Source organism: Arachis hypogaea, chromosome 17, assembly GCF_003086295.3.
Source record: "Arachis hypogaea cultivar Tifrunner chromosome 17, arahy.Tifrunner.gnm2.J5K5, whole genome shotgun sequence".
Taxonomy (NCBI): Eukaryota; Viridiplantae; Streptophyta; class Magnoliopsida; order Fabales; family Fabaceae; genus Arachis; species Arachis hypogaea.
Genome location: NC_092052.1, coordinates 131,324,489 through 131,396,329, shown reverse-complemented (window position 1 = coordinate 131,396,329; position 71,841 = coordinate 131,324,489). Strand labels below are relative to the sequence as shown.

Sequence of the window (71,841 nt, the reverse complement as noted above, 5' to 3'; positions counted from 1 at the left end):
TTTTGTTTATCTATAAATAAATTTATCCATATTTTAAAATTTTATAAATAAAAATAATATTTTATTTTTGATTAATTAACGGTGAAAACTTCAACGTGAAGTTATTTTTGAATGAATGACACGTGTTATCATTTGATTTTAAAAAGAAAATCGATTTATTTTATACAAATAATTTAATTAAAAAACCAATTGACTAATTATGATGTTAGATTTTTTTACCGTTATTTTTTTAAAAATCGAATAAATATAATTAATCGAATAAAAAAATAACGGTAAAAAATCTAACATCATAATTAGTTAATTAATTTTTTAATTAAATCATTTATATAAAATAAATCGGTTTTATTTAAACCAAATAGTAACAAGTGTCATCTATCTAAAAACACCTTCATGTGAAGTCGATTGCAGGTAAATTTATGTCTTAAGAAATTTAAGATACCAACGAACTATAAATAACATAATCTTTCCATACTTACGAGGTCGTGGATTCGAGTCTCACTCTTAATGTACGAATACGGTAGAGTACATACCTTACTAATCTTGGGGACAATGGCTCTTAGCATTGAGAGTCTATCATTGAGTCTCTTTCTTCTTCTCCTTTCCGCCATAAGATTCTTGGAGGGTTGACCCACAACCTTCTTTGTTGACCTGCTGTTCTTTCTAATTTCCTTATTTCCCATGACAGAATCTGCGTTGAAAATCGCAGCAGGGGACTCAGAATCACAGCAAGTTACAGTTACTACTGGTTCCACTTTACACCTTGTTGCAGTTTCAATCTCCAAATTCTGAAGCTCCTCTTCTTCCATGAACGACAATGGAGGATAATAAGAATCAAGGTTGCTGCTGGTGTTATTACTGTAGTACGAGGAAGAAGAATAATGATCCATCATCAATGGCGGCGGGGATTGTTCGTCAAACAACAGGGAATCATAGATTTGGTTGAAGAAGTTGTCGTCGTCGTAAATTTGATGAGGAAGAATAAGATCCTGTTGGTAAGAAGAAGAAGAAGAAGAGTTTGGGGGAAAAGAAGAATGAAAAGTGGTGTTGTCATAATTGGTTTCCATTAATGTTTCTCTTCTTAGAGCCATGAGTTCCTCTAAGAAATCATGGTGATCGTCATAGTAGATCTCCATTATTATTATTATTAAAGAATAATTGAAGTGGCTTGAGAGATGAGAATAATGTATGTGGTACTATCACTACTCGCTCAGAATTTATAGGCCAATACACAAAACCTTCTTCATTATTATATGCAATATACTATCTATAAAATGCTGTCCTCTGCATCAATAATAATAATAAGCTACAGAGGAGTGTTAGGGATAGTAATTTTTATGATTTGTAGCCTCCAAATAGTTATCAATAATATTTTTAATGGTATGTAAAATTAGTCACTTTTCTTTTGTTAATTACATGTTCGCCAGAATTTAATAAAGTTGCTGCCTCTAAATTTTTCCAAAGCTACATATATAATCACACGCAAATCTTTATTATATAAAGATAATAGTTAAGATATTTAAGAGCGTTATTATATTAATTTAATTTAATTAAATAAGTTTATTTAATTATTATTTTTATATAAAATTAGTCATTTAATAATATAATAATAACAAATAATTTTAATATATAAACTTTTTTTATGATATTCTAAAAACATATCCTTAAATATACGTTAACAAGAATCTAATAATAATAATAATAATAATAATAATAATGAGAAATTTTTGGGTTAGTAATTTTTAGTATTTTTTGTTATTATTTGATCGGTATAAATATTAAATTATCTTTAACAAATAAATTTTTAATTTATGTGTGTAAATTTTAAAAAATATAAATATAAATTATATTAATTTATATGTGTAAATTCTGATAAATATAAATATAAATTATATATTTTTCGTGTGTAAAATTTCGATGTAAATTATTATAAATTAAATACTGATAAAAGATAATAATATTTATTGATTATGTAATGTTTCTTGATAATAATAATAATAATAATAGGGAAGGACAGAAAATGGAAAATATTTTGATAAATATTTGTTAACATAGTTATTAGTGTAATTTGAGTCAATATATATTATCAATTCACAACTAAACAAATTTAAGTGTAGCACAAAATTCATGTAATTAATAAAATGGTAACAATACACTAACACATGAAGTACTATAATAAGTTAATAATTATGTTTAGATATTATTAATTAATATTAGTGTATTTTTTCATTATTATTTCAATTTTCACATCTGCTATATATATTGATCCATGGAAGCAGGGAGAGGGCTATTTATGTCTTTTTCACCGAAATCTCTACAATCGGAAACAAATTAATTAAACATAATATTATTTAATTGGGCATTTGTGCTGGAAAGTTTGACCCACAGGGTTATGTGGAACCAAAAAGGATGGAGCTACTAGCCTACTACTACTCATTAGTTATTATCAATTTATCATATCACAAAATCATGTCAGGTTCTTTGTATGTTGAAAGCATTGCAATGTGAATTTTGTCCTTCTACCTCTCTTTCTCAAAATTTTTTTCCCTTTGGGTCCCACTTTCCAAATGCTTCCAAAGTTTGGCTTAGCCTCACAAAATTCAAATGAGTTGGTGGTCTTGTTTTGTTCTTTCCGCTACATTACTACAGTACTATTACTACCCTAGATACCATGCATTCAATGTACTTAGTACAAATCGTACATGTAACGGATTTAAATTGGTCGAATAGTTAATTCTCTCGTTTTTTTTAATAAATATTAAAATTTTAAATTTTTTTTATATACGCTATAATTTATTGGTCAACAAACAATTTTTAGGTAGAATTTAAATTCACAATAAATCGTCAGAATTTAAAAAAAAAAGTTACATAGAGTTTAAAAAAAGTTCATATTTCATGTCTCACGTTTTTGTTCTTGTTCTTGTCATGGAAAATGTTTACATTATTACATTCTCAAAAAAAAAAAAAATGTTGGTAAGGATGTCACCGTTGTATTTGCTTAAAGGCGGACTAGAACTCCATAATTTTTTGGTAAATTACATAGATATTTTTTTAAAATATATGATATTGCATTATATATATTACTGATTCATTTATTTTTATGTATAAGTACTGGTTTCCAAAAAACAGAGACAAATAAAAGAAAATTACAAAAATATACCAAAAGCTAATAGCCAATGAAACTCTTTATTATTACACTTAGATTTTTTTAGCATCATGACAAAATAATTAAACTTTTTATGAGTACTAAATATGTATTCATATATAATGGTTGATTATTGTACCTAATTTTTTGTGTTTATATATATAGTATAATTGAGTTTTCAGTTAATATCTAATTTACATATACGTATAGAGTAATAGAATAACAAAAATGTTATTCGTACACTAAAATCAATCACTAAAATTAGTTATTAATGTATTTATGTATAAATATGTATATGTATAGTTTAATTTTATTTTTAATATATATTTATATGTTAACATGTATTTTATATTGATGATTGACTTTGGTGACTAATTTTAATGTACACGTATCATAGTTTTAGAATAAAATTAAAGCATACTACCATATTAGGAAGAATTCAAGTTTTAAGCATAAAGAGAACAATAGTTAGAAGATTAATATTCACTGCAAAAAAAAATTATTTTTAATGATAAATATAATATAACGATCATTATATGTCTTATTTAACTTATGTTTTGTGATAATTATATATTTGCCATTATTAGTATATGTTATAATGACAATTATGTAATTTTTGTGACTATTAAAAATTTTTTTACTAATAATTATATAATTATCGCTAAAATTTTTTAATGACAAAATATAAGACAATTAATGTCTAATTACAAATAAATATATCAATGTCTATTTTTATTATCGTCAAAAACAAAATAAATGATCGCTAAAAATAACCTAAACTTTAAAATATTTTTTTTTAAATAAGGAGCGACATAATAATAATAATAATAATAATAATAATAATAATAATAATAATAATAATAATAATAATAATAATAATAATAATAATAATAATAATGTAGGAATGTGTAACGTCTATGTCATCATAGATATACAACAATTTTCTAGCATACCCTTTTGGCTTATTTTTGGTTTACAACTTATTAATGGCATGTTCCCTATGTATGAAAATTGTTTAAACATCTAAAAATAGAAAAATCAATAGCTGATAATAAGATATTCAATAAACATTAAAGACGGAAAATAATAATTTAAATGTTAGAACGTCAAACCAAAACTAATAATAAATATTTTCTTTATTGTATCTGAGTGTATCCATATAAAGTCACGGATTCCGAACCGTTGGTAAAAGTTTATACTAATGATCTCTTGATGAAGTGCTTTAAAAGCATTGTCATTTTCTTCTTAAGAGCATAGAATTATTGTATCCTGAAATGCCAATAGGTAAATATAAGTCACTTTCTAGTTATCTTCTTCCTGTGAAGAATCTAATTAAGACACATGTACGTGTTAGCATTAATAACAAGCTAATGATATTTTTTGATACCATTATATCGATAAAAAGATATTTTTTTTAATAAAAAGATATTTTTTTATTTTTTAGTGTGTTTATCAAATTTTTAATATTAAAAATTAAAAAAATAAAAAATATTTTTTTGAGAAGTTACAATTTATATTTTTTTTAAAGATTTTTTTTTTTAAAAAATATTTTTTACATAATAAATGAACAAAAAAAATACTTTTATCTTATTTTATCTAAACATAATTAATAGATAAAAATATTTTTTTACATAAGATATCTAAATATAAAATTATTTTTACTTTTGTATAAGATCTTTTAAAAAAATATCATTTAAACATTTTTTTTTCAAGAATGACGCCCAAATAAATCCTATAGCTTAATTAAAATATTACGATCAGTTTCTAAGATGTGTGTTATTAGATTTAATTTATATAATATTGTTTTTATAATTTTGCAAGTTATTTGTTTTTTCGTGTCATTTCTTTTCAATGATTTTCATGATCGACAAAAAGATTTTGCTATGAACAGAGAAACCCTAAAAAGAATTAATAAACTAAAGAAGAAACTGCCTTGCTTTTACTATTGCTAAAGTTTTTCCACAATCAAGTTTGAAATTCAGATAGATACGATGTTTCCTCTTAGAATTTTTCACAGCAATCATGGTTTGAATCAAATATGATCAACCATGCATGCATGGAATATATCAACCATTACCTTCACCAGAACTTGTGAAATTAAAGTTTAGCACAATGATGAGTCAAGCTTGTTTCTAGTGCAAAATTTCATTAAGAATACAATTAAGAAATTATTTATTTATTAATTAATATCAGCTAATTTTTTTAAAAAATTATTTTTAATATCTTAGTAAAAAGAATTATCCGCACGTATACATAGTAAAATGAACATCCTGTGAAGCATATACATGCAAAATCAAACAAATCAAGTAAAATACCAATGATATATCTAAATAGACATCCACTTTAGAATGAAAAGAACTATTCAGTAAAATCAACATCCGATTTAGTTGATAAAAAACAAGTAATGAGACAGCGACGGCAGTGACACAGGATTACGAGAGAGCGGTTGTGACAAAAAAAATCAAAATTATAATTTAACTTAATTAAATTTAAAATTTAATTTTTAAAATTAAATTAACTTTCTTTTTTTAACCTATTGTTTACGTTATTCAAAAAAAGTGTTGTTCTCCTATATTTTCTCATTATTATAACTAACTCAACCAACTGAACTTATTTTTATGAGAAATATTAGAAACCATCAAAATTTATTGTTTTTAGTTATTACTTAGCCATCATTTTAATTCTTTTAGCCAACAACATATTTTATTCTATACTTTTAATTATTAATAACTAACTAATAACTGACCAAAAACAATAAATTCTTATGACCATATTAACATTCCTCTTTCTTTATAGATAATAACAGATTTTTAACATACTTAAGTACTTAACTATTATTACCCTTGATAATAATCATCTTGGCCAACTTAAACAATTCCTCTATTGTCTTTGAAAATTCTATCTAAAATTCTAATTTCTGTTAATGAAAGCGGTCCCCATTTAGATTTGTTGAAATCCCATATTCCTTCACGAACATGGGAACCCGATTACGTGGCTAAAATATATATTAGATATTGAAAGTTTGTTGATATTGATATTCTTGTGATGATGTGCATTTTACTATTATTTTTCCTCCTTCTTTAGGGACTCCTATATTGTTGTGGGATTCTCTTGTATGAAGAACTGTTGAAACAAAATAACTAATCAGTCTATATATCACTATTTTCCGATTGATCTAGCTAGGGAAAAGCAAAATCTTTCGTTTTATTAATTTTATGTGATTATCTTGTCTTGTATTAACATGAAAGATCAGTTTAATTAGTTTTTCTAAGTAACATGTCACTATATATATATATATATATATATATATATATATAGCCGTCGTCCGAATTGTTTGCGAGAAGGTGGGGGTGGTACCTGCAAAACACTCCGATGCTTAAGTCAGTATGGGTCTTAGCAGGTTTAAGTATATTGGGACTTAAGTATACCTGAAGAGTATCAGTGTATTTATAGGTGATGAGCCAATAACTACTGTTGGAGTAGTTTCACTTCTGATAGTGGATAACTGTCCCTTTATCTTAGGATTATTCAGATCTCTCTTTTAGAAGTGGTGAGAGATATTAGGGGTTAATTATAACTCCTCTGGGAATGAAGGGGTTGTCATGCAGCACTTCGGTCTGATTTGTGAAAAGGTCAGTTATGGACAGCTGCATTTTGGGCTTTTTCCGTTTTTGGGCCTGGCTTGTGTTTTGGGCCAGTTATGAACAGTGCCCCTACTTAAGTCCGATCTTTTTGCTTAGGTCAGATTCAAGTGTATGTGAAGTCGGAACCTTTCAGGTCAGTTTTTACATTCTATTCGGGAAACTGACGTGATTTTCAAACTGCAAAACCGACGTGATTTTCAGAATGCCAATCGTTGCTTCTATTGGCTTCCTCTTTGGATACGTGGGATGCGGTTATGTTTGTAACCGTACACGTTATTTAATGGGGGAGGAACTTTTACAGTTTTGCCCTTTGGGTATTTTAAATACTCTTTTCTTTTCTCTTTCTTCCTTTTTCGTCTCTCCATACTCGCGCCCTTTCGTTCTCTCAAGCCTCTCTTTTATCCATCAAACCTCCCAGTGTTGCGATTTCGTTCTTTCTTTACAGACTGTGAAGCATCTGAGAAACTTCTTCGCTGACCTTACCATTCCGTTATTTTTCTTCAACCTTCATCAAGAAAAGAGGTTGGTATCCCCTTCTGCTTTAACTTCTTTCTCTGGCTTTGTAGTGTTTCCACTATTTTTAGAATTTATTGTTGGAATGCGATTTCTGTGTTGATGAACTTGTGCCTGTTGAGGGTTTAAGGTAGCTTTTAATGTGCCTTTGTTGCCGTCTCGCTGTTGTGTTTTCTCATGCATGTTAGGTTGCCCCCATGATCGTTGTGTTTTACTGTGTTTTTCCAAAGATTATGTCTTTTGTGGCTGTTGGTTGCACCCCTTTTTTTTTTTACAAAAAAGAAAGTTTGCCTTGTTTCAGACTTGTTTTGTAATGCTTTCTTTTGTGTAATGTAGGTATCTCCTTCTGTATGTCTCTTCCTATTCCTCCAAATATGTCTTCCAAGGTTCCTGAAGATTTATTGAAATGGGTAGATTCATCTGTTCTCTGTTCCAACCCCATAGTTGATAGTGTTTTTGTAAAGGAACTCCATAAGCATCATAGAATTTGTAGTTCTGGTGAGGATGAGGCAAAATATGAAATAGTAGCCCCTGACTTTGAGGACCGAGTTTGTTTTGGGCGAGCCGTTGAGTCGGAACCCCATTTTATCTTCATGTATGACTGCCTATTTACCCGACTTGGGGTTACCTTCCCTTTTTCCGATTTCAAGATAGAGGTATTATCTCATTAGAGAGTGACTCCTTCCCAACTCCATCCAAATTCTTGGGAATTTCTCAAAATTTATCAACTCGTTAGTTGTGAACTCGGGTTTCCGATCTCTTTGATAATCTTTTTCTACCTCTTCTTCCACTTAACGAAGCCTTTTAGTGCTTCAAACAAATAAAATAAACAACAATGGGTTTTCTTCCGAGCTATCCAAGGCCGGTAGGTGTTTTCTATCTTTGATGAGTCGTTCCACGACTTTAAGAATTTCTTTTTAAATTTCGTGCCGTTGAGGGTCATCATCCCTTTTTTCTGAGTGAGAATGATGAGCCCCGTTTCTACTTATACTTGACAGAGGCAGCCTCTGTTGAAAAATACAATTTGATAGACTTGGACGAGGTGGAGGAGACTGTGGTCGAATTCTTTCGAGAGGCTTGGGGACGGGCTCCAAATCTTGACACAAAAAAGTTCCTTCTCAGGACTCCGAGTTATGTCCATATCGAACTAAGTAGTTTTTGCCACTATGTTATAGATGACATTTTTTTCGACTTGTTTGTTGACGTCTATTTCTTTTTTGTAGAAAAAATGAAAAGTGGTTCCAAGGCTTACCAAAAAGTTCAGAAGGCCAAAAGGAACGCCCGAGCCCGCTACAGGAGAGTAGCAAGTCGGATACCTCTTTTTCGACTAAGTCTGATTCGGGTACCTCTTCTCAGAGCAAGCTAGTAAACCTCTTTCCTCCTCCTTCTCCAGTTCTTACCTCTCCAGTTCCTCCCTTCTCGGAACCAAGTTCTAAGAAGAGGAAGACCTCAGAATCTGGCACCCTTAATATTAATGACGCTGGGTTTGATGGGGTGAAGTTTTGAAAGAAGCACATCCTTCCTCATAGCTTTATTGCTATGGATGATGTTTCTATCAAAAACCACCTCCAGGTCTTAATCCGAGAGGGGATCCGAACTGCTGGAGTATGCTCTACCTTGCTGACAGAGTTAGAGAGGACTCCCCTGAATGCTATTCAGCATTCTTTGGAGGTCCTTCGGACCAAGGTGACAACTCTTCAGAAGGCCGAGAAGGGGTTGGAGGAGGAGAAGGTAAGTATGGAGGCCGAGCTCTTTAAAGCTCGTGATCAGAAAAGGCAATCTGCGGCTTCCTGTACTCTGGCCGAAGGATTGCTGAAGAAAGCTGAGGAGAATTATGTTAGAATTTCGGTAGAACTTGGAGTTGAAGAAGCAGATGGAGCGACTTAGGGAGGATTATGTTTACTTGGAGGAGTCAGTTGCTGAGGGTAAAGAAGAGGTATTTGAAATTTTAAAGAATTAAGTTCGGGTAATTGCTCCCGACTTAGATTTATTCCCTCTGCATCCCGACAAGATTGTGGTCGACAGGAAGATTGTTTCTCCGCCCCGCCATCCTACTGACTTTGAGCTCAAGACTGCTGGGCAATGCTTGGTTGAGTCTCCTCCCCAAGAAGTCGTCGCTCCCGAGGAAATGATGCCGAGTTCCTCCCCTCAGCCAGAAGCCACCCCCACTGAGGAGAACCTTCTGACTTCAACTGAGGAGAACCCTCCGACTTTATCCGCCGATCTTAACTCCTCTCCAGCTAATGATCAGAATCCTTTGATTGTTCCTGCTTAATTCTTTGGTTAAGGCCCGTCTTGTGGGTCCTTTTATAAACACTTCCATTTATATTTTTTACATGCTTTTCTTTTTGCTGACTTTGGTCCTTTGTAAAGGGCTTAACAACTTTTTGCTTTTGCTATTGCTAGTCCTTTTTAATAGGACTTGAATAACTTTTGAGTAGTTATAATTATCTTGAAAAGGTTTCTATATCTGTGAGTTTTCCTTTTGTCTTAGGATCTTTAATATGCTTGCTTGCATGTCGAATAACTCATCTACGGTTTGTGAGGCTTTTATGAAAGCTTTTAATAAGTAACCTTTAACTTAGGGTTTTTAAGGAAGGGTTTTTTGTTTTCCATTACTTAGTGCGAATGCCCAATTTGTTTTGTTATTGAATCGTTTTCATAACTTAGGTTATTTTCGTGATGCATTTTATTCTGCTCGGACGCTTTCCGACTTGTAAATCATTTTGTTCCGAGTTTGTTTGATCGTCATTTATAACCTCTTTATACTGACTTGTACCTCGTCACTTTATCTTGCCGACCATGTAGGACAAACAACAGATTTTCGCGCTTTTTTTAGCTTAATTCAATGCGTATCGTAGGAGATGGTAAAGGAATAAATAGAAAGAGACATTATTATTGATGAAATGTAACTTAAAAAATGCTTTGCTGCCAGGGGATAACTCTATTGTCCCTGGTCTCCACTTTGATGCCTCGTTAAAGCCCCCTTCTGGAAAACCCTTTTTGGGAAAAAATCGTGAAGTCAGAAAAAAGAGTACATCAGGGAGTGAGGTGCGCTACTAGCTATAATATCTCTTCAAATTACATGCATGCCACGACCTTGGGAGCTCGGCTCCGTTCAAGTCGGACACTTTATAATAGCCTTTTCCCAAGACTTCGGATATCTTGTAAGGTCTTTTCCAGTTGGCTGCGAGCTTCCCTTCGCCTGACTTGTTTACCCCGATATCATTTCTTATCAGGACTAGGTCTCTTGTGGTGAAGTTCCTTCGTAATACCTTTTTGTTGTATCTGGCCGACATCCTTTGCTTCAGCGCTGTTTCTCTTATCTGGGCTTGTTCTTGGACTTCTAAGAGGAGTTCGAGTTCTTCTTTACGGGCTTGGACATTTCCGACCTCATCATAATATCTTACCCTTGGACTTTGTTCATTGACCTCTACTGGGATCATGGCTTTTATTCCGTCTGCAAGTTGGAAAGGTGTTTCTCCAGTCGTAGAATGAGGTATTGTTCGGTAAGCCCATAGTACTTGCGGGAGCTCTTCTACCCAAGCTCCCTTTGCATCCTACAGCCTTTTCTTTAACCTAGCTAATATGACTTTATTGGCTGCTTCAGCTTGTCCATTAGCTTGGGAATATTCTATCGATGTGTAGCGGTGGCAGTGGGGCGGGTAGGGACGGGTTTTTGCCCTACCCGACCCCGCCCCACTATCCTTGCATTTCACTACTACCCGCTCCACTCCTACCCGCGGGTAGTAGGTTACTCTACCCTAACCTACCCCCACGGGTACTCGCTCGGCCCCTACCCGCCTCTATAAAAATTAAATGACATTTTAATTTTTACACATTCATATATAAATTAAGATACAAACTGAAAATTCATAACTAAATTAAAATACAAACATAAGATTCATACAATGTCAAATAATTTGAAATTGAAAAAAGTTTATACAATGTCAAATAACTAAATTAAAATACAAACATAAAGAAATTACATCATAAAAATATTAAAAAGTCTTCAATCCTTATTCTTTATCACTATCCACATCTTCATCATCATTAAAGGTTTGAAAGTCAAGATTCAAACCTAAAAATCAAAAGAGATAGCAATTAATAAACTAATTACTATTATGTAAAAAATTAACATAAATAAATATTAAGTAATATATCACTTTTATTCCCTAAAGCTGCCCACAACCAACTTTTGCTACACATTAAAGCTTCAATTATGCTTTCTTTGAGCATTCCGCAATGAGGAGAAATTACACGACCACTTGTACTAAAAGCAGATTCAGAAGCAATAGTGGATACCGGAATGACATATATATCCTTGGCTATTTTTGCTAAAACTTTAAATTTTATTTGATTGTTCTTCCACCATTTCAAAACATTAAAGTTAAGATCATTTTGAAGATGAATTTCCTCCTCAAGATAATGATCAAACTCAACATTTACACATGAATCCTTGTCATTTTTCTTCTTTTAAGATACTCCATATAATCATCACCCCTAAATATGCTTGTATTTCCACTTTCATCAACTTCTTTTGTACCAACATGTGACACATCGAAACTCATTTTTTGATTGTATTCATTAAACAAGTCATTACACAACTGATGAATTCTGTCAACTTGCTTGAAACATTCTATTGGATTTGGATACATTTTTTCAGATTGAAACTCAACCCCAACTATCTTGTACCTAGGATCTAAAACAGCAGCAATACCCATAATGCCATGAATCTCATCCTAATACTTCTCAAATTTTTTCTTCATGCTAGATGCCATATTAGCAATTAAAGAATTACTAGAAAGTTGTCATTCATCCAATGAGACTTTTATTTTACAAACCAGAGTAAAGTAAAGATTGGCTGTCGGAAATTTAGAACCAGAAAACAGTTGAGTAACATCATAAAACAACTTCAATCTATCACATATTTCCTTGGCAAGTTTCCACTCTTCATTACTTGGCACAATTTTATATTGGGGTTCCTTCTGCCTTAACCTAGGAAAGACAACTCTATACAACAATGCAATTTCTAACATCGAATAAGTTGAGTTCCACATAGTCAGACAATCAAGAACCAATTTCTTAGTAAATGGAATCGTTGTTTTAGCACACTAGCTCACAAAAATTTCGTTCCTTTTCTGCGTTGCAGTCCAATACAATACACTACTGCGAATCTTTTCAATACTTTCCTTAACTATACTCAAACTATCCTTCACAATCAAATTCAATATATGAGCACAACAACGCATATGCAATAATTTACCCCCCAACATCAAGAATGAAGAATCTAGACGCCCCAACAATTCATCTATCATAGCATCATTAGTAGAACAATTATCCAATGTAACAGTAGACAGTTTTCTATCAACGTTCTATTCTAACAATATTTTCATCAATGTTTGAGTAAGAACTTCACTTGTATGGGGACAAAAAACATAACAAAAGCTGAAAAATAGAACAAACATGCATGCGTTTTAGATTAACGAAGCTCAACACAATGTATAAAAGTTTATGAAGTTTTTGAAGTATCTCAATAGGCGCATTTACAACTTTCACGAACTATCGATATAGTGAGCTGTGACAACCATGTAACCTTTTTCTTGATTGGAAGTCTACATGTCGCTAGTTATTGCAACTCTACTATCATTTTTATCTAGTTGAAGAGTTAACTTCAGCTTCTCATCCCCAAACATCTTCAAGATGTCTTTCCTAACCGTGTTGCGACTAAGCATTTTAAATGTTGGTTGCATTGATGCAAACGCTCGCCTCAGTCCATGGTGGTCCAAACAACTCAAAGGATACTCATGTAGGACAATCATTTCGTCGATACACTTTCTTGTCTTTGAAGGGACAAACACAAAGCCATCTTCATTTACTTTTTGCCCTTGTGCTTGCTTTGCTAGTGATTCAACAATTGATGATTGCCTTGGGTTCGCCACTTTTATTTTCTTACAATATCGATCCACATGGTTTCTTAATGACTTGGTACCAATCTTCGGATTTGCATTAAGCACACTCTTGCAAAATTTGCATTTTGCCTTCCATTCACCTTCAACTTTTAAACGATCAAAATACTCCCAATAAGCACTCTTAATATTAGTCTTATTATTACCTTCAACAGGAGTTGATCCTTCTGAATTTGAGGCATTATTATCCATTGGTTGTGGAGTTTCTGAAGTTGGATTAGCATTACTCTGAACTTCAATTTCATTATCGATAGGAGTAACATTATTGTTTTGTGTGTCTTCTCTAACATTACTAGCCATAAAATTATCTTAACAAACCTACATTGAAAACACAAAGTATATAAACTAGAGATATATAAGTGTGGAGAATAATAAAGAGATCAGATAACTAGAGAGCATAAATAAAATATAATGGTCCTTTTTGTATTGATTAAAATAAACCTCATTATATATATATACACACTAATACTCAATGACAATTACAAATTCTTGTCCAAAATTCAATAAACCAGAACATCAGTAAAGGCAAAATCATAACAAGGGCAAAATCATATAAAGTATTTTCATTATATAAACTAAACAAAAGTTAACATAGAAATTGAACTGAACAGCACAAATTCCATCACTTTGTCTGAATCTTCACATATACTCAATTTTCACATCAAAATTCAAATTGACACTCAAAAAGTAAAGCCCACCCAAATACTTAAAAACATCAAAAGTTTAAAATTTTAACCCCATCAAGCCCGTAAGTTGCTAACTTTGAGCAGAAAAATAACAAATTGAGTAAATGATATTAAAGGAAAATGCAGAAATAAATCTAGTAACAGCTCTTTTTTCTTCAATTTGCAGTGGTTAAAGTGTGAAACTCACATCCCATTTGAAACGAAAATTTCAAACAAAAAACAAAGACACACACTTACCAATTGAAAACAAAAATAGTTTGGTGTCTGAGTTATTGACCAAAACGCAGCAGTGTAAAAGGGACGGCTCAAAAATTTTTCAGACACAAAATTTCAATCACAACAAGAGGAAACAATAAAAAAATACAAAACTAAATTTAATGTAAAAAAAAAAATATGATAAATGAACAATCTCCGGTCAAACTCTAACCAGAACTATGAAATTAAAAATAATTGAAGTTACAGATATAATTTCTTCTTCGGCAACTATTCTTCGGCTTTGGGATGATTTGGGAAATGCTGAGGTACATATATCTTTTGTAATAATGCCATATATAATAATTAATTTGGCAAGCAATCGTATACACATACAGTTACTACTTTATAGCCACAAAAAATTCTTCATCTAAAAAAAATTATACTCATATATGCAATATGTGAAGGAAAAAAAAATTGGTACGACTAAAATGACTATTACAATAAAAAATTGATTATACTAACTAGTTAAAAAATTAATTTTTCATATTTTATCTCATGCATATATATTTCATGCTTCATACATATTAAGCTTCTTGGATGTTGATTTGATCTGATCAAAGAGGGTAGCGCAGAGACGGGGGAAACTTACCAAAGACGGCGACAAAGAGGGCAGCGCAGCACACCGACGAAAGGGCCACCGAGTTACCAGAAGAGGAAGAAGGAGACAAAGAGGGCAACGCAGCACAGCAACGAAGGGGCTTGGTAGGACGGAAGAGTAGCGACGACGACAGGCTCGGCGGAAGGCTCAACGGCACAGTGAAGGTGACCAGATCTGAGCTTCACTGTGGAGAAGAGGAAGTGACTTTTGTTCTCTCTTCTCAGCTAGGGTTAGGGGTTAAGGGGACAAGTTAATGAGTATGAGGGCATTGGCTGTGAGGATTAGGAACCCTAAAAACTTAAAATTGTGTATAGATATATGTACTCCGGGGCGGGTATGGGCGAGTTTAGCCTGACCCCGATCCCGTCCCGTCCCGCTCAGCCACCCGCCCCGATTAAAATCCACCCCGCTCCAGGTCGGGTTTAAACCCGCCCTGACTGGGTTGGGGCGGGTTATAATTAGGTACCCGCGGGTTCGGGTACTCCTGCCACCCCTACCGATGTGAACTAGTGCTTGATCTTCATACTTGCTACTAAATTCCTGAATGTAGAGTCGGTGAACTGTGTACCATTATTTGTGGTAATGGAGTGGAAAACTCCGAACCGAGTAATGATATTCTTATATAGGAACTTTCAACTTCTTTGAGCTGTGATAGTAGCTGGTGGTTCTCCTTCTATCCATTTAGTGAAGTAATCCACTTCCACAATTAGGTACTTGACTTGTCCAGGGGCTTGGGAAAAGAGTCCGAGTAGGTCCAACTCCCATTTCACAAAAGGCCATGGCGAGGTTATACCGATGAGCTCTGCAGGTGGAGCGATGTAGAAGTTGGCATGCATCTAACAAGGCGGACACTTTCTGACAAAGTCAGTCGCGTCCTTTTGCAAAGTCGGCCAGAAAAATCTAGCTCGGACCACCTTCCTAGCCAGAGATCGTGCTTCGAGATGGTTTCCACATATGCCATTATGTATTTCCTCCAAAACCTCTTCAGTTCTGCAAGTTGGTACACATTTCAACAATGGTGTGGATATTCCCCTTCTATAAAGAACATTCTGTACTAAAGTGTAGTTCCGTGCTTCCCTCCAAATTCTCTTGGCTTCCTTTTGTTCCTCAGGAAGGATGTCGAATTTTAAATATTCGATAAAGGGAGTCATCTATCTGAGGTTTAAGCCAGAAATAGATAGAACGCCTGATTTGTTATTTGCCTTGATAACGGATGGATCTTTGAGGATTTCTTGTATCAGACTTCTGTTATTTCTTCCAGGCTTGGTACTTGCCAATTTAGAAAGGGTATCTGTTCGGCTATTAAGTTCCCGAGTTATATGTCGAACCTCAGTATCATTGAATTGTTAAAGATGTACAAGCATTTTTTGTAAGTATCTCTTCATATTAGGATCCTTTGCTTGGTACTCTCCATTGATTTGTGAGGTTACTACCTAAGAATTACTGAAGATTATTACTTTAGTCGCCCCAACTTCTTTGGCGAGTTTCAGTCCTGCAATCAGGGCTTTGTACTCTACCTGGTTGTTGGAAGCAGGGAACTCAAACTTCAAGAAAACTTCTATTTGAGTTCCTTCTTCATTGACCAATATTATGCCTGCTCCACTTCCGACCTTATTAGAGGACCCATCTACATAGAGTTCCCAAGTGGTGGAGGTTTCAATCTGATCGCCTGTATACTCTGCGACAAAGTCGGTGAGGCATTGAACTTTTATGGCTATTCGAGTTTTGTATCTCAAGTTGAAATCGGATAGTTCTATATCCCATGGTACCATCTGACCTGCTATGTCTGTCTTCTGGAGTATCTGCTTCATAGGTTGATTTGTCCGGACTCTTATGGTGTGTGCCTGGAAGTAAGGTCGGAGTCTCCTAGATGCCACGATTAAGGCGTATGCAAATTTTTTTATTTTTTGATATCTTAACACTGTCCCTTGTAAGACTTTGCTAGCAAAATAAATGGGATGCTGACCGACCTCATCTTCTCGTAGCAATGCTGATGCTACCGACTTTTCAGCAACAACTAGGTATAACACCAGCTCTTCTCCCGCTTCTGCTCAGGTAAGGATGGGTGGTTCACTTAAGAATTTTTTGAATTCCTGAAAGGAATCTTCACATTCAGAGGTCCACTCAAATTGACATCCTTTTTTAAGTAGTGAAAAAAGTGACAAGGATCTCAAGGCTGATCCTGCCAAAAATCTGGACAATGCTGCAAGTCGGCCATTCAGTTGTTGGACTTCTTTTAAACAAGTCGGACTCCTCATTTCTAAGATTGCTCTACACTTGTTGGGGTTAGCCTCAATCCCCCTTTGTGTGAGCATAAAACCCAAGAATTTTCTGCCTCTACTGCAAAAGTGCATTTGGGGGGATTTAGTCTCATCACATGTCTTTTGATGGTGCCGAAGACTTGTGAGAGGTCGGATAGGAGACTGGCCTCATCTTTGGTTTTTACTAACATGTCGTCCACATATACCTCCATTAAGTTTCCGAGGTGAGGTGCAAACATTTTGTTCATCAACCTTTGATATGTGGCCCCTGCATTTTTTAATCCAAAAGACATGACCACATAACAGTAATTTGCTCTGGGTGTGATGAACGAGGTCTTCTCCTAGTTTGACTTGTGCATCAGAATTTGATTATATCCCGAGTAGGTATCCATGAATGATAGGTACTGGTATCCTGAGGAGGAATCTACCAAAGCATCAATATTGGGCAGGGGATATGGGTCCTTCGGATAGGCTTTATTGAGGTCGGTGTAATTGACACACATCCTACATTTCCCATTTTCCTTTTTTACCAGCACCACATTTGCTTACCATGTCGGATACTTGACCTCCCTGATGAACCCGGCTTCAAGTAGAGCTTGAACTTGTTCTTCGACCACTTGAGCTTGCTCTGGCCCGAGCTTACGATGCCTTTATTGAATAGGTCAGGATTCGGGATAGACTACCAGGTTGTGCGTCATGAGTTCGGGGTCTATTCTGGGCATATCGGCAGCCTTCCAAGCGAAGAGGTCGGAATTCTCCTATAGCAGTTTTACAAGTTGTCTCTTCAAATCTATTCTTATGTTAACTCCTATGTTGGTATTTTTTCCGACTTCCTCCCCGATTTGTACTTCTTATGTCTTTCCTATGATCTGTGGTCGTAGCTCTTCTTTTTCTTGGACTCCTCCGAACTCAATGGCATTGACTTCTTTACCTTTACCTCGCAAGTTTAATTTTTCATTGTAACATTTTCTTGCCAGTTTTTTATCTCCCTTGATGGTAGCAATTTCCTCCTGTGTTGGGAATTTCATGCAGAGGTGAGGGGTAGAAACAACAGCTCCCAACCGATTCAGTGTTGTCCTGCCAATTAGGGCATTGTAGGCTGATGCCACGTCTACAACAATGTAGTCAATACTTATGATTTTTGACTTCAATCCCTTTCCAAAAGTAGTATATAGGAAAATGAATCTTAGCGGTTTAATTGGTGTATCTCCCAACCCAAAAATAGTATCCGGGTAGGACTTTAATTCCTTTTCTTCCAGTCCTAACATATCGAATGTAGGCTTAAACAGTATGTCGATTGAGCTCCCTTGGTCCACCAAAGTTCTATGCAAATTTGCATTAGCAAGTATCATAGTGATTACCACGGGATCATCATGCTCCTATGCAATTTCCTATGCGTCCTCTTTTGTAAAAGAGATGATAGGGAGATCGAAAGTCTTTTCTCCCATGTAGTAGACCTCTTTCAAGTATCTCTTTCGAGATGATTTGGTCACTCCTCTGCCAGCAAAACTCCTGCTATCATGTGGACATGTCGTTCCAGAGTTTGTGGGGGCTGACCTCTTTGGTTGACTTCTTCGTTGTCTCTCTTTCTTTTTCCATGACCGTCTGACCTTTTTATGAGATATCTATCTAACCGACCTTTCCTGGCCAGTTTTTCTATCACATTTTTCAAGTCGTAACAATTATTTGTAGAGTGCCCATATAGCTTATGATACTCACAATACTCATTGCGGCTCCCCCCTTTTTATTCTTGATCGGACGCCAGGGGGAGAGCTTCTCGGTGTGACAGATTTTCCTGTAGACATCTGCGAGAGAAACTCGTAGCGGGGTATAATTGTGATACCTCCTAGGCTTCTCCGAGTTGTATTCTTCTTTCTTCTTAGGCTCTTTTTCTTTTTCCTGTGCTTGGTGAGGGTTTTTTAGTCGTCAGTTTGGTTCTCACAGCCTGGCGTTTTCTTCTATATTGATGTACTTTTTAGCTCATTCTTGTACATCACTCAATGAAGACAGGTGTCTCTTTGAGATAGACTGGAAAAATGGGCCTTCTCGGAGACCATTGACTAGTCCCATTATTATTGTCTCAGTGGGTAAGTTCTGGATTTTCAAACACGCATTGTTAAATCTCTCCATGTAGTCTCTGAGGGACTCGCCGACCTCCTATTTGACTCTGAGTAGACTGGGAGCGTGCTTGACTTTATCCTTCTGGATTGAAAATCGCGCAAGGAATTTTCGTCCAAGGTCGTCGAAACTGGTAACCGACCTAAGTGGCAAGCTGTCGAACCACTTCATGGCCGACTTCGTCAAAGTTGTCGGGAAGGCCTTGTAGCGTGTTGCATCTGAGGCGTCATCCAAGTACATCCGACTTTTGAAATTGCTTAGGTGATGTCTCGGGTCGGTTGTCCCGTCATACAAATGCATGTCTGAGCTTTTGAAGTTTCTATGAACTCTATCCCGCATGATATCTTCTGTGAAAGGATCTTCTCCTCCTAACGGGTGTCCTCTCAAGTTGTACGTGACTTCCTACCTTGGATGTTGGATTCTAACTTCGAGATCTTTTCCTCCAACTCTCTTCGTCGCTTGATTTCTCTTCTCAAATTTCTTTCCGCCTTTCGCTGTCGTTCTAGCTCCTGCTCTAGTTGCTCAAGTCGGTCATGATATCTGTGTAGTAGTCCCATGAAGTCAGTAGAATGGGGTTCTTCTTCCGCTTTCGGGTGACGAACTTTGGAGGGGATCCTTCTGTGGTGATGATCACTCGAGGTACCTTCCCCATGTGGTTCTTCCGTTCTTGGAGGAGGTACCACAAGGGCTTGATCGTTGTTGACCACGTCTTGGTATTCTGGTTCTAATTTAGACGCTGTGCGTCCGTCTTCATAGTGATCATCCACCATGGAGTGTCAATTCCCAGGTCCCCGGTACTGGCACCAATGTTTTGAGGGTTACCTAAAACTGAATTGTCTTTGGGATCGTAAGTGAGGCCCAAATTCTCAATGAAGCAGATTCCGACTTAGATTACGTATAGTAGCCATCGTCTGAGTTGTTTGCGAGGAGGTGGGGTGGTACATACAAAATATTCCGATGTTTAAGTCAGCAAGAGTCGTAGCAGGTTTAAGTGTATTGGGACTTAAGTATACTTGAAGAGTATCAGTGTATTTATAGGTGATGAGCCAATAACCACCGTTGGAGTAGTTCCACTTCTGATGGTAAATAACCGTTTCTTTATTTTAAGGTTGTTGTGATCTCTATTTTATTAGGAACTAGTTATAACTCCTCTAAAAATAAAAGGGTTGTCATACAGCATTTCAATCTGACCTGTGAAAAGATCAGTTATGGACAATTTCATTTTAGATTTTTTCTATTTTTGAGACTGGCTTGTGTTTTATGATGATGTGCATTTTACTATTATTTTTCCTCCTCCTTTAGGGACTGCTATATTGCTGTGGGATTCTCTTGTATTGGAAGAAGAACTGTTGAAACAAAATAACTAATCAGTCTATATATCACTATTTTTCGATTGATTTAGCTAGGGAAAAGCAAAATCATTTCGTTTTATTAATTTTATGTGATTATCTTGTCTTCTATTAACATGAACAATCGGTTTAATTAGTTTTTCTAAGTAACATGTAACTTGTTACGGCCTGGCCCAAACCCTCCACGGGTTGACCCGGCCCGAGCGCCACCCGACCCGAACAGTCAAGGATAAGGCGCCCCGCAACCGATCCAGACACGTGTCCCAGACAACTCACTCACAGCTGTGGGAGAACGTCTCGGAGGAGGTGGGCTTGTCCTTGTAGGGCCCACCTCTGACACAGTATATAAGGGGAAGGTTTTACCTTTCCCCCAAGGTATGTCACACATCATATTACCCCCTTTTTTCGCCTGCACATTACCGACTAGAGCGTCGGAGTGTCTTTGTAGGTGACACCCCCCCTCTCCACAAGAAGTGCTCGGGACCCCGCCAACACCAGACTGGCAGTTCACGACGAGACGAGACCCCCATCTCCAACCAGGATACCAACCCGATCTGTCCGGTACCCGACCAACCGAACATTGGCGCCATCTGTAGGGATCGTCCATGGACTTCGTGCTGGTCCAAGGTGGAACAGGCCGCGAGACCGAGCCCGGAGAGGACGCCGCTGCGACCACTTCCCATCAGCGTGTAAGATCCCCTCCGAGGCACACAACACAAGGAGTCATTCCCACTCTCACTCTAGGAGCCATTCCAGACGCACACCCAGTCCCCAAGCGGAGTCCGAGAGCGCTGGGGAAAAGGGACGCGCGAGAAGACGCCGTGACCCCGTCATTTATGCCAGGCATGAGAGGCGGCGTACTACAGATCGTGAAACCGAAGACATCCGTTGGGAGGACGACGAAGGGAGAACGACGAGAACACGAGGACCCGTGATAATGGGAGCGACCCCGTTTCATCGTTCCATACTCGAAGTCCGGTTGCCAAAACATTTTGATAAGCCTACGGACATGAGATACGACGGAACGCAAGACCCTCTAGAGCATCTCACGGCCTTCGAGGCCAGGATAAACCTGGAGAGAGTGGGGGACGAGGTAAAATGCCGCGCGTTCCCGGTCACCCTAGCAGGACCTGCAATACGGTGGTTCAATAACCTCCTGCAGGGCTCGGTAACCGGCTTCGCGGACATCAGCCATGCCTTCTTAGCCCAACTCACGACCAGAATTGCAAAGGTGAAGCACCCAATTAACCTGCTTGGGGTAACCCAACGACCCGACGAGTCGACCGGAAAATACCAAGACAGATTCAACGAAGAGTGCCTTGAAATCGACGGGCTGACAGACTCAGTGGCAAGCCTGCGTTTGACGAACGGACTCCTGAACGAGGACTTCAGAAAGCATCTCACTACGAAGCCAGTATAGACAATGCAAGAGATCCAATGTGTGGCTAAGGAGTACATTAATGACGAAGAAGTCAGCCGGATCGTGGCTGCCAATAAACGGCCCCTCTACAGCCAAGCCCGGCACCACGGGGGCGGAGAAAGGCAAAAGGAACACGCCAGGGACGGCGGTCCGAGCAAAACACCAAGACCATTTCCCCGAGTCAGAAAGTTCACCAACTACACCCCCCTGACGACCCCGATCGTGGAAGTCTACCAACAGATAGCCGAGAAGGGAATACTGTCGAAACCCCAACCTCTCAAGGACCGAACATGGGGGAACAAGAGCCTTTACTGCGAATATCACAAGGGGTACAGACACAAGACCCAGGACTGCTTCGACCTAAAGGATGCGCTAGAGCAAGCAATCAGGGATGGGAAGCTCGCCGAATTCTCTCACCTCATTAGAGAACCAAGGAGACGGAATCGTGACTACGAAGGTGAAGACAGGCCCCGGGCGACAAGGCGACGCCAGGAATCGGAGGGAGACGACCACGGCCTCACGGTGGTGAACGTGGTAACGGCGAGGAATTCGGTCCTGAGATCAAAATCGGCACAGAAGAAAGACGCCAAGATCCTGGCCGTCTCCTCTTCATCTGCGAGAAACTCCCGAAGGCTACCATCCATCTCCTTTGGTCCCGAAGACCAATGGTTTGACGAGATACTGGAAAGTCCCCCCATGGTCATTACGGCCAGAGTCGGAACCGGCCTCGTCAAGCGGATCCTCGTGGATACGGGGGCGGACTCGAACATCATGTTCCGCAACGTATTTGACGCCCTGGGGCTGCGTGACGCCGATCTATCTACCCACCAGCACGGTGTGGTAGGGTTAGGCGACCACTTCATCAAGCCGGACGGGATCATTTCCCTTCCGACCTCAGTGGGACAAGGACAGGGGCGAAGGACAGTAATGGCAGAATTTGTGGTCTTGCGAGATTCCACAGCCTACAACGTCATCCTAGGGAGAAAAACCATCAACGACCTTGGAGCGGCGATCAGCACGAAACTGCTTGTAATGAAGTTTGTTGCCGACGACAGATCTGTAGGATCCATCAAAGGAGACCTGGAAACGGTAGTCGCCTGCGACCATGCGAGCCTCTCCTTGAGGAAAAAAAATCCAAAGAAGCATCGGGAATTTTTCTCGCCGACCTGGATGCCAGAGTCGATGACAGACCGAGGCCCGAACCCGAAGGGGACCTGGAGAAGTTTAGGGTCGGGAACTCAGAAGAAAAATTCACGTTTGTGTATAGGAACCTCCCCCATGAGTTAAAAGAGCCTTTGATGGAAATGATCAGAGCTAATGGCGATTTGTTTGCCTAGACTCCCGCCGACATGCCGGGCATAAACTGCAGTTTCATGTCGCACCACCTAGCCGTAAGACCGGAAGCCAAACCAGTGGCCCAAAGGAGGAGGAAAATGTCTCAGGAAAGGGCGGAAGAAGTGGCCAGACAGACGGCCGGCCTCCTCGAAGCGGGGTTCATCCGAGAGCTGGACTATTTGACCTGGCTATCAAACGTGGTCTTGGTAAAAAAGCACAATGGGAAATGGAGAATGTGTGTGAATTACTCCGATCTCAATAAAGCGTGCCCTAAGGACTGCTACCCCCTTCCCAACATCGACGCACTCGTCGACGCGGCTGCGGGATACCGGTATCTGAGTATCATGGACGCCTACTCCGGCTACAATCAGATACCGATGCACCGACCAGACGAGGATAAAACGGCGTTCATAACGCCAAGGGGGACCTATTGCTACAGAGTGATGCCGTTTGGCCTAAAGAACGCGGGGGAAACGTACCAGAGATTGATGAACAAAATATTCGGCGACCTCATCGGCAAGACGGTTGAAGTTTACGTGGACGATATCCTCACAAAAACCACCTGCCCTGACGATCTCATAAGCGACCTGGAGAGCGTTTTCGCGTCCCTCCGACAACACGGCATGAGGCTCAACCCGCTTCAGTGCGCCTTTGCTATGGAGGCCAGAAAGTTCCTGGGATTCATGATAACCCAGAGGGGAGTGGAGGCAAACCCTGAAAAGGGCCAAGCAATACTCCAGATGAGGAGCCCGGGCTGCATCAAAGACGTTCAGCGGCTGGCAGGAAGGCTAACAGCGTTGTCCCGATTCCTCGGTGCGTCGGCAGCAAAGGCCCTACCCTTTTTCGCTTTGATGAAGAAGGGAATAGCATTCGAGTGGACCCATGCGTGCGAAGAGGCCTTCAACCACTTTAAAGAGATTCTAGCAGCACCCCCAGTGCTCGGGAAGCCGAGGGCCGGAGAGCCACTCTACCTATACCTAGCCATCACAGAGGGGGCGCTCGCATCGGTGTTGGTACGGGAAGAAGGGAAGGCCCAGCAACCGATCTACTTTGTGAGTAGAGCACTGCAAGGGGCAGAGCTCAGATACAGCAAGCTAGAGAAGTTAGCACTAGCACTTCTGGTCTCCTCCCGCTGATTGCGACAATACTTCCAGAGTCACCAGGTGGTCGTGAGAACGGACCAGGGACTTTGTCAAGTGCTCCAAAAGCCTGATCTAGCGGGAAGGATGATGACCTGGGCCATCGAACTATCCCAATACGACCTATGCTACGAACCCCGGCACGCGATCAGGGCACAAGCAATAGCAGACTTCTTGGTGGAGGTAACTGGGAATCCAACCGAGGAGACGGGCACACGGTGGAAGCTCCATGTGGACGGAGCCTCCAACCAGACGTCCGGGGGCGCCGGTATCATTCTAGAAAGTCCAGCCGGAGTCATCTATGAACAATCAGTTAAGTTTGAATTTCCCGTATCAAAAAACCAAGCAGAGTACGAAGCCCTCCTAGGAGGTTTGGTTCTAGCTCAGGAAGTCGGAGCCAAGAGGGTGGAAGTATGCAGCGACTCGCAAATCGTCACTTCGCAAGTGAATAGAAGCTACCAAGCCAGAGACTCACTATTACAGAAATACTTAGAGAGGGTCAAAGAACTGAGCAAAAAATTTGAAGAGGTCACGGTCCAACACATTCCAAGAGAGAGGAACACACGGGTAGACCTCCTATCGAAGCTGGCGAGCACAAAACCTGGAACCGGCAACTGCTCCCTCATCCAAGGCATCACGAAAGAGCCAGCAGTGGTCCTCCACTTGACCAAATTAGCCCCTTCTTGGATGGACTCCATCGCCGACTTCTTGCAAAACGGCAAACTCCCCCAAGGCGAAAAGGAAGCCAAAACGGTAAGACGTGAGGCCGCCAAATATACGATCATACAGGATCAGCTATACAAAAGGGGACTCAGCCAACCTTTGCTGAAGTGTCTGCACCCCGACCAGACGGACTACGTTCTAAGAGAAGTCCATGAGGGGTGCTGCGGCCATCATATCGGGGGCAAGGCCCTAGCGAGGAAGCTCATCCGAGCTGGATACTACTGGTCGACGATGATGAATGACTCCCAGGAGTTCGTAAGGAAATGCGCAAAGTGTCAACAAAACGCCAACTTCCACAGAGCGCCAGCCTCCGAGCTGAGTTTCCTAACGACTACTCGACCTTTCGCACAATGGGGAGTCGACCTCTTGGGACCCTTCCCAGTTGGCCCGGGCCAGGTCAAACACCTCATAGTCGCCATCGATTACTACACCAACTGGATAGAGGCTGAACCACTCGCCAGCATAACCTCATCCAACTGTAGAAAGTTCTTGTGGAGGCAGGTGATAACCCGTTTTGGCATCCCAGAGGTCGTCATTTCGGATAATGGGATGCAATTCACTGACAAGAAGTTCACAGAATTTCTCACCGGCTTGGGGATAAAACAAAAGTTCTCCTCAGTTGAACACCCCCAAACAAACGGGCAAGTGGAATCTGCGAATAAAATCATCTTACTGGGTCTTAAAAAGCGTTTAGATAGCAAGAAAGGCGCTTGGGTCGATGAGCTTGCCTCGGTTCTCTGGTCCTACCGAACAACCGAGCAAAGCTCCACCAAGAAAACCCCCTTCTGCTTAACGTACGGTGTCGAAGCGGTGATACCCGTGGAGATTGGAGAACCAAGTCCGCGGCTACTCCTTACAGGAGTAGAAGAGGCAATGGACAAAGACTTGGTAGACGAGGTCAGAGAGATGGCCCATTTGTCAGAAGTAGCGCTGAAACAGAGGATAGCCCTGCGATACAACACCAAGGTCTTCAGAAGGGAACTTGAGGAAAGAGACCTCGTCCTGCGACGAAACGACATCGGTCCGCCGTCCCCAGGAGAAGGAAAGCTGGCGGCAAACTGGGAATGTCCCTACAGAATCAAAGAAGTGCTCGGCAAAGGCGCCTACAAGCTGGAAAGACTTGACGGCAGAGAAATCCCAAGAACATGGAACGCAGGTAACCTAAGAAGATTCTATTCATAGCTTGGGCGCACCGACCAAGCGGCCTGATGAGCTGGGTAGATGTTCGCTTTAATCAAATGTTAATTCCTAATTATTTGCTTTTATCAAATGCCTACTGTGTTCATGAACTTGTCTAGCTAACGACTACTTCTTACTTGTCTAAATTCTCCTATCTATTACTCCCTAATATTTATCCCATACCATCGCGTTCTTCAACGGCAACCCGGGATTGATCACCCCGGGAGCCAACCGAATCTTAGCCATAACAAACGGCCGCGATAATAAGACCGAGGCGGTTTCCACCAAGTTACCGACAACACGGCAAAACGGACAGAAGCGATAAGTCCATGACAAAGAAATGAAAACGAAATAAAATGCTGCCAAACAAGATAAAGGCAATAAACGTATAGCCGACCAGGCGACCACTAAAGTATAAAAGTTAACGGTTTCAACAAAGTATTCTACAAGAAAACATAAAAAGCATGTTACAAGAGTTTACTTCCGGGGCATGTCAACAATCTTGCCGTCCTGGATCGTTTTGAAGACCCCGATAGCCGACGTATCGAAGTCAGGAGCCACGATCTTCACCTGAGCCTTCAGAGCATCCTCAGTCATGAAGATCGCGTTCTTCCCTTGCTCCTTGGTCGCTTTGTGCTTTCTCTTGAGCTCTTCGACCTCGGCTTTAGCGGATTTAGCCAACGAGACGGCCTGGTCGCACTCCTTCTCCAAGACCGCCACCCGACCCTGAGCAGCGTTCAGCTGGCTCTCTAGGGTCATCTCTCGCTCGGCTAAACGGGCCACCGTCTCATCGGAAGTCTTCAATTTCTCCTCGGCAGATGTCGCTTTCTCCTCAGTAGCCTTAAGCTTCTCCCCCATCTCGGACAACTGACCTTGGAGCAGCTCGACTTGCACCTTGAAGTCATTGTTCGCCTTGCCTGAAGATTTGAGTTTCCTCCGAAGAGCCTTCATTCCCGACAACTCGAACTCGGCCTTCTGAGCTATCACAGCTCCGCGAAGAAGGGTTCGATACATCCACCTCGCCTGCCCTGCCAGGTCGGTCCCAAGGAAGTGCTCCTCCGTGCCAGGGATCAGCTGGGAGTCGATGAAAGTCCCAGCATCAAAATTTCTCTCCATCATGGTGAGGGTTCCTTCCGGGCTGGCGGGGGCCCTCAGTCTCTTGGGAGTATGAATAGTTTCCACATTTTCTTCTTGGAGGGTAGAGGTCGAATGACCAACAACGGCTTCTTCGAGAATATGGGAAGCCTGCGCCCCGGCCGAATTCCTTTCGGACATTGCGGTGTCCTGGGGAGAGGGCATAGCTTGATCCTCCTTCTCCCCGGAAGGGCCTTCCGGCTTCCCGGCATCCTTCTCGTCAGCCTTCTCCTCATCGCTATCCTCCAAGAAGGTCTTGACCAAATTCTCGAGCCCGATTACTGAGGCAGACATCTCCACTACAACAGAGAAATAAGTACGTTAGTTGTGAAGTCGGGAAGAACAGGTTAAAAAACAATGCAAAAGTACAAGACAAAACAGCTCACAAATATAATTCCTGGCGAACTCCCGTTCGCCCATGAGGAGGTGGGGGTTCACGGGATTCTTTCCAAAAAGAGCAAACAACACATCGGCAATCCTTTTATTTACAGGGGACATTCCCTTGTAGGTCACTTTAATGAAAGAATTAGACCCCGCCCCGAAGCTCCAATAAGTCGGGATGAGGCGTTCCCCCTCTAACGATAACCAAAAGGGATGGCGACCTTTAACAGGACGAACTTTGAAGAACTTGTCCATGAACCCGTGATAAGAGTCCTCGAACAGGCCGAATATCCTCCGGCCTTGGGCAGACCGGAAAGACAAAAACCCTTTCCTCGCCTTCCATTGTTTGGAGGGGTTGGTAAGGTTGAAAAAGAAGAGGAAGACATCCACTGACGCCGGCAGCTCGAGATATTCACAAACCATCTCGAAACAGCGGATAGAAGCCCAGCTGTTCGGATGGAGTTGCGACGGCGACACGGATATCCGATTAAGGAGAGACATCTGAAAATCAGAGAATGGTAGGCGAACGCCGACCTGGGTGAACATGGCTTTGTAAATCCAAATCCAGTCGGCGACCCAGGGAGAACGGAAGTTAATCTCGTACAATCGCTCGTTGGGGGCAGGGACGAAGGTCTCATAATTGGTCTTCTCGTCTGTCCCCCCGCACAGATACCCAGCTTGCCGGAACTCCGTCAACTCCTCCAGATCCATCTGGTTCGGCGAGTCCTTTACGTCTGAGGTCACCCAGGCGTAGGGGTCATAGTTCGCGGCGGAGGTGGAAGCCCGGGAGACGACGCGAGGCATACCTACAGTTGGGGGTACCACTCTATTAGTCTATGAGGTCAGGAGCCCAGGAAAAACCCAGAAACTATGTTCATCCTATTCAACAATTAAGATCAAGCATGACCAAAGCTACACCTATCACGCAAGCCACCTAAAAACCTACCCTGGAATGGTACCCCTCCCCTAACACATCTACTTAGCGCTAAAGGCCATCTAGCAACAAAGACCAAACAAAACAGCAAGAATGCAAAGTAAACACAAACAACAAGCATGCAACAACGAAGCAGAAAAGAGAGAGACCCAAAGATTACCTGAATTTGTCGCGAAAACTAAGAAGGACGAAGGGAAGATGCACGAGGGCACTGCAACGACGCTCTAAAATCTTTTGAAAGAAGAAGAGGGAGATAGCGGGGAGATGGAAGAAACAAGAGTGTAAAGGGAAAGAAAAGTTGAAGCAAACTGTTTAAAAACCGCTACACAAAGCGCGAAAGAGCCAGGGGCAAAATGGTCTTTACGCGCGGGGTTTTGCAACCCATTATGAGCATTTAATGCTCAGCGCGAAGAACGAAGCGACGAACGGTTACCTCAACAACCAAGAGACACGCGCGCAGGGGGCATGTCCCTTCCACGGGTGGCCGACCTGGCGACGATGAATGGAACACGAAATAACATGCCACTAATAGCTCCCACCACTATCACTGGCGTGTGGGGGCACTGTTACGGCCTGGCCCAAACCCTCTACGGGTTGACCCGGCCCGAGCGCCACCCGACCCGAACGGTCAAGGGTAAGGCGCCCCGCAACCGACCCGGACACGTGTCCCAAACAACTCACTCACAGCTGTGGGAGAACGTCTCGGAGGAGGTGGGCCTATCTTTGTAGGGCCCACCTCTGACACAGTATATAAGGGGAAGGTTTTACCCTTCCCCCAAGGTATGTCACACATCATATTACCCCCTTTTTTCGCCTGCACATTACTGACTAGAGCGTCGGAGTGTCTTTGCAGGTGACACCCCCCCTCTCCACAAGAAGTGCTCGGGACCCCGCCAACACCAGACTGACAGTTCACGACGAGACGAGACCCCCATCTCCAACCAGGATTCCAACCCGATCTGTCCGGTACCCGACCAACCGAACATAACTTTATATATATATCACTATTACTAAATTGCAATGAAAATAATAAATAAGCCATTATTAGAAAGTAGAAACACATTGCTGATTTAAAGTTTAACTAATGCTGCTTTAAAGTTTAACTAATTTGCATAAGGTAAATTTTAATTTCATTAATATATTATATTAGTATTTCGTTATTTAAAAAAAAAGTCAGATCCCCACATATACATATATATATTGAGTTTTAAAGAATTCACTAATATTAAAAATTGAATTTAATTTTCATGCATTGTCGTCTCTACAAAGTAATTTTATACATGTATCTAATTATATATCGTCATATTAATAAAAATAACTACTTTTTACATTTATCACATAAATTATTATTTAAAAAAACAAATATAATTGCACAATTTTATCTGTACATTAAAATTAAACTCTTAAAAGTTTAATAAGAAAAAAATCCTATGTGAAATTTATTAACTAGTTAAAGGTACAATATTAAAGCTCCTATATATAAGACCCTGAGCACACGTGTCTTATTTTAATCAGTTTCCTCACGAATAGTAGCTGCAAAATAAAAAAATAAATAAAATTATGAAGTATGATTAATGTCCATGATATCACATTAATTGGAATTTTAATCAGCCAAACACCAAAACAAATGGCGGATTTCTCATAAACCACCCGACAACAACTGACCCCTCACTCAGCCATTTACTAATTATTAATTAATAAAATTTTTTTTCACGGTATCCTCCAACTCGACAAGTCAACGACTAATCCGTCACAGATCTGAGCTCCATTTAAGAGTCTGTCATTGACTAATGGGTTATTGCATGCACAAGACAGAATTCGAACCCCGACACTTACTTAAATAAACAGTAAACTTACTACTCGACCAACCCAAGTTGATTTTTCTCTCGTCCTTCTAATTTTATTGAATTATATATTTATGTATATGTAAACGTTGTGGCCCTTTGCAAAAGGAAGGTTTTAGATTTATTAGCATTAGCTGTTGTGATGACTTATTAATTAATAAAATTATTGTCATATTTGTACCTTATACGTAGAATACATAATATCCTGTCAGCATTATTGATAGATAATTGGCTCAAATATCAGCTCATAGAAACCTAAAACCTTTTATTTGAATACAAATTTTCTTTTCTTTTTTCTTCATTCTTTTAATAACTTGTTATTCAAAATGTAAACCATTTGTTAAATATTTCACTCAGTTTTACTAGTATTTGTATATATATATGATTTTTCTCTAAGATGAAGAGAGAGACTATGATTAAATATATTAAAAATTTAATTTTGATGTACTGTATTAAACTGTTTTATACGTTATGTGTCACATTAACAAAAAATAACTACTTTTTATATTAATCATATAAATGATCATTAAAAAAACGGTTATGAGATTGTGTAAAGCGTTTTATAATGTAAATATTTAAAAATTAAACTCATATATTAATAATACCAGTATTTCTAATTCACAATATGTGTTATTATTTGCATACAAATTAAAAATTAATTTAAAATTAAAATTATTTATATAGAATGAAATTTGTGATACTATATACTAATTTATATTTCCCTTAATTATTAGAAGAGATATGAACATGAGTGGAATAATCCATTTTTGTTTAACAAATTAAAAAGGTGTGAAAAATTTAATCCATTTTTAATTTTAATTTTTTAAAGAATTTAAAATTTATGATTTAAAATAAAAAATAAAAAATTTACAATTGAGGATAAAAATGATTTAAAAAAGTTGATTTATATTAGTTAAAAAAATTACTTTTTAATTAAATTGATTTAAAATTTAAAATTTAGAATTTAGTAAAAATTTATAATATAATTTTTTCTTTTGTTCACGTTACACTACTTTCATATACATAGAGTACACCTACCAATTTTTTATTATGAAATGAGTATGAAACTTAGAAGAGAAAGTGACAAATTAATAAGGAGGGTGAAGGAAACACACACATGCACGAGGGGCACAGTAGGGGAAAAAATAAAAAATAAAAAATAAAAAATAAAAAATTTATATGTGTGGCTGTGAATTCATATGATGGTTGTGTGAGAAAACCGCGGCATTTTGTTCCTACCACCCTAACACCACTAATAATATCATATATGCATGGTTTTCTCAAAAGCCAGTTTTTTAATTCAGGTTTTCATCACAGCCCACAATATCTTATGTTAGTTTCTTTGATTTTCATTTTCTATATATATCACCAAAACCACTAATCTCCCACTTTTTTGTCTTCTAGTGTCCATTTGTTTTGGTTACTAGCTAGCACCAATAATAATAATAATAATAATAATAATAATAATAATAATAATAATAATAATAATAATAAGATTTAATTATTCTGTTGGTCTTTATAGTTGTAAAATTTTCAATTAGGTTTTTATATTTTTTTTAATTGGGTCCCTGCACCAATTTTTTTTTTCAATTAAGTCCCTCATAGTAGTAATTGGCTTAATTTTATAGGGATCAAACTAAAAAAAAAATTAGTACAGGAACCTAAATAAAAAGAAAAAAATGTAGGAACCCAATTAAAAAAAATTTTGGTGCAAGAACTCAATTAAAAGAAAAAAAAGTATAAGGACCTAATTGAAAATTTTACGAAATTATAGGGACCAGCAGAATAATTAAACCTAATAATAATAATAATAATAATAATAAAACTGTGGATTGTTTTAAGTGTCCAAAAAAGCTATAAAATCCATTGCATTACACACACTATGCTGTAATAATATATTAATAATGAAAGAAAAACAACCTTACCTTAGCTTGCTTCTTCTGTTGAATGGTAGCTTAGGTAGGTCATCGTTTCTTGCAACTATAATTACTATTTTGTAGATATAGATTTAGTAGCTAATTAATTGGGTTGTTATAGATTTTGGATTTAATTAGCTATACAATTATGGGTTTGTATTCGTACTTTCTAACCATGTGAAGTTTAATTAAGTGAATGTAGTTCTAAATCTTCTTTTCCCAAGAGGCTTTGTCCTTTTTTTTTTTTTTTTTTGCTTTTCTTTATTTATTTATTTATGAGAAATACTACATGATAACTAGCAAAATTTATTATTTTTTATTAATGTTTAGTTCACTTCAAACATTAAAAATTAAATTCTAAATTTTAAATCTTAAATTCTAATAATATTAAAATAAAGTGTTAGTCTAAAGTATTGTTTAAAATTGATAAAAAAAAATATTAGCTCCGAACATTATTGTCATTATTTATTTTTTAAATAATGCTAAGAAGCTAATTTTTTTGAAAAAATTATATATTTTTAAAATTATTTTATTTATCTTAAATTCTAAAAATCTAAATCATAAATGGTTAACCTCAAATTTTAAATTATAAACCTAAATTTTAAAATTAGCTAATATTAACTAATTAGCATCGCCTAATATTAGAGCGGTTGACTAACCGCCGCTATTTGTTTTGTGGCAGTTAAAAAATGCCGCCATCTGATTCTAAAATTGTAGCTATTTGCTGGAACTGATGTATGTAGTGAAAGGATTATACATGTATATATAAAGTTAATTGTTAAATTAGTCATTGAAAAATACGTTATTCTGTAAATTTGTTTCTGAAAAATTTTATCAATTAAATTAGTCCTTCAAAAAATAATAATTAATCATTTTTATTCTTCTGTCACACGATTAATAGTTTTCGTCAACAATTGATGATATATAACATTAACTAATAGCATATGCGTGACACTTCGCATGTTCAATTGGATACTAAACAAATATGTTTATAAAAATCTATCAATTTAGTCTATTTTTCTAATTATATAAACCTTAATCCTAATATAACTTAACGACACTAAATTGATAGATTTTTATAAATATATTTATTCAGTACCTAATTAAATATGCCAGATATCATATATGATGTGAGTTAACGTTTTATGTTATTAATCGTTTGACGAAAACTAATAATTGGGTGACTGAAGAAGGATAAAAATTATTAATTTATAATCTTTAAAGAACCAAATTTAATTGATAAAATTTTTCAAAAATAAATTTAAAAAATGAATATTTTTTAAAAGATATTGGCCATTAGGGTAACAACATAAGTGCTAACGAAGAATTAATGTGCATATTAAGAATAAAAAAAATAAAAACTTTTTGTCAAAATATTATATTTTCAACAATGTTGAATGCATAAAAAAACCTACTACTGATTTATTAAATTCAAATAATTTTTTCATAAAGAAAAGTGTAAATTCAAAAAGATTCAACACAAACAAGTAAAATGAAAAATCATAAAACTACTTTTTGATAATTATATATTTAAAGTTTAGGATTTTGAAGTTTGGGTCATTTTACTAAAAAAATTATCATAACAAAACTCATAAAAAAGAAAATACTTTCTTTTTAATTAAAAGAAGATTTTTATTTATCTAATAAAAACAATGTAACGTAAACTAACCCATAAATTAAAGAATTAAGTAGGTGTTTAAGATCTTTGAATGATGATCTCAAGTATTGTCTTGTCTAAAAAATTTGAATAAGTTAAACAAGTTGCAAAACAAAATCAAGTGAGTGGTGCATATATCATGTAGAATACTATTGTTACATAAGTGAAGAAAATTATAAGAAGGACATGATTTCTTTTTTCATTTACTATTATTTTCTGTTATTAAGGTTTTATGGTAAAAAAAAAATTCAAATAGTAAAATAAACTGTTTTTTTTTCTTCATCAAAATTCTTAAAATAGATAAAAAAAAACAAAAAATGAAAATAAATTCCAAGAGCAACCATAAATTTTGAGCTTTGCCAATATATTTTAACAAAAATATTAAAAATAATCCAAAACATGTATTTGTATATATTCATATATACTAATAAGATAATCAAACATTCTTTTTATGATAATAAGATAATCCGAAATTTTCACACATTCTTCTAACGAAACAATCAACTACGTACTAATAAGATAATCAAACATTTCATAACAAAATAGTTAACTCAATTTTTTTTTTTTTTGGGTGACTAACTCAACTTTTTTATGAATACTAAATATGTATTCCTGTACGGTGATCGTTTTTTTTTTTTTTTAATTTTAATATTTGCTTTTACTCTTTTCATCAAAATAATGTTACGTAAATATAAAAAATTAGTCATTAAATCAACTTTTTATGTATATATAACAATATATATTATTTTATGTATTTTTTAATATAATAAAATAATTAATTACTAAAATAATTAAATTTATCGTAATAAAATAATAAATTTTTTTACCGCACTGTAATCAAACTCTTATACGCATACAAGCAAATGAAATGCGCTCTTTAATTATTGCAAGCAACTTTCGTTTAATATCTCTATAAAAGAAACAATAAATTGTGACATAGTCTCTCCATATTCATTTAAGTAGTGTTTGTTTTGAGGTACTGAGACAGAGACTGAGAGATTGAAATTCAGTATCATGTTTGTTGGTTCAAAAACTGGTACTAAAATTTCTGTCTCTATTTCAGTACCTCCAAAAAGTAGAGATATAAGGGACTAAAATTTTTAGAGATAGAAACTGAAACTTTAATAATATTTTATATCTAAAATATCCTCATTTCAATTAATTAATTCCAATTTTATCCTTTATGTAAATTAAATTAGAGTTTCATTCTTGTTTCAATTTCTGTTTTCCATTTTGTACCAAACAGAATACTGAGATTTATTTTAATCTCTGTCTCTTAGTCTCTGTCTTTTAGTCTCAGTCTTTTCGTTTCTGTTTCTCCACCAAACGCTATCTTAGAGGTCACGGATTCGAGTCATCCTATCTTTGGTAAAAAAAAAAAAAAAAGTGACACCCTTATTGTATGTTTTAGTTAATGTTTGCAACATATATATTCCAGCTTTAATATTTCAGCAGCCACATGATGAGTATCCTTGAAGATTGTTCGTTGATGGCATCATGACATGCGTGAATAATGCTTAATTACACCGAGCAAGAAGAAAAATATATGTTACACATCAAATTGCTGATTAATTATGTTGTTATCTATAAAATTAATCCATTAAAAAAGCACTATATTACTATGGATCTTTTATTATATGTGTCAAACTTGAACAGTGCACAACAACTTTGGTCATCATATATATATATTGATCCACCTATATTGGAACTCATCATCAAGTGTTTGTTGTTGTAATTTAATTTGATGGACGAGGAATATTATTGAAGTGGCTTCGTACCAAATTGTTAGTATTTTATGGTTCACATATCTTTGGAATATTGTTGAGTCCAGATTCTCTTAAAGACCGATCAATGACTAATTGAAAGTTTGATAATAATTAGCTTCAGAAATATTAGGGTTAACACTTTTTATTAATATTAGTTAATAATTAATTAATATTTTATTTTTATATTATTAAAATTTAAATTTTAGTAGTTAATATTTAAAGTGTTGATTAAATATTGACCAAACATAATAAATTTTATTAATTATATAGTATTACTCAAATGTTTAATTACTTTTAATTTCTTATATGATGATGTCAGAATAAAGTTAAACATTATTATTGGACCATCTTGTATTACTTTTAAGTCTTTAAATGCGAGATATATGTATTAAGTTTTACATTATTTAAAATTGATAATTTGATGATCTTTATAAGTTTGAGACAATTCTCAAATTTTAAGTTAAATTTTGAAATTGTGACCTTTATAAATATGAAATAACATTTACCTTTTAGACTAATTTTTGGAATTTAGTTATGCCCATTTATTTTATTTTTTTTATAAATGTTGCTAACATTAAATATTTTATAGATATAACTAAATTAAATTTATCTAATAGTTAGCTCGATAGTCAATTTAAATAAGTGTTGGGAATTTGAATCTGACTTTGTGCATGCAGCAATAATCTATTAATCAATGACAAATTTAACTCTTAAATGTAGGGGTGACAACGGGGCGAATAGGGACGAGTTTTTTCTCTACCCGACCCCGCCCCACCTTACAATAACTCGTATAAAACCCGCTCCGCTCCTATCCGCGGGTAGTAAATATCTGAACCCTAACCCACCCCGCCTCTATAATTATTAAAATCTAATAAATAAAATTAAATTTCAAAATTTATATAATTATCATCACATATATCACATAAATTAAAGTAAAATTTTAAATATGATACAATATTATTAATTATTTTACTAATTATTTTACATATATTACATATATTATATATTAAAATTATATATATTATATATATACTGGGGCGGGTAGGGACGGGTATTACCTAAATTACCCGACCCCGCCCCGCCCCGCACAAGAATCCGCCCTGCTAAACCCGCTTCGGTGCGGAGCGGGGTGGGTACCCACGAATTCGGGTAGTGTTGCCATTCCTACTTAAATGGTATTCAGATTTAATTTGTGACGAATTAATTTTTAATCTGTTGAGTTAGGAGATACCGTAATATATATATATATACCAATTGAATAAAAATGTAAAAGTTTCATTACACTATCAATGTTTCAATAAAAAAAAAATTTAATCTCCCATTTACCACTTGAATAAAGTAATCCATAACCAAAAATGCTTGTGACTCATGATGATGAGTTGGGATATTCATGTTTTTAACTCCATGCAAATTCAGCAGCTAATATGTTCGGTGGTTTGCATAACAATGTAATCTAGCCTCTTGTCTTTTATAAGATGGAGAAAGCAATTGATTTTTCATGACACTTGATTATGAGGTTGTCTTTATATAATTTAAAATGTGGTCAATTATATGTATATTCGTATTCTACATCAAAGATACTAATAACTAAAACTGGTATATATATATTAATTATTGAAGCCTTATATAAGAAAACAAAATCTAGTGATCGATCAACACACGTATCCACTCAATTTGAGTTTTGAAATTGAATTATGTTTATGCTCAAATAAAATCATATCATAGCATTAATGAAACCCTAACAACAAGATTTGAATTAAACTTATTTTATTATGGTGATGAAGAAATAAACAATGACCTCATATATCCTCTCTTAATAAATTATCTAATGCTGTTATGAAACCACTCTATTCAAAAGGTTAAATTGATTAAAAAAATACATAAATTATTATGCGTCTAAAATGTCTTCTTAGAAAAAAAATTTTGGGTTTTTTTTTTTCTGTCTTACGTTAAATTTTTTTTTTTTGAGTTTAACAAAGATCGAACTCCAAAATTTTTAATATTATAAATTCTGATATTATATTATGAAATTAATTTTTTTTTAAATTTTAATATAATAAAAAGAAGTTAATGAATAATTATATTTATTCTAACAAATGTTATAATTAAAAAAAATTATTATTATTATTATTATTATTATTATTATTATTATTATTATTATTATTATTATTATTATTATTATTATTATTATTATTATTATTATTATTATTTCGTACTTAAATTGGATTAGATCCAGCTTTTCATTAATTTTGTCCTTTTGGGCTACATCATTGTTTAAACTAACTAATATTTCTAAGTCAAATTTATGTGGAGGAGGAACTTGGAAAAAGACAAACTTAAGAAAAATCAGAGAAGATTATGTAGATTAATAAAGGATCCAATTTTATAGGTTCGTGATGAATTATATATATATATATATTATGTAATCCAACTTGTGTGTTTCGTAGACTAAATCTATGGCCGTAAACTAATAACGCGTGTGGATAATAATATTAATTATAGGCAATAATAAATAACTATATCAAATATATAATATTTAAAAATTATAGACAAATTATTCCGCTATAGCTAATAGATTTAATTTAATTACAGTTGTGATCAAATTACCGTAATTATAAACTAGTTGTCCGAGTTAACTTTAATATTGTCATGTAATTATGCATAGAATTTTATATTATTGCAACAATTATATTATTATTAGGTTTAATTACTCTGTTGGTCTCTATAGTTTCGCAAAATTTTCAATTAGGTCCTTATACTTTTTTTTCTTTTAATTGAGTCCTTGCACCAATTTTTTTTTAATTGGGTCCCTACACTTTTTTTTCTTTTTATTTAGGTCCCTGTACCAATTTTTTTTTTAGTTGAATCCCCATAAAATTAAGCTAATTACTATTAAGAGGGACTTAATTGAAAAAAAATTTGGTGCAGGGACCCAATTAAAAAGAAAAAAAATATAGGAACCTAATTGAAAATTTCACGAAACTATATAGGGACCAACAGAGTAATTAAACCTTATTATTATTATTATTATTATTATTATTATTATTATTATTATTATTATTATTATTATTATTATTATTATTGACCTTAAAGTTCAGAAATATATTGTTCATTCTGAAAGAAATTAAATTAAAGCTACCATAATAAAAGATGCTATAAAAGTATAAGGTTGACTAATTAAGTGTACAACTCATTTTTGCTATGAAATTAAAGTAATTAGTATTATATAGTTGTCCAGCTCTGAATTTTTTTTCAAATTTTGAACACTAAAGACAAAACCAAATCAAAGCTAAATTATGATGCTAGCAAATCAAATCTTCAGAATCTATTTGTAAATCCATTATATTGAATTTGTTTGGATTTGTTCTCTAGGATATATAATTAAAATCTTACATTGTTTGTGGAAGGTGAGAGTTGTTAATTCGTTATCCATTTTCTAAAGGAAATGATCAGTGAGATTTTCTTACATATATATAAAAATACATCTTTAAATAATTAAGTTGGTGACTCTATATATAGTAAGAATGAAAGACTAGATATATAATATATAGTAGTAAATAACATTATGTATATATAGCTGTGCTAATCGATTATTCATTATGTTGCTTGTGAAATTCTAGAATGCTGAGCAAAAATATTGTTAATCCTTGCCTATTTTGTATTTGTAACATAAACATATGGAATCAGAAATTATATTTGTGTAAATATGAAAATTAATTATTCTTGAAGACTCAAATCCTAGCAAAGTGTTGAACAATTATTTGCCATTGTGGATCCGTCGTCGAGTACTGGAAAAGTACAATCACTACTTGGGAGGATGGGAACAAGCACGGTGGAGGTGTTTTCCTATAGACTAGGGACATTTCAGTAATTTAATGTGATAATTGAAAATTGTTATTATTGATGCGTATAGGGGTGGCAATGGGTAGGGTAGGGTAGGGTTTGGAGCCAACTCTAACCCTATCCGCGGGTTGAGATTTTTATATAAACTCAACCTTACCCTACCCGCGGGTTGAGAATATCTCAACCCTATCCCTACCCGCTCTTAACCCGCAGGTACCCGACCCTACTCGCGGGTTACAAAAAAAGAAACAGCATTATTATATAACTTGATGATAATTTAAAATTAAACTGACTTTTATGTAAAAAAAAGTTTATTAAATTATCAATTAATGATCTTCTTTTAATGACTAAGGATTTTTTGCATTTAATGAGAGGTTTTTGGTTCAACATCCACTTAAAACATATTTTTATATAAGTATATAACATATGCATATATAGAGTGCGGGTTGGTCAGGTAGGATTGAGGCTCAACTCGCACCCTACCCGACCCGCACGAGAACCCTACCCGCACCCTACCCTACCCCCCGCTGCGGATCGAGTTGACAACCCTACCCGACCGGGTGGGGTCTGGTTGACAACCCTATCTGACCGGGTGGAGTCAGGTTGGGTACCCACAAGTAGGGTACATATTACCACCCCTACTATGTGTTTGATATTAGGAACATCAAAAGTGTAGTGTTATGTTTTTTTCTTATGATGCATACTATGGTGAAGAATAAAAATGATGAAGAGATAAATATTCACTTTTATAAATAGTAAGAGACATTTTTAAGAGAATATGTTATTTTATTGTTATTAATTTTTTAAAATAAATTATGCACACCATTCTTCATTTTCTTCACCCAAACATCTCCATCATAGAATTATTTTTCTTTTTTGGTGGTAGAATTTTTTTTTTCCACATTTCCCATTCGCCAATGATTATTCCGGCACAGAACGAAGACTAATAAACTAACCACTAAACCAACCCAACTTAATTAGAATTATTCTCTCTTTTTTTTTTTGTTTCTCACGGTATTCCTCAACCCGGCAAACCAAGAACTAATCCGTCGCAGATCGGAACTCCATTTAAGAATTTGCTGCTGGTCAATAGGTTGCTGCATGCACAAAGTAAAATTTAATAAAATTTAATCTTCCAACACTTATTTAAGCAAATTAATGAACTAACCATTAGACCAACCCAGTTAGAATTGTTCTTTTTTTTTTATTCCGATCAAAAGTGTAATTTTAAAATCAAGAGGAATGTACGTGAACTTTTATTAGAAGCATATCTTGAGACTAGCAAGCCCAATGGATAATTAATTAGTACATAGTCCAATTGAGTCTAAGATCACAGATAAAGTCCAGTCCAATAGACCAATACATCTCCAAATGAAAAAGTTCCCATATTTCAAATTTTGGTTCCTCATAAAATATAAAACAATTGAATACCAAAACAATACATACAATTGTAGAGTCACACTACAAAATTTTCCAAGAGAGCAGTGGCATCACCCTAGAATCCTAGATCCCAAAAAAAAAAAAAAGAAATAGAAAAGAAAAAGGAGCAGTGGCAACAACGTCTATATGAAAATAATCAAAATATTTCATCTATCTGCCCTGGTAGCACTCACCTTTTTATTTATTAGTTATTAGCTATTACCTTGCTTTCAGTACCTGAAGCGCCAAGAAATGGCATTTAGTAATCAGTTTAACCCAGAATGTGTACAGATATAACATAACAGCTCATCTAGGTATCTATAACATTGATAAAGCAATGTAGTTAATATAGCTAATGTCAAACAATCAATAAAAGACTTGAAGCTAGTTATCTCCTCTATAGCTTGAATACAAACACATATGACGCTTCATTAGTTTATGACAAAAATGCAATAATAACCTAAGTTCAGAAACCTGCCTGGACAACAAATAACAACACAAAAATTTACTCTCAAACCTTGAGAGAGCTTCCAAATTTGATTTTATGCATGCTGGTAATGGTGCAACTTGTACAATAACACCTTTCCTGCAGAGTTTCCTACAGCCATGAAACCACCACCTGGACTAAAATCAAGACACCGGGGGTAACTCAGGCTTGCATTCGGCGGTGGCCAGTTGGAAAACACAGTATATGACGGGATATGTATCAATTTCAAACTGCTCTTTTTCATGCATGAACAGATTGCTAATATTTGAGAATCGTGATTGAATTTCATAAAATCTACTTTAGTGGTCAAATTCTCAATGGTCTTGATAGGCTTCCTCTTGCCCCCGAGGAATTCCTCTCTATTGTAAATATTCACAATTCCGCTGTCTGAACCAGCTGCGAAAAGTTTTCCACCTGGAGAAGTACTAAGAGCTGTGCTGTTTATGCAGCCTTCATCTACACCTTTATGCATGCATGTCATTGTTCTCAGATCCCAGTGGTAAACCTGGCCATCACCGCCACCGCTCAACAACTGCTGTCCATCTTCTGCAAAAGCTAAGGATCGGACTGTTCCGTTCATCTTTAAGGTACTAACCAATTGCTTTGTTTTTGTCGAAACTAATAAAATGTAACCCTCATTACCCACAAAAGCTACTAATTTAGAATCAGGCGAGACCTCAAAATTTTCCAAACTTTTCTCTTCCCTACCAACTAAAGGACCTACTTTATCAACCTTAGCCTTAACCAAATCAAAACTATAGAAAAATTTTCTTCTTCCCGATAAGATAACCTGAGACCCATCTGGCAAGAAAGAAGCTTTCCGAACGGGGCAATCTTCAAGGAAGATGCTTTGAATCTTGGTGTTACGTTTGCCATCAATTTGAAAAAATCTAAGCTTTCTGTCCAATCCTGTAGCAAGAAGGAGCTGAGCATTTCTATGGAACTGAACAGAATTTATTGGGCCATTAGATGGATCCTGTATATTAGCATCAACTAGCTTTGAGTATTCAACATGTCCAGGCAGTAGTTTCGAGCTACTCTTCACAACTAGGTCTTCATTTGTTCTCAGAATATCATCCACATCCTTGTTACCTTGGTTCAATGCAGCTTCATTTTCTTCATCTGACTCATCATCAGACGATCTATCTATTTTGGACCTCGAATCAATCTGTGCCCAATCAGTTCCTGGGTTCAGCTTTACATGCTGAGCCCTCAATCTTGACACATACTCTGAACCAGAAATCAAATCCTCATCCTCTTCCTTCCTCAACTTCCTTAACCTGTTAACATTTGCTATGTTAATAGTGGCCTTTTCTTCTTCATCATCCACCCATACAGGTTTTCTCTGCACGGCAGCCCTATCATCATCACTTTCCTCTGAAATGTCAGCATCTCCCTCATAAACAGAAAGCACACTATTTGCAGAACGGTCAGTGAAAAACAAATCCGAGCTCTTTTTATCCCCAGTTTCTACTTCATTATCCTCCTTTCCAAATTCAACAGGGGAATACAGAGAGCCAAACAAAAAGCTTTCCAGCTTTTTCATTTCTCTCACTTGTTGCATTTCTGACTGTTCTCGCTTCCTCTTCTTTGCCTTCAGAGCTTCATCATCAGAATCTTTCCCATCCTCAACCTCTTCATGATTGGGAGGTTCTTTGATGTCCTCCTCCCTTTGGGTCTTCTTAGCTTTAGTGCGAGCATTTTGAGATATCAGACTCATATCTCACAAGCAACTCTGCAACATAAATGAGGTAAAACTGTTGGTGCAATCAATTTAACAGATGTTACAAAGAGATATATAACACAAGAAACATCCGATTTCATGCAAGGATCATGAAGGTTCCCAGATGGCGATAAATAATGAGCAACAAACCACAACTCTAAATGACATAATTGAAATCAAATAACAATGTCAGCGCTAATAGGATTATGAAATCATAAGTGTAGTGTGAAAATTAAGAAACATACAACATACAATAAAATTAGCTTTTCAGACTATGGTAAGTGCACTGCCTAAAGTGCTAATAATGCGAGTTCCCTAACAACCTCAATCAATTGTGCTTCGGAATTCAACAACACCAACTGCCAAGTATGTTTCATGTCATTCGAATTCTAAAAGCATGGAATAGAGCGTTTTGGCTCTGATGTACAGTGCACAAACAAATGCATATAAATCTAAAATGACAAATTAAGCATAACAATCTCTAATTTGCTCTTTACTAACTTCATCTGTTGAATATTACTGCAACAAAATGATATAAACTCAAGCCTTAAAAGAAATAAAATTTAATTTACATCAAATTCAAGCTATTACTACTACTACTTCCTACTTAATAACACGAACAAGAACAACATTATCCGCGAGATTCACCCTAACAGCAACAATGGTGATATCCTTTTTTTCCCTGACACCGATTTATTATTTTTTTTTTCAGAGAGACTGTTAGATTGTTCAATGCATCCCTCAAAAAGTGTCAAAAAATGAGATGGAACGTGAATTTGGACACAAAAGCAGAACAAGATAATCACTAGAGACAAGTACAGAATCCAATAACAGACCAAAAATAAAACGAATAATAGAATATTGGAACTCACTATTGGCAGCTATTGGAACTCACTATTGGCAGCTATTGGAACTCACTATCTTACGTTCGTGGGGAGTCAAGATTCTCTGATCATAGACCTGTGTATAGCATATTCTCAGCAGAAGTTGATCAAAGAAGCTCTAGTGGCCAAAACATTTCAGCAAAACCAGCATTCAACATTCCAAAACCAGCAAAACCAGCAACTACAAAACACTAAAATCTGCCTACAGCATCAAGCATTTAGCACATTATGAAACATTCCAAAACACTAAATCTTCACCCAGCAAAACCAGCAACTACAAAACAAAGCCATTAGCAAATTTGAACACAAAAAAATTAGGAGCCATCAGCAACTAGTAAACCAGATAACAAACTAACAGAGCCATCAGTAAACTAACAGAGCAATCGAGCCATTGAGCAATTAGAAAACAGTCACACTAAAACAGAGTAACAAACTAACAGAGGGAACGAGCCATCAGTAAAGAAGAAGAAGACCAAAAATTGAAAACAGTCACACTAAAAATGGAACAAAAATTGAAGAAGAAGACCGACGAAGAAGACCAAACAACAACAATTTCAGAACTTCAAAGTTCAAACCAAGAAGAAGACCGAACAATCAGTGAAAAAAATAGTAAAATACCTAGAAGAACAGAGCTGGCGACGGAGGCATTAACAGAACTGGCGACGGAGGCATTAACAGAACTGGCGACGGAGGCAGGAACAGAGCTTGCGACGGAGGAACAGAGCTACGCGACAGAGGCAGGAGGCGAGCCCGGCGACTGTGCTTCCACTGCTGAGAGTCTGAGACGTTAGCTGAGTGAGGGACCGAGTGAGCTTCGAAGCTCCAACCGGCGACGGCGTCAGGAGCAGTTCGGCGGCTGAACGAGAGGGAGGGATTGAGCTCGCCGGTGTTGAGAGGAACGGCCAGCTCGAGGGTGATGGGAGGGACGAGAGAGGGAGTGTGTGCTGCGCCGTTGGAGAATTGGAGGGAGTTAGGGTTGGTAGGGTTGGGGTGTTCTACTGAATGCTAAACGCCTGCGTTTTGGCGTTTTTGGGCAAAATAAAAAAACCGCCGGGTTCCGGTTCGGTCCGACCGACCGATTCTCGGCCGATTCAGCAATTTAAAAATGGTTTTAATTCTGGCAGTTTTTTATTTAAATCAAACCGTAAAAATTATCGGTTCAAGATTAAACCAATCAGACCGGTCGATCCGATCCGGTTCAGAACCTTGCCTAATTCACATTTTATCTAATATTTTAACACTTTTTGAGGGATGCATTGAACAATCCAACCGTGTCTCTGATAAAAAAAAATCCAGTTTAATTTGAATTATTATTAATATAGATTATTGACATTTTGTTCATTTTAAAATATAAATGTCAATAAAAAAATATATCCTATTTAGATTTAAATAAAATATTAAAAAAACAAAACGAATAAAAATAAAAATAAAAATTTTGTGTTTTAGTTTAAATACAAAAAAATTTACATTTTACAAACTTATAAATTTAAAACGGAATAATAAATGAATTCTAAAAATTTGTTACAATTTTTTATGTTGAAAAAATTATTATAAAGTATAGCTATCCAAACTAGTATATAGGAGTTAAAACTTAGATTTTTTTAAAGTTAAAAATAATAAATAGTTATATAATATAAAAAACTAACTATATTTATATAATATATAATTTAAAAAATAATTAAAATATTATATCAATTAAATTATTATTTAATAAATATTTATGCAATATGTTATATAAATGATCAATTAAATTAGTTTAATAATTTCCTACGGTATTATCACATATTGTATAAATATTTATAAAATGATAATTTAATTGATTTAATATTTTAATTATTTCACAAATTACATCTTGTATAAATATAGTTGGTCATTTTATATTATATAATTATCTGTTATTTCTACTTTGAAAAATTTTAAGTTTTAACTTTTATGCCATTTTAGAGGGCTATACTTTATAATAAATTTTTCAACATCAAAAATTTTGGTAATGATTTTTTAGATGTTAATAAGTCAAAGAATGATTTTTAACGAATTTTTAGAAATAATTTATTATTCTGTTTTGAATTTATAAGTTTGTAAAAATATAGATTCTTTTCTAGAATTTGAACTAAAATACAAATTTTGAATTTCCATTCTTATTCGTTTTGATTTGTTTGATATTTTATTTGAATCCAAATTAAGGATATTTTCTTATTGACATTTATGTTTTATAAAATTAATAAAATGCCAATAATCCGTATTAATAGTAAATCGAATTAAACTAATTCGATTTACTATGGATGTGATATACAGTAGTAAATCGAATAAAGTTGATTTGATTTATATATTACACGTTTCTCCAATATTGATTCGATTTATATGTAAACAGCGTTGATTCGATTTACATAAAAATGTTTAAGACAGGTATGTAACAAAATTTGATTTAAAATATTTGCGGAAATTTAAACTCCAAACTATTTATTCACGTGAATTACCCTAAAAATTTGTTTTTTTTGGCAAAAAAAAACCAAACATTCACCAAAAAAAACAATAATTAATTTAGATAATTTACATTATTTTTTGTAAAATTACTAATTAACTTTTATCATTCTTCATTTTTACCATCCCTCCTCTATTTTTACCATCTCTTTCTTCTTCCATGTTTCATCACCTCCGTACTCTCTCTCTCTCTCTTTATTGTTGTTGTTGATGTATTACTAGTGATGATGGTGTTATGGTTTGGGCTGGTAATGATAGCTGTTTGTTTTTATTTTTCTTTTTCTTTTTTATTTGGTTTTCCCAAATAAAGATTATTATATTATATTATATTTTATATATTTGTGTGATGGGTGATGAGTCATAAGCCATATGCGAAAGGATAATAAGCAATAGTATAATGCAGCACTTCCATGTTTCAGTGGTTGCACTTGCTTGCAGATTCAGACCAACCCACCCCTAACAGTTTTTTAACGTCTTTAACAATTCAATTAATTATTATTTTTATTATTTTTTCTTTTTTATTTCTTTTTCCTTTAATTCTATTATCAAATTTACTCTCTTATTCGCCATGCCCGTTGTTATTACACATGATCCTATTTTGTTGAATTCCGCTTTTGTCCCCACTCCCATTTCACAGCATCGCCCTGCAATTTTTCCACCATCGCAACGTTCTCCTCCTCGCATTCTTCGCTTCTCTCCTCGCTCAGGTTCTTCTTCTTCTTCTTCTTCTTCTTGTTCTCTCTCTGTTCGTTTTCTACCGATGCTTTTCTCGACGCGTTATGCTAAGCTCTGAGCTAGTTTGATTGGTTAGTTCTCTGATTTCGGATTCGTTTTTTTTTTTAGTTTTACGATTATTCGGTGACTTGATATTTTTGCTTACTGATTTCGCGAGGAAATTTTCGTTTATATCCAGTTACTCAGGAATTGGTGATTTTCGCTAGTGAATTTTTTTTCACAATGTTGATCCGGCTTGTTTGGAATGACATGAACGTAGTAAAATCTTCGTTTCGTTTATCGTTCTATTGTAATTATTGACGAGCATTCAGATTAAATCCTATACTATAATATATGAAGTTTAATTTCTATACGTACGTGTGAAACTCGTCTACTGTGATACTATATACAAAATAATAGGAATTTGTATTATTTTTTTATTTTTTATTAAAAGAATAATAGGAATTAAACTCTTAAATGTAGATTTTTGAAATCCTGAAGTGATTCTGTTCAGAAACAACTATGTTGCATGAAGTTTTCGTTAAATATCACATTGGCTTTGTAGTTGATCAAGATAAGCTTTGGAATAGAATGAGTGATTCTCATTTAGGTAGGTTATGGGCACAGTTAGGCCCATTCAATTTGTTGTTGTTATCTATGTTTTGTTGGAAGCTTATGCTGAGAATGTAGAACCTTCTCCTATCGCTATATATCCTTGTCTTTGCCTTTAAGGAATCAATGAGATCTTGGTTGTTGTTGCATCTGTTTGGTTCTATACATCTATGGTATAGTATAGGTGCAAATAATTTTTAGAGTTGCTTTACATGTACTCATATTTCCTCGTATAACTAACTCACTTTCAACATTCCTATCATTTTTAGCAAAATTGTGTATGGTTGTGGAGCTTTTACTGTCTTTTACCCTTGACTTTTAAAACTTTCTTCTTGGCTTTTATTTCATGTCACTGTAGATATGGATGCTGCTGCAAGTCAAGGTCTTTATCCATTGCACCGTTGTAAAACTCTTCACCTGGTTTGTGGCTGGTTTATACTTGAAGCAGTGTTTTAGTAGTAGGAAAATTCATATTTGTCTTGTGTAATGGGGCAAGAACTTATTTTTCCTACGTGACATCGAATCCCAAAGTTTAGTCACCTGTGAATTTGTGATTTACTATATTGACTATTGTTATCTACTTATTTTGGTCTGACTGAAATTGCACGATTAAATTTTAAACTGAACTGTGGGTAAATGCATGAAAATAGCGACGTGAACTGCATTTCGTGAACTTTATGCTTAAGGGTAAAATGGATCATTAGATTAGTACAGGCCAGGGGTTCATAGCCTGCCGATTGGAGTATATTGTGTTTTGGTTCTTGATAAAATCATTTCCTTATTTTCAATATTATTATTTTTGAGATCTCAGTTCTTATCTAATCTTGGATACAGGTTAGACATGCACAAGGCTTTCACAATGTAGAAGGAGACAAGAATCCTGATGCATACTTGTCTTATGATCTTTTTGATGCAAACCTAACCCCTCTTGGCTGGAGCCAGGTAATTCTTTCTTTTTCTTATCAAGTATCTCTTTTTTCTAATCAAATATCTCCCCTCCCCCCCCCCCCCCCCCTTCTTTTTTTTTTCCTCTTTCTTGAGGTGTTTTTAGAATTATCTTTAAGAGTGGACTTTGACTAGAGATAAGAGACTAGTCTTTGTTTTCTACCGTGGTATTGAAGTAAAGTGACACTGACTATGTAAATTAGCATAGATCTCTCTCTGCCTAGTGGCTAGTTCTTTACCCAGTTTAACTGGTTGTTCTTTAAATATCATAGCAGAATATTTTTGGTTATGTGACAGGTTGACAACCTGCGAAAGCATGTTAAGACAAGCGATGTTTCTAAAGGAATTGAACTAGTCATTGTTTCCCCCTTGTTAAGGTATATCTTCCATTTAATTTAGAATTCACTTCAGGGTTGAACTAATCTCATTGTGTCAAGATCTGTTACCTCATCCCATTAAAATTTTATGTTATGCGTGACCGAGGTCTTAAAGATTGTGTGACCGAGGTCTTAAAAGATTTACTGAACAATACAAGACAATTTGATTGCTGCCAATATTAGTTGAGCAAAGATGTGATTTGATATGAGTATATGGGAAGTCCACTACAAAACAGCAACTGGATCTTTTTTCAAATCTACAATTTTAGCTACTGTAAAAAAAATGTTGCAACTGTCAAGTTTTTGTTAAAATTTGAAAATGTTCTATAAATAAGGTTGAAAATGGGAGAATCATTAAAAAACCATCAAATGGTATTTTGTGAACAGGTAATTCCTACCTATATATTGATACTAAGTAATATTCTTTAATTTGGATTATGTCCTTTTAGCATGCAGTATATATTGTAGACAAGTATTTTCTTAGAGTTGTTCTGATTGTTCCACAGGAAAAATGCTTTGCATATTAGTAAACAAACCAGAGTCTTTTTCTCTTTCTTTCCTTAGTGAGGGTATACCTCAAGTACAAAGTGATATTTGCAGGACCATGCAAACAGCAGTTGGGGTTTTTGGTGGTGAAGCATACACTGATGGGATTACTGCGCCTCCTCTGATGAATGATAATGTTGGAGATAGTGGTCGTCCTGCAATTTCTAGTCTGAATTGCCCACCATTTATAGCAGTAGAGCAGTGCCGAGAGCATTTGGTATGTAATGAGAGGACATTTATTACACATTGAACCTGCAATATACTTTTACCTCCCCTTCTTTAATTTCATGTAGTTTTTGTGTAACGCATCTGTGCTTCATTCTTGTAACTCAGGGAGTTCATCCTTGTGATAAGAGAAGAAGCATCACTGAGTATCGGAATATGTTTCCAGCTATTGATTTTTCACTGGTAGGTGATTTATTTTGTTTGGCTGATGTTATGGACTAGCGTGTACTAAATTTTGTTAGGAGACACTTCTTGCGATAAGTTGGTTGAAATTTGATTAGTTGACTGAAATTCATGTTTGGTAATTTAGATAGAAAGTGATGAGGACATTTTGTGGAAACCTGACATTAGAGAGACGAATGAAGAAGTTGTTGCCAGGGGACTGAAGTTTTTTGAATGGTGAGTGCTATTAAGTAATCAATGTTCCATGTCAACATATATGACCAAAAGAAGAATCTCTATATACAAAATTAGGGAACGCAAAACTATATTAGAAGCTTCATATTACTATGTTTGTGGATTAAGCTGAACGTTTTATAATTGGTTGGATCACCATATGTTTCACCATTTTGCACTTACTGTAATAATTGTCAATACTCTCAGATGATGCACGTTGTTGCCCAATTTTAGTTTTATATTCTGGTGATCTTTTGCAAATTGCATGCCATGTGAAGCTCATGTTTTGCACTATTATTTTCCGTATAATTATGTTTTAGTGGTGGGTGAACCTCAATTCAATAGGAATCTTGTAACCTTGTGACCTGGAAGTTATAGGTTCAAATTCCAATAGACTCTTTTGATTATAGGGATAAGACTGTATATATCTCTATTCTCTACCCTCCTTAGATCTCATTTGGTGGAAGCTTCACGCACAGGCCCTCCTATTTGGTAATAATGTTTTGGTGGGTTCAGATTTTGAGGAGCTGATATAGTTGTGTAAAAGATTTAGAGCATAATTTACCTTTCGTTTATATTCAGATATCATTTGTATAAAATATAGACAGTTAGAATTCAGATTGTGTCTCTAGAATGCTTGGCTGTATCTAGTGGCCTAGCACTTGTTCCCTTAAGCAAAATATTGAGTTTGAGTCTATAGATGGAAGAGAAAAATTAGCACTGGGAAGGTTTACTTCCATAGTAGGTCGACCTGGTTTGATCCAGATTATAGTGAGCACTGTATACTAGTAGTTTAGACCAGAAGAAGTAGATCTTTAGCTATAGGTAGACTAGAACTAAATATATGACATTTTTGCCCTGTATTTGGTGTAGGTTGTGGAAGCGTAAAGAGAAAGAGATAGCTGTTGTTTCTCACAGCGGTTTTCTGTTTCATGCCCTAAGTTCTTTTGGAAATGATTGCCATCCAACTATAAAGAGTGAAATCTGCACACAGTAAGTATTATCTGGAAGGATGGCAAGTCTTTTTATGAACAACACATTCAGGCTTTCAAATATATGATGGAGAGAATAAATAATAATAAGACCCCCCTCTTCCCCTCTTTTCTTTTTTTTTTAATGAACACTGGAAAAACATTGTGACTTGTTTAAGAAAAGAAAACCTGGCTTTTTTTGATGTTGTAATTCCGGTCAAATATTTTCATCTTTACGTGAACTTACATCCACATATGTCACTTTCTTCAGCATTTATTAGTTTAGTTGAATTTCAAATATATATGGACACTTTTATAATCTTAACCTTGCTTTGTAAAAAGTAATGTTAAATGGGAAATATGAAAATGTTTAGCATATCCATCCCTGAATTTACCTCTGGTTTAGAATTATCATATAGTGATATAGCAAATCACTAATATTCAGTCCTTCTCTCTCTACAGCTATGCTAATTGCGAACTACGTTCTGTTGTTATCATTGATAGAGGGTGAGCATTTTGTTTTTCTTGAAAGACATATTTCATTCAAGATTAACAGAAAGTCAGAAACTGATTAGTCTTATCTTTGCAGCATGATTGGCTCAGATAACCCAACTACCAACTATCCTGGCAAAATTCCTGCTGGTCTTGACCTTCCTAGTGACATTGCTGATGAGAAACTTTCAGGGAATGGGGAAGCGAATTAACAGTTTCTCTACATGGTTTCTTGCAATATCTGTTAGATGATGATGATACATTCTTGGGTTATATGATTATTTTTTCCTTGAATGGCTTTTTAGCCATTTATAGGTAAAGATTCATTCTGCATTAATATTTTGACCCCCCAAAACATACCAAACGGAGCTGGGTGCAAAATTTTAGGATAAAAAGATTGTGTAAGCAACAATTTCTCCATTTTGTCACAAATTTCTGTATACAAAACGTCTATCGTTTTCTTTTGCATTGACTCCTCATTGCTTGACCTCTGGTATTGCGTCATACAAAGAAATTTCTAAATAGAAAGTCTAATAATGGCTGGAACCAAAAAAGAAAAAAAGAAATTTGAATATGAATAACATGAATTCAAGACTAAAAAATTACATAAATTACCGAAAAACTTGCAAGTATATATTCACTTTCAGTTGCCCTTCTAGTTTAACCTCTAAAGGTCATTTCTATTTACTTTTATTTCTGTCAAATCTGTTGAAAGATTTCATCATTTATATTTTCCCCCTTGTGATGTAGAAGTCAAGCTTGTTATTGAAATGTGTTTATGTTTATTTCTTAGAATGCTTAAAAAATTATCAGAATTTATTGTTTTTGGTCCATCAGTTATAATTAACTGATAATGGATTATTTTACAACTAAATGACCAAGATGTATTGGCACTCTAAGCCTCAAAAGCGGCCAATGACAAGTATCGCAGGTTTGACAAAAGAGAGAAAATTGTGGTTAGAATTCGATATATAACGCTGAAAGTCAGATGAACTTTTGCTCCGTATACGAAACCTTGAAATTCCACATATTGGTGCTATATGATTGGACGAGATTCGCTAATTTACTATTCTTAAGGTCCTCGCATATTGCTACTTGTTATAAAGAATGATAGTGACAAAAATGATACTTGGGTAGTTAAAAAGATTATTAAAATTGTTAAAAAATAATATAGTATCTGGTTATATTTTGGTCTAACAAATAAAAGTTATGTCCAATAGAATAAAAGATTCACTAAGAAAGATGATTTTTTCGATGAATTTGACTTTTTTAAAGAGTCGGACACCGGCATAAGGAGGCTAAGCTCTATTTGTCCAAAGTAGATGACTACCTCCAAAAATCTTTTTTATTATTTATATCTTTTCTAAAAGATAGATCCCAATAAATTTCCAAGATAGAAGGAACAGTTATCCATTAGAAAAGATAAAAAAAATAGAACTACTCCAACAAAGGTGATTATTAACTCTACTATAAATACACTAGCACCCAGGTATAATTTACGTTCTAATCTACTAAAAATCTGCCTAAAGTCCTTGCTAGTTTAAGCATCGGAGTCCCTTATAGGTACCACCTCCCATCTATATTCACGAAAAATTCGGACAAGCGGCACTTCGACATTAAAAAGGTCAGATGCTATCGTACTAAGGAATTTAGAGCTCACATTTAAGCCCAAATCCACGTTTCAAATAACCATCGAAACAGTACCAATAAATAATGAAAGGAAAATATTATTATGAAGATAGAGAGATAAATCTTAACAGGAACTTTATTATCTCTTTTAATCAGTCTCTACAAAAATATGACTAACAACATAAACCAGTGTTAATAAGTATTTTACCTCTAGTTTAAATTTTTTAATAAAATTAAGAATAAACATTCAAATTAATCTTTTATCGTTTTTAATAAAATTTTCAATATGTTGAATGAAATAATTTTTATAAATTTTATTTTAAGACAATTACGTTAAATATATTAGATAAATAAATTTCTTTAGTCACCAAAAAGATAAATAAATTTCTTTCAAAATGAAAGAGAAATAAATGTTTTTTTTTTCAACGGGAGCAACGAACGTTTTTATTAGGTTCTTGCTAAACAAAATAAATTGATTTATATAACATAGAGTAAATAAATAAGTATCTTCTGAAAAAAAAAATTTAAGATTAATAGAATTTATTGTTTTTGGTCAATACTTCATTATCAGTTAAATTCATTTAGTCTAACAATTCAACAATATATTTTTAATGTAACTTTTAAATATTATTGATTAACTGCAGATAAAAATAATAAATTTTACTAACATTTTAGTATTTTTTTTTAAATATAGACATATTTTATCTATTTATATAGTAAATATATATATTTTTAAAATATAAAATTAAAATTCTTTAGCTCTTCTATTAAAATTCTTTTACTACATTCAATATTATTCCAAAGTTAAATTTTTATGTTTATTAATTAAAAAAATTAATTTTATTCTTAACCAATATCATTAGAAAAATACAAAGCAAAGTAATTATCCAATACTAGATATAAAGCACTCAAAATTCAAAAGAAGTGAACTAAAATTAGGAGCTCGAATCCCCAAGATTTCAGTTAGGAAAAAAAAAAAGGTGCCAATTAAAATCCCAAAATCTCAACCTGGTTTTGAATCAATGTACTGATGTGATGTGTCTCCAATAAGGTTCACAGAGTGTTCAGTATCAGCTTCAACCTTCACTCACACACTACTTATCACTTATCATCATCACCAACATCATGCTTCTCCTTTGCTTTTACCCACAAAATAAAAAGAGAAACAAACTTCAAATTAATTTTCTAACATTAAATGTAATGTTCCCACTTCCCACTCCACTTGCCAGCTTAGCCTTCACACTTTTTATTCTTATAAAGAAAAACAAAAAACAAAAAACAAAAACCAATTTCATTGTTTCTTCTTTCTGTTGCTTTTCTCTTCTTCAACCTGTAAATTTCCTCTTAAAAAATATTAAAAAAAAAAAGGTGTTTATATCATATTCCTTTGGTTTCAATTTCATGACCTACTTACTACCCAACCTACTTGCCGTCATCTGATTCTTCTCCCATCAATCAATTTTATTCATTCAAAAAAAAAAAAAAAAAAAACAGAATCTCGCTATTCCACGCATCAGTTCGAACTTAAAGAAGCGCGAAGCAATGGTGAAAAAGTGAGAAATTAAAGAAGAAGAAGAAGAAGAAGAAGAAGAAGAGCGATGGTGGTTAGGAAAGTAGGGAAGTACGAGATAGGGAGGACGATTGGGGAAGGAACCTTCGCGAAGGTGAAGTTCGCTCAGAACACTGAGACCGGTGAGAGCGTCGCCATGAAAGTTCTTGACCGCGCCACAATCATCAAGCACAGCATGGTGGACCAGGTACACTCTTTTTTCTTCTGATCCACTCTATTTTTCACCTTGTTATTAAGATTTGATTTGAAACTTTTTATTATTATTATTATTGTTATCATTCCGTAATTGTGCAGATCAAGAGGGAGATTTCTATTATGAAGCTAGTGAGGCATCCCTATGTTGTTCGCTTGCATGAGGCATGTGACGATTTCTGCAACTTTCTATCTGATTTCTATCTAATTATATAAGTTATGCTCCGTATCATGATTAATTATCATAGATAAGAGTTTAGAAGTATCTTAAGGCGCCAATGAGTAATAGCTCAAATGGCATAGACTCTACATACTCAATTAAGAGGTTGCTTTCCAAATTTTGAGCCAATGAGTAATAGCTCAAATGGCATAGATTCCCCATACTCAATTAAGAGGTTGCGTTGCGGGTTTGAGTCTCCTATCTTTAGTAAAAAAAAAAAAAAAAAAAAGAAAAAAAAAAAGAAATATCTTAAGGCATGTATAGATTTTGTTTTTCAGTTGTTTTTTAATATATGTTATTTGATTGCTTGGACTTTGGAGAGAGGAATGAAATGGAAACATATTGTGATTTGATAAGCCATTGTGGTGTTTCTCTTGTTATCTGTCATGAGTCATGACCCTTATGTTCTTCATTCTGTTGTAAATTTTTTTTTTTTCAGGTTCTAGCAAGCAGAACGAAGATTTATATCATATTGGAGTTCATTACAGGTGGTGAATTGTTCGATAAAATTGTGAGTAGCGCAAGAGCGTCCCTCTTTGCCATATATTTGCTTAATTACCATATATGGTATTGGTGATGATGAATATAAATAATTTTGCAGATACATCATGGACGTCTTAGCGAGGCTGAAGCTAGAAGATATTTCCAACAGCTTATTGATGGCGTAGATTATTGCCACAGCAAGGGAGTCTATCACAGAGATTTGAAGGTTGGTGGTGTTGAGTTGGATCAGGAAATTTTTTGCTCATCCTAATCATGATTCCTTCTAAATTTTTTGTTTTCACCTTGTGCAGCCAGAGAATCTTTTACTTGATTCACAAGGCAATATAAAAATTTCAGATTTTGGTTTAAGCGCATTACCAGAACAGGTGAGCTTGTTATCTAGTAGTTTTCATGTATGACTTCCGTACATGTAGATGAATTGATACCAATGACCTTGGTGAATTTCTTCTTAGGGTGTGAGTCTCCTTCGGACAACTTGTGGCACTCCAAACTATGTAGCCCCCGAGGTAAAACACAGCAGTGCTTGATGTTTGGTTAAATTTCAGTTTCAGTCATGTGCAGATACTAACTATTCTTATGTTGGGTTCTGTTTTTTGAATTTGTGAGCTTAGGTACTCAGTCACAAGGGTTACAATGGTGCTGTGGCAGATGTTTGGTCCTGTGGGGTTATCCTCTATGTCCTATTGGCTGGATACCTTCCCTTTGATGAGCTTGATCTAACCACCTTATACAGTAAGGTATAAATTCAAACTTGTTAAATATATATTTTTCAATTTTGACTAGATTGAACTGTAGTAAAAATATTTGTCTTAAATATTTATTTTGCTCGTAGTCGCATTCATCAGTTAGTATTATCTAGAAATTTAGGATGATAAACATAGTAATGCCTGATTTTTTCTGGATGAACTTCTTAGCAAATATCATTTTTGTATTTTGTTTGGATGTAAATTTGGGTCGATCTGTTTATTCACTTTGTATTTTAGGAGTGCTAGAGCAGCAATTAGTGGGGGCTGGAAACAAATATTTTTCATCTATAGTAGTCTTTTCTCCATCATTTGATAGGTGCTAACTGCAGTAGTGTCAGGCTACAAAGTTTTTGTAGCTACCTCTTCTCTTCTCAAGCAGAAGCAAGAGTGTTTTTCATCAAATAAGATGTCGGATTGTTAGTAATGCTAATGAACTTTCCTTGGTTTTCTTGTTAACTCTTGCAGATTAATAAAGCAGACTTTTCATGCCCTTCTTGGTTTCCTGTAGGGGCAAAATCATTGATATGTAGAATTTTGGACACAAATCCTGAAACGGTGAGTATTGGTTGCAAAGATTAGTTGTGACTGTCTATTACAAAATGAATGTTGTATGACCACAGAGCAGAAATAATTGAGTCTTTGATGTGGTTGATATTTTGATGCTAAGCATCTGAACAAATTGTGATGATGTGTAGTTCACAATCCTATGTGTGATTGTGATTTATAGGACTGTTTTCCTTTAATAGTAAATCCAATTGTGGAAAAGTTCGGAATTTTATTGAAACTTGAAAGCATCTAATAGCCTGCAATTGATTCTTCAGTTGTAGGCGTGACATGACATGTTATGACCTTATTATTTCTCTCCATTTGGATATTAAAATGAGATGATTTTAGTATTTTTCACTAGTACTGATGGGCAGAATGATGTTTATAGTAAATGCAAATATAATAATTCCGAAGCTATGTTTCGCCCTTTATTTCATGATCCTTTTCTCAAGTACTAACACCTCATGTGGAGGTACATGCTTCATTCGTTCTTGAAGTTCAGAAACTTCTTGGGTTATACATGTAATGCTTAGCCAACTAATACCATCTTTCTGATGGGCTTAAGTCTCACCTCTGTTTCAAGATCCTGGTTGTTTCTGATAATTCTGTTTACCTCTCGCGTTTGCAGCGTATAACCATAGAACAAATAAGAAACGATGAATGGTTTCAGAGGGGATACGTTCCAGTCAGCCTTCAGGAGCATGAAGATGTAAATCTGGATGACATAAATGCTGCTTTTGATGATGCCGAGGTCTATCATTCCTTTATGCTTTATCTTCAGTTTGTCTTATAGGATTTTTATTCATTTATTTAAATTATTCTGTCTTCATTTCCAACCCATTCATTCAGCTTATTTTGTGTTTGAAGAATCATGTATGAATCCTAAGAGGCATATCAAAGAACCCAAAACACTAACAATTAACAAACAATAATAAACTAAAACTGAATTATGTTATTCCTGGAAAACCATTCTATTACATGTCAATATGAAATCATGAAAACTCTACTGCAGACGACATGAATATATAACGCAGAAGAAAGGAATATTAAGTTAAGGGAAGCTTAGGGCATCCAAATTGCATGCAATACAAGTATTAGTACAAGTATTGCCGTTTTTCACATTGTGTCCCTGCTCTTTAGTTACGGACACTAGCTTATTTTTTCCCAGTTGAGTTCATATGGTGATTATCTTCCCAGCTTTGCTGACATGCTGTTTATTTTGTCATTGAAGGAAGAGAGAGATATTCGTCAAAGCCATAATGAGGACATGGGTCCCTTATTGCTTAATGCATTTGACTTGATCATTCTATCTCAAGGCTTAAACCTCGCATCAATGTTTGACAAGGGACAGGTACTTAATAATGTCTTTCTGTGTGCTATGAGGCTCAATCATCATATCTCGACATGCTCAAATAACAGCCCATATAATATTGCCCTCCCAAGGGTAGTTTGCATAATAATAGATGTAACCGTTACCTTGTTAAGACACGCTAGGACGAAAAATACATTCTCTCACTTTGGATATTCTGTCATTTAAAGATCTAAGACTCACTTATTTTTTTCCCTTCATATGTAGTGGTAGAACAATTATTTTATTTTGTTGGACTGATATTGTCACAGGGCTCTCTTAAGCATCACACACGTTTTATATCTCAAAAGCCAGCAAAGGTGGTTTTATCAAGTATGGAAGTTGTGGCCCAATCAATGGGATTTAAGACGCATATTCGCAACTTTAAGGTTGGTAACCTGTGATCTGCATAACTGATAACAACTATATCTCCCTCTTGCTTCCACTTCTTTTGTTGCTCTGGTTTTGTTTGCATCATTTTGCTCAATCATGTATGAATGCAATTGTAAACTTTTAGCATCTGGTGTCATTTTAACTTGAATTAGATGTCACTGAGGTTATTCTGCAGCTGAAGTGATATTGTTATGAAATTTCAGATGAGAATAGAGGGTGTCTCAGCAAATAAAACATCTTTTTTCTCGGTTATTCTGGAGGTACGTATCGATGCATCTAACAGAATTTTGAATGTATGTAAACATTTCAACCAGCAAAATAATAATACATTTGTCTTGGTTAAAGGTTTTTGAGGTGGCTCCCACATTTTATATGGTGGACATTCAGAATGCAGCTGGAGATGCTGGCGAATATCTCAATGTCAGTTTTCCGAAACCTCATTATGTTGATTGCTTTAGTTCAATTTTATTCATGACAGGAAGTTTCACACTCTTCTGTCTTGCAGTTTTACAAGAGTTTTTGCGGCAATCTTGACGATATAATCTGGAAACCACCTCATGAAGCAAGCAAATCAAGGATCTCTAAGACTAAAAGCAAAAGGCGATAGTTTCATCCGTTGTAATACCTTCCTCTTTGATTGTAAAAAAAGGAAGAGGGGGAGGGGGTGTATTCATAGTTATAGAACATCAACTTCTCTCACAATTGAGAGTTATAGTGTTATAGATTATATGTTTATATGTTTGTAGAGAATAATTTCTATTAGTTGACAGTGTGTCATTGCATAGAAATTATTCTTTATGTTTTTTATCGATCATTCGATCTAGAATCGCTGGTTTTCAGTAAATCTTTATTGTTTGGTTTCTTAGTCCTACTTCTAAAATTCCTCCTCTTGAGAAATTCGAGAATGGAAGCTTTTTTTTTTTTCCCATCTCCCAGAAGAGTGTATGCAATGTTTGTGGCCATTAGTTTGGTTTGATACATTATAGATAGATCTCTCTTGGCACTTAATTTCCTCCATTTACCAAGCTTAAATTGACCTGAGATTTTGTGTGGAACCGAAAAGTACTGAAACATTTTGAATGAATTTGGCGTCAGGTTCTTAGTAGTAGTAGTAAGTTGGATACTAGAAAGCAAACGGTCATGTTGTGTTGAAATATGAATGTCATGACATGAAGATTCGACTAAATTTTTATATTGGTTGTCGAAGATCTAACACAACCCTCCTCCTTTATCTGGGTTTGGGACCGACTATGTACCGCAAGTGTAACATAGACGGAGTTTGTTGAAATATAAATGAAAGAAAAGAAAAAGAGAAGCCTTTTGATCATTTGAACATGATACTTTATTTCAACATATATCAGATTACTTTTACATCCTACTGCAGACTTTCTTCTAAAACCAAAACTTTTGTTTTCTACTACTAAATTAATACTTTATTTCAACATATATCTGATTATAGGGGCTCTGGTGCATCTGTGATTTGGGTTCTTCTTGTGCTTCTTGGATGGACTGCCAGTATGCCGCTGGCCGCCGGCTTTGGCTTCGGCTTCCGCAGTAAACATCAAGTCTTAAATTACTGTTGTTGTAATCTTCAACTATATATTTTGTGTTAAAGAAATGGTAGCAACTTAAGATGTAAAATGTTCCGTGAACAATTCATTTCAACTACACTACTAAACATATAAAAGATGTGCAATTTAAACTTTGATATATGTATTTTGCATTATTTTTAGTTAGTTAAGTGAAGTCTATCTTCGCCGATGAGTAATAGTTCAAATGGTATAGTCTCCCCATACTCAATTAAAAGGTTGCGGGTTCGAGTCTCCTATCTTTGGTAAAAAAAAAAAAAAAAAGTGAAGTCTATCTTCACCTCTTATATTTGCATAAACATAAATTTTAATATATCGCAGTTTGATGATAAACTGGTAATTAAAACAAATAAATTTTACTTATTTTATTTTAAGTTATATGGATGGGCTAATTTGCTAAACTTGTACTACAAGTAGTTATATGGTTGACTTTACTAAATACATTTACTATAAGTAAAAAATAATTCAAAAATTTAATATTTACTCATCTACTATTTTATCTGTGGAAGGCTAAATAAAAGTTGTTCAAACCGAATTTTAAACATAGTAAGCTCGTATTAGCAACTAGCAAAGAAAAAAAAATGACCCCCCAAAAAAAAATAGCAAAGAAAAGACTTGGCTATTGTTGTTATTTGGACCACTCAAATTCCACACGTCTTGCTAATGACCAAACATTGGGTTCATGTCCATCCATCTCTGTAGCAATCGTTACATGAAAATGTCATTTCTCTAGTTTAGACCTTGTTGCTAGTGGGATATGCTTTAGAAATAGAAATATGGTTGCGTTTGTTTTTGAGAATAGGATAGGACAAAACACTGAGAACAAGATATGAGAGACAGAGACAAAATTTTGTATTCTTGTATTCTGTTTAGTGATAAACTAAAACAAATTTTAAAAATCAAATTTATTCTCATTTTTTTTATTCAAAAAATTTGAGATGAAAAATATAATAATAAAAAATTATAATTATAAAAATCTAACAAGAATAATGAAAGAAAAAATAAAAAATAAGCTGTGTCCCTTGTTAGTGTCTCCGTGTTCTTTCTGTCGGATGGACACAAAATACATTAATTCAGTGTCCCTGGATACATTGCCTCTGTTTATGTCTCCTTTGTCAAATATAATTTTGTGTTTCTATGTCCTGTCTTGTCTCTGTAAACAAACGCACCATATAGGAACATTGAATAAGCTAAGGGAGATTTATGAGTATTTATGGCATTTATCTAAGGGCGAAACTCTGCCAAAATTGTGTCAATTGAAAATTTTTTAGGTTGTGACCGTGAGGCTGTGAGCCTGATAATGGAAGGGTATACGACTTATATAGCCAGTATTGAGGACGTAAATTAAACAAAAAGTCAAAAACAATATCTGTATACTAAAAATCAATTATCAAATTAATCATTGTGTAATTAAATTAATAGTAATCAGCTTTCTACTTTATTTCACTAAAAATATTAGTCTCCAGACTATTTTTCTTTTGTCTTTTTTTTTGTCTGTATGATAATAAAAGTAGTGATATATCTTAATATTGTAATTTTTAGTATTTTTTAAAATTGTAAAAGATATACAAATCAGAAAATCTAATTTTTGTACTTCAATTTTTTTTTATTTTTTAACAGAAATCTCTCGATCTAATTTCTATACCTCTCACAAATCGGATGGTTTGATTTCTTCTTCTCTAATTAAACGGTTTTACATTTGAGAGTAACACTCCAATAGTCTACATTTCAAAAAAATACCATTTGCTACTCCAATATCAAAAACAAAAAGTGTATATTATTTGGTCAAGCAACCAATTTCGTCCTTCTCTACACTCCTTTACGTATTTTATTGGAACAGAGAAATGTCCCTATAGAACCAAACTTTTGCCCAACATAAAACTGGAATGGTTGTTTCTTCCACTGTAAACAGTCTCAACACTAAGATTTTGTTTGGATGGAAGAAATTAAGTCAAAGAAAATAAGTGAAAAAGAAAGAAAAATGGAGTGAAAATTCATTTGTTTGGATGAAGAAAAATGTATATAATTAATTTTCTTTTATTTTTTTCTACTAGAGCCAATTTTTGGTGTAGATTATATATATTCCTATTTTATCAAAGAGTTTTACATGGAAGAATTGATATCTCAAAAAAAATCTTATAATAAAAATTTAGATTTTTCACCATAAATTCTATATATTAAAATTTTCTAACTCATCATGTTAATGTTTTTATTGTGACCCACCCAACCATAAAAAAAACTATCTGCAAAAGATTCTAATAATTGGTAAAAGGTGGAATGAAGTGTGATAGATTTTAAAATGCTTATTGTAACAGCCTAGATTATCGGCTAGTACGATTTTGTCCATTTTGGCACACAAGACTTCACGGTTTTGTCTTTAATGATAGGGATAATAGTCGAAACCTCTCATACTCACTCGTCAAAACGGGTCATATTAAGGAGAGGTATTCACACCCTTATAAGACATGCTTCGTTTCCTCCCCAATCGATGTGGGACCTTACAATCCACCCCTAAGGGAGTCCAGCGCCCTCGCTGACACATCGATCCGGGCTCCAGCTTTAATACCATCTGTAACAACCCAAACCACCCGCTAGCACGATATTGTCCGCTTTAGCACACAAGGTCTCACGATTTTGCCTTTGACGAGTGAGTGTGAGGGATTTTGGCTATCATCTCTATCGTCAAAGACAAAACTATAAAGTCTTGTGTGCCAAAGCGGACAATATCGTACTAGGGGGTGGTTTGGGCGGTTACACTTACTCTTAATAAAGGGAAATAGGGAATGCTGCTAAACATTTTGTGATGCTACTTGAAAATCAACTACAACTAACTATAAGTAGATTTTCTTATTTTCCTATTTGAACTTGAATATAGAAAAACTTGAAACATGATTAATAAGTAATATAACGCTCTAAAAAGAAGTTACACATATATAAACAAATATATTGTCACCTAACCTTAATAAACCTTATTTATCATTGCTCGAGCGACTTAAGAATTGAAACTTATTTGAAGAAGCAGCATATCTAGCAGAAAATCCATGGCGCAACGATTCTTCGTCGTCCTCCACGCAACCCTCGTCGAAGTTTTGAGCATAGCTTAAAGGGTCATACCTAAAACCACCGACGGATTTGTAAGCGCCGGCCGATCTCTTCCTCCATGGAAGCTTAAACTTGAGACGCCCGAAACATGAAAGCAACCCTCCTTCTACTTTGCTTCTTGGAGTTGAAGATGATGAACTATTTCTCTCCATGGCTTGAGATAATTGCTACCTTCATCGAATGAGTTTATTTTTTGGCTCTTGTCTTGTTCCAAGCTTCCAACACTTCTATTTTATGCTATGGATTTTAGTGTGTGGTAGAAAAGGTATTATTTAAGCAGAAAATCTCATAGCATTCCGCGTGTTTATTTTTTATTAATTATTAAATTATTCTTCCACCTTACTCTATGACAACAATAAAAAAAAATCTCGTGACCCATAAATTCATCCTAACAAAATATCCATTTATTTGTTTTTATCTTTTTTAAGTCAATGCTATGATATTATAATAAAATTATAATTAAATTTATGTATTTTGTTGGACTGAATTTATAAGTTAGGAGACTTTTTTATTGTTGTTGTAGATTAAGGTGAAAGAGTAGTTTAATATTAATAAATAATAATTAATAATGCAAAGGAATATATATCAAACAATATAACTTTGTCGTGATGGATTGGTCCATATTGTAATATGAAGAGAATCTTAGTGTAAATGGGTACAGTATATGATTTTTAAGCTTTTGGTAAAACGTGCGGAGGATATAAATTTGTTCTTGATCAATAAGAAAAAGTTGAAAGGAAGAAAATAATTCATCATAGATGCATAATATCACTTTAGTTTGATTGTAGTAAATACAATCCCCAATGGTTAGGTTGATTAAGATAGTAAACAACTTTGATTTTATGATTCATATTTCATAGCAAAATCTATATTATATAAATTTACCTTTTTTTTTTTTACTATATAACATACTTAATATCTTGACTTATATCAAATTTATTGTTATTAGGATAAAGTATATTTTTTATTTTTGAAGTTTGTTAAAATTTTTAAAAATATTTCTAAATTGTATTTTATTTCAATCTTGTCCTAAAACTTTTTTATTTGCATCAAATATAGTCATGACGGTTATTTTTTCAAAAAATTTAGTAACAATTTCATAAGAGCATCTTTCAACACAAATAAACCAGACATAGTTATCACGTATTATTATTGAATTGACCCTAAACTTTTTAAAAATTTAGCTGTTTAAGATATATTTGATGCAAGTTGAAAACTTCAGAGACAAAAATTGAAGCAAAATAAAACTTATGAATATTTTTAAAATTTTTAACAAACTTCAAATACAAAAAAATATACTTTACCCTTATTATTATCTACATTTAACTTATAAAAGATGGATTAATAGACAGGTTAATGTCTAATAATAACAATAATAATAATATTGCTTTTTATATTGCCTATAATAAATATGTTAATGCCTATTAATATACTAATCATGAATTCATAATAATGAAAATAATGAAGATTATTGCTGACTAATGGGTTACTGCATTTTAAACTCCCAATACTTATTTAAACAGACTAGTGAGTTAATCACTAAACCAATGCATCTTGGTTACTATTTGCAATTTATAGGCACATTCTTATGTGAATGCTTCAACATTGAATATAATTGATAATGGTGGTTGAAGTTGAAACTAGTCTCGCTTGCACAAGAAATAAGAAAGAGACTTGCTTGTTTCATCATGGCGGGTGGGGCAATGATTCTGATGTTTTAGAAAAGAATATTCCTAGCAGACAAAAATTGTGCCCAAGCTCATTTGGCTTACGAAATTGTGACTGTACTTTGATTTTTATTTTATATACAGAATTAATTAATGCACACATTTCTCCCTTTAAGTACAGTGAGATATCTACATCTACGTGGAACCCGTCATGTTCCTCACCTATCTGAAAATGTGAGTTAAATGTTTGAGGGAGGAAAAAAAATATATTTATACAAGTACTAGGTGATAATTAGAGCAAATAGTTTGTAATTCTAAACATACTTGTAACTTTTTAGAAGGAAAATTAAGATGAGATAGGAAAAAGAAGAAGTTAAGAATTTGTGCATAAAACTCTAAACCTTTTGTGACTTGTAATGAAAATTATCTAACAATTTTGAGATTCATTAGCATAAACACTTAAGTGTGTGTTAGTTGGGAGCTAACAATTAATCATTAATCTGTCGGAGTTTACCACAATTTGGGTATTAGTAGACAACATTTTTCTTTTTGGTTCACCAGAATTTTATTGATTAGAAATTTAATGCCTAGTTTCCTACATCCATAGTTACAAGCAACAACAAACCTTTTTTTATCTATAGTATCCCTCATCCCGACAGGTCAAAATTAATCTATTACGGATCAAAACTCCATTTAAGGGTTTGCTGTTGGCCAATAAATTACTGCATGTACAATGCAAAATTCGAACTCTCAACACTTGTTTAAGCGGACTAGTGAGTTAATCACTAGACTAACTCAAGTTGATTAAAGCAACAACAAACCTAAACCTTGCTTCACCGCACCAAATCTGTTTCTATACATAAGTCTTTCAAGTTTGAGAATTCTACATGACCCATATCTTTAAGTTTTCATATTACCAAGTGAACTACAAATTACACATCTCTCAAACTTGAATAAGGTCTAATTTGGATAAACAGTTTAATTAAGCTCCTTTTGAAAAAATAGCTTAAATAATAAATAATTATATTAAAAATAATTTATAAATAAATTATTTTTTATTTGAATTTTTAGTTTTAAAAGTACTTATTTTAAAAGAAATGTGATAAAAAAAATTATCATGAGAGAAGTCATTATTTTTAACTAATCTATAAAGTCCTAAATAACTTCTTAGAAAACTCCTAAATAACTTCTTAGAAAACTGCAATTTGGTTTTGAAAATTGCACCAGATATTAATACTACTAAAAAAATTACTTTTGAAACTTCTCAAACGGACCTTAAATCATTTTGGCCCTTATTTTGTTTTCCACAAAACCCCAAAAGAACACACTAAATACATTTCTACCCTATCACCACTCCTGTGTAACTCTGACAGTTTGAAGCTGCCTTTGCCGTCAACAGGAAGCCGGTGCATAAAGTTGGAAGGAGTTGACGACATGGAAGGATCCGCAGGATAAAGCTAGACTGCATCAGGCTAGTGGCAGTGTTTCGGCTCTCTAGATATGATGACTCGACAAAAAAAAAAAAAACTAGAAATGGAAGAAAGGAAAGCTCGCAAATGGATAGTGACAAAGAAGAATATGGAAGAAGAGAAAGAAGGAGATGCTGAGAGATGTCGATGAACAGAAAAATGGGGGAGAGGAGCCGCCGGCAAAAAAGATAAGCAACGGCGGCCCCTCAAACCGTAGTCCTCCGGACTTGTGGTGTTTTAGGCCATGGGTAGTAGCCGAAACCTAACCCGGCCTACCATTTCAAAAAATGTGACGTTGTGATAATTTGGATTTGAATGACAAGTGCTCACCAACTAAAATAAAAAGGATGATAATACCAAAAGTAAAAAAAGAGGGCATAAAATGATCATATCCAGTTCTTTTTTTCTTACATGGATGCTTACACTTGTCTAGGATTACAATCACGGCTATCCAACACTCATCTTCCCACAATTCCAAAAGAATAAAATATAAGAGAATCTTGTATCTACAACCCCAAATTGAGGCATCAAAGTCTTACTATTTCTCATCAAGTCATACCAATTGCCAATTGCCAACCAAACTGACCTTTTTTTGTGTGTATACTATAATTCCTAGATATTTTATACCTCCATATCTTAAACCTTTACATATACTAACTCATATATACCCTTGAAATACAAATTCCAGTTTGATTTTCCAAGCCATCTAACTTGTTCTTCATTCATCTCATACAACCTATAGTTATAGTACAACCTATACGTACTACTAGTCTACTACAAACCAATAGTATTCCTTATGATTAAGGGAAAAAAATTGCACATCAATAAGTGAGTAACAATAACATAATATAATAACATTTGACAAATAAACTAGTACAATATTAAAATCGGATGGCCTAGTTAAATGAAGATACAGAGAGAGGGAAAAAAAGAAAAACGGCAAACAAGATGGATAAAGCTATTTTCACAGATGACCAAATATGCAATGCTTCAATTGCAGACAACAAAAATTGCAAGAAGATCAAGACTGCCCCAGATATTTTAAAGTTGAATAAACATTTTCAAGCAGCAACAAAATTAATGTTTAGTTACCCCCATGCAAGATCAATTATGGTCTCTAGAATTGATTTGAAACAAGTGATTTTATTTTTATTTTTATTTTTATTTTTATTTTTACTTTTATTTTTTTGAACCTTTTGTCGGAATGACCCAATATAGACCACTTCACATTAACACTAAATCCCTAACTAAACAAATCTTACAAAAGCATAGACGAGTATGAACATGTTCTTTGGATTTAATCATCCAAAAAAGGAAAATATGCATAATGAAATTCAAAAAGATGCCTGAGCAAATATAAAAATATAATCTGACATAGCTATGTTTGGATTGAATTACATAATTAAAATTACCTCTACACAAAATTGAGATGCATTTCACTACGCCCTCAACCAGTCCCTCCTCAAAATCTTGATCCAAAAGTAGCTTGCTAACATGAAGGGGCTAACAAAATCTAAGTGCATAAACATTAATAGTTGTTATCTAAAAGTATATAACTACAACAGGTAAAATGCAATTTAATCGCTACATCTTAACTGCTACCTTTTCAACCGAACTTTTCTTAACCAATCCTCTGGAACTCAACTCGTTCAACAACTCCAAAGCTTCGTCAGCTAATCCTTCATAAGCAATGCCCTCTATAAGAATTGTATATGTAGTTTCAGTAGGTTTGCATCCTCTCTCTACCATATAAGCCAGAAAATCGATAGCGCGACTAGTTTGTTGAACCTTGCATAGCCCCAACATGACCGAATTGTAAGTAATAGCATTTGGCCTAATACCTAATCTCTCCAAGTCCCGGAAAATTTTGATAGCCTCGTCGACTTTCCCTTCCCGGCTGAGACCTCCGAGCAGTGAAGAGTAAGTAATTATATCAGGTTTAAGACCTTTTCTGCACATCTCTTCCAAGAGTTCCACAGCCAACTCCGTTTTCCCGGCCTTCGAAAGGCCATCAATAACCGTATTGTAAGTAATCAAAACAGGAGAGCATCCTTTGTGACTAAGTTGATTCAGTATCTCGACAGCAACATCCACCTTCCCATCTTTGCATAATGCTGTGAGTAAAGTATTATATGTCACTATATCAGGATAACAACCCCTAGACACCATTAGTTCCAAGTACTGAATTGCTCTATCCATCTTCTTTTCTTTACAAAAACCATGAAGCAATGGATTGTAACTCAAGGAATTCGGAATACAACCATGCTTTGGCATCTTCTCCAAGATATCGATCGCCCTACCCAACAATCCTTTCCGGCACAAGAAGTTGATCAAAATATTAAAAGTAACAACACTAGGGGCGCAACCCTTGCGAAGCATGTCGGATAACAGCCTCTCCGCATCCATCCATCTCCCGGTGCTACACATGCTCCGCAAAATAATGTTATGAGTAATCACATTCGGTTGGCAACCATATGATGGCATGTTATTCAAGAACTTAATCGCCTCGTCCAACCTGCCTTCCTTACAAATCCCATTGATAAGAACATTAAACGTGACAACATCCGGTTTGCATCCTCTGCTCCTCATCTCATCCAACAATTTCATCGCCTGGCCAACGCCACATTCTTTACAAGTCGCTTCAATCAAAATCGTGTAAGTTATCACATCTGGATAACACTCCCTCTGCAACTGCCTATCTAGAACTTCCATTGCCTGCTTCAATTTCCCACCATCACACAAACTACGCAAGATGGTGTTATAAGTAACCACATCCGGCGCCACGCTCATTCTCTCGAGCACCTGGAGTGCCTTATCTATCTCCCCTGACTTACAGTAACCACTAATCAACACATTGTAAGTTATAACATCAGGGACGGCGCCGGAATCCTCGAGTATCTCGAGGATCCTCGTCGCCTTCTTGGTCCTCCGAGCTCGGCAGAACCCTCGAATCAAAGTGGTGCAGGCAATTACATCAGGGATATCACCCTGGTAAGCCATGCGCTCAAGAAACCTAAGTCCTTCATCTAATTCCCCGTTCCTCACAAGCTTCCTCAGGTACTGGTTGTTCTCAAACTCCTCCAATGTTCTACAAGCTTCCACCGTTCCGTTCGATTCACCGTTCGGCGGCGCCACTGATCTTCCACCACCAAAATGGTGCAATTTACCGTTCGAAACCGCGAGAATGCGGTTATTACTATAACGGTTTCTTCTTCTAAGCTTAATGATGCAGTTAAGTTTTGCAAAGTTAATAGAAGGGCGAGAAAGGGTATTATTGTCCAAAACCCTACCTTTGAAGTTGGAGGAGGGTCTTGTGAGTTCTCTGTGCAAGTTGTGAAAAGAGAAGAACTGTTCGTGTGGTGCCACCAAATCCATCGCTTCAAGTTTGGAGAAGCAATTAGGGATATGAATGTAGTCTTCAGTTGCTTATCCTTATTCCTTTCTCTCCCTCTGCTTTGTTTAATTCCACTTTCTGCAATAGTGCAATACTAAGAGCATTCGTCACACTCTGTGTGTTTGGGCCTTGGGTTCGAGTTTTTGTACAATTAGGCTTCTTTATTTGTGCTTTTCCAAACAAACAAAATGTACATTCAGAATCTAAGCTTTTAGGACCAAAACGAAACAAAACGAAATCTAACAATGGAAACCCATGTCCAAAAAAAAAAAAAAAAAAACAATGGAAACCAAAAGTTAGCTGTTGCCCATTCGTTTAAAGGATAATACTCAAATTTGTTCTTGAAAAATCATCTATTTTTTAATGTAGAAATTCAGGTACAGTCGACTTCACGTGAAGTTGATATTTGAAAACCATTAGATGATTTGACTAAATTTTCATCTAACAGCTCTCAGATATCAACTTCACGTGAAGTCAACTTCACCTTTTTTCACCATTTTTTAAATTAGTATTTAAAAAATTAAATTAGTCGTATTAATCTCTAAAAAATAAAACATAAATCAAATTGGTCTTATATTAGATAATAATGTAGTAAGTTAATGTCACGTGTCCCAAAAAATTGGTTAATATGTCACGTCAGTAACAAATGACATCATCTAACATGTCATAAATTTATTTAGACTCCGATTAATCTCTAAAAATATACACGTAAGTCATTTTTATTTCTAAAATTTTAAAAATTATTTGAATTAATTTTTATATAAATCTTTCTTATTTTTTTCTTCATAATATTATAATTTTAATATTTCTTAATACTACTTAAAATTAGTATTATTTTTTAGACCTTAATAAACAAATTATGTCTACATAAAATAATAGATATAATTAAATATTACAAAAAAAATATAGAGAAAAATTATTTTAATTTAAATATTGCAATAATTTGATTATTTATTTTATATTGTCAGAAGAAAATTTTGTTTATTAGTAGAAAAAAACATTTAAAATTAGTAAAAAAAATCATTCAAAAGGAAGAAGGAAAAGAGCGACGCGACCTCCTTCTTCTTCGCTGGCCGTTTTGTCACGACCATCAATAAGGCAACAGCAATGGACGTGTGGCGATCTCCTCGGCGGCGTCATGCGATGCGTTCACATGGAAAGGGTGCGGCGTTGGTCGATGACACTATTTTTACGAACAGAGGATCTAAGTCCCCGGAGGAAGGCCGCTGCGTGCAGTCGGTGGTGCACTCAGGAGGGAAGGAGCGACAATGGTCTGTGCCACTGCAATCGCAACAAGGGCTCGTTCTTACCGTGATTGCGAAGGAAGGGCATGGCGTGAACGCGGCTGTGGCGCTAGTTTTAGGAATAGAAGGCATTGCATGCGGCGATAGTCG

At 35.1% G+C, this 71,841-nt stretch overlaps 6 protein-coding genes and 1 long non-coding RNA gene across 23 annotated transcripts in view; 4 read left to right on the top strand and 3 right to left on the bottom strand.

Moving 5' to 3' along the window:
* The window catches only part of LOC112766239 (transcription factor bHLH93), a 2,817-nt gene extending 1,607 nt beyond the window's left edge, over positions 1–1,210 (bottom strand). Inside the window, exon 1 of the mRNA XM_025812137.3 lies at positions 531–1,210. Within this exon, the coding sequence (XP_025667922.1) occupies positions 531–1,133 (603 nt within the window). The 5' untranslated portion in view covers positions 1,134–1,210. The remainder of the gene's footprint in view (positions 1–530) is intronic.
* Positions 1,211–24,519: 23,309 nt separating this feature from the next.
* On the top strand, positions 24,520–26,334 carry LOC140180775 (uncharacterized). Its single transcript, XM_072222069.1, has 2 exons — positions 24,520–25,182; positions 25,654–26,334. Exons 1-2 carry the CDS (start codon positions 24,520–24,522, stop codon positions 26,332–26,334), a joined length of 1,344 nt encoding a protein of 447 aa, XP_072078170.1.
* Positions 26,335–32,159: 5,825 nt separating this feature from the next.
* On the top strand, positions 32,160–35,988 carry LOC112766295 (uncharacterized). The gene is made up of 2 exons (XR_003184249.2): positions 32,160–32,583; positions 35,636–35,988. It is a non-coding gene; the product is annotated as an uncharacterized lncRNA (long non-coding RNA).
* Positions 35,989–41,519: 5,531 nt separating this feature from the next.
* LOC112762507 (U3 small nucleolar RNA-associated protein 18 homolog) lies at positions 41,520–45,334 on the bottom strand. Of its 11 annotated transcripts, none has more exons than XM_025808357.3 (3): positions 44,938–45,334; positions 44,308–44,395; positions 41,520–43,447 (listed from the first exon to the last, which is right to left on the bottom strand). In XM_025808357.3, the coding sequence occupies exon 3, from the start codon at positions 43,430–43,432 to the stop codon at positions 41,768–41,770; it is 1,665 nt and encodes a 554-aa protein (XP_025664142.1). In that variant the 5' UTR covers positions 43,433–43,447; positions 44,308–44,395; positions 44,938–45,334; the 3' UTR covers positions 41,520–41,767. The 11 variants fall into 11 exon arrangements, with proteins under 11 accessions (XP_025664142.1, XP_072079771.1, XP_072079767.1 ...); XM_072223670.1 differs by having other exon boundaries at positions 44,362–44,521; positions 44,938–45,326; XM_072223666.1 differs by having other exon boundaries at positions 44,308–44,593; positions 44,938–45,316.
* A 1,477-nt stretch (positions 45,335–46,811) lies between these two features.
* Positions 46,812–52,546, top strand: LOC112762508 (phosphoglycerate mutase-like protein 1). 7 transcript variants are annotated; one of them, XM_072223673.1, is made up of 11 exons: positions 46,812–47,048; positions 47,438–47,507; positions 48,485–48,546; positions 48,961–49,068; positions 49,369–49,448; positions 50,049–50,211; positions 50,328–50,402; positions 50,530–50,618; positions 51,489–51,608; positions 52,049–52,093; positions 52,176–52,546. In XM_072223673.1, exons 1-11 carry the CDS (start codon positions 47,025–47,027, stop codon positions 52,288–52,290), a joined length of 951 nt encoding a protein of 316 aa, XP_072079774.1. In that variant the 5' UTR covers positions 46,812–47,024; the 3' UTR covers positions 52,291–52,546. The 7 variants fall into 7 exon arrangements, with proteins under 7 accessions (XP_072079774.1, XP_072079777.1, XP_072079776.1 ...); XM_072223676.1 differs by having other exon boundaries at positions 46,949–47,048; positions 48,485–48,529; XM_072223675.1 differs by having other exon boundaries at positions 47,038–47,272.
* Positions 52,547–54,638: 2,092 nt separating this feature from the next.
* On the top strand, positions 54,639–60,091 carry LOC112765495 (CBL-interacting serine/threonine-protein kinase 8). The gene is made up of 14 exons (XM_025811395.3): positions 54,639–55,464; positions 55,572–55,634; positions 56,129–56,200; positions 56,291–56,398; positions 56,484–56,558; positions 56,646–56,699; positions 56,805–56,930; positions 57,405–57,494; positions 58,114–58,236; positions 58,717–58,836; positions 59,106–59,222; positions 59,430–59,486; positions 59,572–59,646; positions 59,732–60,091. The coding sequence occupies exons 1-14, from the start codon at positions 55,306–55,308 to the stop codon at positions 59,831–59,833; spliced, it is 1,341 nt and encodes a 446-aa protein (XP_025667180.1). The 5' UTR covers positions 54,639–55,305; the 3' UTR covers positions 59,834–60,091.
* Positions 60,092–68,408: 8,317 nt separating this feature from the next.
* LOC112765073 (uncharacterized) lies at positions 68,409–70,551 on the bottom strand. The gene is made up of 2 exons (XM_025810937.3): positions 68,656–70,551; positions 68,409–68,566 (listed from the first exon to the last, which is right to left on the bottom strand). Exons 1-2 carry the CDS (start codon positions 70,426–70,428, stop codon positions 68,543–68,545), a joined length of 1,797 nt encoding a protein of 598 aa, XP_025666722.1. The 5' UTR covers positions 70,429–70,551; the 3' UTR covers positions 68,409–68,542.
* Positions 70,552–71,841: the final 1,290 nt, after the last annotated feature.

Coding starts and splice junctions, on each gene's coding strand:
- LOC140180775 (XM_072222069.1), top strand. CDS start 24,520: ATGACCTGGGCCATCGAACTATCCCAATACGACCTATGCTACGAACCC. Junction 25,183..25,653: donor GCGAAAAGGAAGCCAAAACG/GTAAGACGTGAG, acceptor TTGTGGAGGCAG/GTGATAACCCGTTTTGGCAT.
- LOC112762507 (XM_025808357.3), bottom strand. CDS start 43,432: ATGAGTCTGATATCTCAAAATGCTCGCACTAAAGCTAAGAAGACCCAA.
- LOC112762508 (XM_025808362.3), top strand. CDS start 47,369: ATGCCCGTTGTTATTACACATGATCCTATTTTGTTGAATTCCGCTTTT. Junction 48,547..48,960: donor GTTGTAAAACTCTTCACCTG/GTTTGTGGCTGG, acceptor TCTTGGATACAG/GTTAGACATGCACAAGGCTT. Junction 50,403..50,529: donor CAGCTATTGATTTTTCACTG/GTAGGTGATTTA, acceptor TTGGTAATTTAG/ATAGAAAGTGATGAGGACAT.
- LOC112765495 (XM_025811395.3), top strand. CDS start 55,306: ATGGTGGTTAGGAAAGTAGGGAAGTACGAGATAGGGAGGACGATTGGG. Junction 59,223..59,429: donor CGCATATTCGCAACTTTAAG/GTTGGTAACCTG, acceptor ATGAAATTTCAG/ATGAGAATAGAGGGTGTCTC. Junction 59,487..59,571: donor TTTTCTCGGTTATTCTGGAG/GTACGTATCGAT, acceptor TCTTGGTTAAAG/GTTTTTGAGGTGGCTCCCAC.
- LOC112765073 (XM_025810937.3), bottom strand. CDS start 70,428: ATGGATTTGGTGGCACCACACGAACAGTTCTTCTCTTTTCACAACTTG. Junction 68,567..68,655: donor AGAAAAGTTCGGTTGAAAAG/GTAGCAGTTAAG, acceptor TTATGCACTTAG/ATTTTGTTAGCCCCTTCATG.